Raw genomic sequence first — 72089 nt, 5'->3', positions numbered from 1 at the left:
GAAACTCAGCTCTCTTCTTCTTGTGTCTGCATAGCTTCGCTGCCTCGATTGCGCTATCTTCAGATTCTCTCGGACCATCTTGATGTTCTCTTCGGCTTCAAGCAAAATGTCTGGCCCAAACACTTGCTTTTCTCCAGGCTGATCCCATTGCAACGGAGTTCTACAACTCCTTCCATAAAGCGCCTGAAATGGTGACATCTTCAAACTGGCCTGGTAACTGTTGTTATAGGAAAACTCCGCATAAGGCAATCTCTTATCCCATCCGGACTGATCTTGCAACGCACAGGCTCTCAACATATCTTCAAGAATTTGATTGGTCCTTTCGGTCTGGCCATCTGTCTGCGGATGATAAGCTGAACTGAAATTCAGATGCGTGCCCAAAGCTTCATGCAACTGCTGCCAGAAATGAGAGGTGAACTGCGTTCCTCTGTCTGACACTATCTTCTTTGGCACACCATGAAGACAAACGATCCGAGACATATACAATTCTGCCAATACTGCACTGCTGTAGTTGGTCTTGACAGGTATGAAGTGGGCTGACTTGGTCAAGCGGTCCACTACTACCCAGATGGAATCGTAGCCGGCTCGAGTGCGAGGCAATCCGACTATGAAATCCATACCAATTTCATCCCATTTCCACTGAGGGATCTGCAACGGTTGCAACAATCCAACAGGTCTCTGGTGTTCTGCCTTAATTCTTCGGCAACTATCGCACATAGCCACATGCTCTGCGATTTCCCTCTTCATTCCGTACCACCAGAATTTCTTCTTCAGATCCTGATACATCTTCTCACTGCCAGGGTGAATCGAATAGGCTGTCTCATGAGCTTCCTTGAGAATCAACTCCCGAATGGACTGGACATTGGGAACACACAAGCGGTCTTTGAACCATATCACACCCTCTGCATCTTCTCGAAAATCTTTGCCTCTGCCATCTAGAATCAGTCGCCGGATCTCACTGATCTTCTCATCATTCTTCTGCGCTTCTTTGATTTCGCGCTCCAAGGTAGGTTCCAACTCGACTGTGACTCCTCGCGAATTATTCAGAAATCCGAGACTCAACCTGTCAAACTCTTTGGCCAACTCATAAGGCATCGGACGAGCGACCATCAGATTGACTTGACTCTTTCTGCTCAAAGCATCTGCCACTATGTTTGCTTTGCCTGGATGGTAATGAATCTCCAACTCATAATCTTTGATCAACTCTAACCATCTTCGTTGCCTCATGTTCAACTCTGACTGAGTGAATATGTACTTCAGACTCTTGTGATCTGTGTAAACATCACATTTCTGTCCAAACAAGTAGTGCCTCCATGTCTTCAGTGCGTGAACCACTGCTGCCAACTCTAGATCATGGATTGGGTAATTCCTCTCATGAACCTTCAGCTGTCGGGACGAGTAAGCCACAACTCTTTCCTCTTGCATCAACACACATCCCAAACCTGTGTAACAAGCATCACAATACACCGAGAAGGGCTTGTGCACATCAGGCAAGACTAGGACAGGCGCTGTAGTCAACTTCTCTTTCAGCGCTTCAAAGGCCTCTTGGCATTTCTGGGTCCACTTGAACTCAACTTTGTTGCCTAGCAACGCTGTCATTGGTTTCGCAATCTTCGAAAACCCTTCAATAAATCGCCGATAGTACCCGGCCATTCCAATGAAACTCTTGATTCTTCGAGCATCTGTTGGCGCTTTCCAGTTCAAAATGTCTGCCACTTTCTTTGGATCCACAGCCAATCCTTCTTTGTTGATTATGTGACCCAAGAACAGGACTTCACTGATCCAGAACTCACACTTGCTCAACTTTGCATACAACTGGTGCTCTCGCGATCTCTGCAATACCATCCTCAAATGACTTGCATGCTCTTCTTCGCTTTGAGAATAAATCAGAATGTCATCGATGAATACCACCACAAACTTATCAAGGTAATCCATGAATACACTGTTCATCAAGTTCATGAAGAACGCTGGCGCATTGGTCAAACCAAAAGACATCACAGTGAACTCATACAAACCATACTTGGAAATGAATGCCGTCTTCGGAATGTCCGAAGGTCGGATCCTGAGCTGATGATAACCTGACCTCAGATCAATCTTGGAGAACACACTGGCTCCTCTCAACTGGCCGAACAGATCTTCTATTCTGGGCAAGGGATACTTGTTCTTGATCGTGACCTCATTCAAAGCTCGATAATCGATGCACATCCTCTTGGTGCCATCTTTCTTTTCCACGAACAAGACAGGGGCGGCCCAAGGCGAGGTGCTTGGCCGAATGTAACCTTTCTCTGACAGCTTATCAATTTGCTTTTTAAGCTCAACCAACTCTGGTCCAGATATTCTGTAAGCTCTCTTGAAGATAGGGGCGGTTCCAGGAAGAAGCTCTATGGCAAACTCAACTTTCCGCTCTGGTGGCATACCCGGTAAGTCCTTTGGAAACACATCTGGGAACTCGGACACAACCTTGATACTCTCGATTGGGTCTGCTTCACCACTATCAACAGCCATCTGATAACAACCTCCTTTCTTTGGCTCAGGCGGGACTAACTCGGTCACCACTTCCTCTCCTAGTGGGGACACCAACTTGATTGTCCTTTTATCACAACTGATAACTGCCTGATACTTATCTAGCCAATTCATCCCTAGGATGACATCTATTCCCTGAGTACCCATTACTATGAGGTTGGCGGGAAACGCTATCCCCCTTATTTCCACACTTATATTCAAACAAATGCTATCGGCTCGAATTCTACCACCGGCTGAGTCAATTTGAATGGGGGTTGACATGGTAGTAATTGGAAGATTATGTGCTCCTACCCATGATGCAGTAATGAAAGAATGCGTTGCTCCAGTATCAAATAACACCTCTGCAATATGGGAGTCGACTGGGAACATACCTACTATCATGCCGGGGCTCTCCTGAACTGCTTCAGCCTCCAAGTGGTTCAACCTTCCATGATTGTAGCACAGATGAGAGCGATTGCCTGCTCCAGGCTGAGGCACATTCTGCTTTGCTGGGGCATTGGGGCCTGACTGCTGCTGGGCTGCCTTCTTCGGACATTGCATCACCCAGTGGCCTTGCTCTCCACAGTGGAAACATGCTCTGTTTCCAACCTGAACTGGTGCTGCTTGACTGTTCTGCTGGTTTGCTGGGGCAGGAAGACGAGGTGCCTGCTGATTCTGCCTCTGAAACTGACCTCCTGACTGATTGCTTTGACGGTTCTGGTACTGGTGCTGAGGATACTGCCTTTGGAACTGCTGATGCTGCTGAGGTGGACGTTGGTTCTGCCTGAACTGCTGAGGTTGATTGCCTGAGAAACGAGGACGATTGCTGCTTCCAGGCTGGGTTCCACTGATCTTGCGTTTACGATCCTCCATCTCCTTACGCTTCCTCTCTGTCATGATTGCTCTATCAATCAGGTGCTGGAATGTCGGGAAGGTGTGATTCATCAGTTGGTACTGCAGAGGGTCAACCAAGCCTCTCAGGAAACGGTACTGTCGCTTGGCGTCGGTGTTGACATCTTCAGGAGCATAGCGAGACAACTGCAGAAACCTGTCCCGGTACTCACTGACAGACAATGGCCCTTGCTTGAGAGCCAGGAACTCCTCCTTCTTCACAGTCATCAGACCTGCGGGAACATGGTACTGACGAAAGCTACCTCTGAACTCTTCCCAGGTGATGGCGTCAGGGTGGGCATGGGTGGCGAGGTAAGACTCCCACCATGATTGGGCTGCTCCTCTCAACAGACGGGGACCATACAGAACCTTCTCCCTGTCATCGCACTGAGCGGTATGCAACTCCCGCTCCACAGTGCGCAGCCAGTCTTCAGCATCCATGGGGTCAGAGGAGTGAGCGAACGTTGGTGGATGACCTCTCATGAATTCAGCACGTTTGTCTCTGGGCATCTGAGGCATCTGAGGCTGAGGTGGGGCCTGCTGCTGCTGCTGCTGCTGAATGGCGGCCAAAGTCTGACTGATGGCTTGAACTGCCTGAGTCTGCATCAGAAACATCTGCTCGATGGACATCGGGGGCGGGGGCGGCAGGTGCTGCTGCTGGGGCACCTCTTCTTGTTGAGCGGCTCGCTCCTGCTGAGCACGCCTTCCTCCTCTGCGCCTGTTCTCTGACATCTGCAGAATGCAACCACACATCAGAACTGATCCGACAAATCTTGCAGCATAAGAAAAGAGTATAGAATTCTTCAACAGCACTGAACAGATGAGCATCTTCACTGATCTCCAACACAGACCACACAGCTTCTCAGATAAAGAGGAAAGTGGAATAAAAGGTTTCCCAACTATATAACTAACTCCATTAACATAATAGGTAAACCAAAATGCAGGGGATACCCACATTCTGGTGACAGTCATTACAAAGATCCAAACCAAACATAGTTCATCATGACAAACATAGATGCACAGGATATAGCAAACTACCCTGTCTAACTAAGACTAACTAAGACCGAGACTAACGCTAAGACTGTAGCTTCTATGTATATATTTCGTATTAATTACAAGATCCAACTCTAACGATCTATGGTTCTAGAGTTATCTTGGTCTTGCAGTCGGGATTGCCATAAGACTGGTGTCCACGCTGAGGTGAGCGGTACGGGTGCTGAGTCCCGACGGGAGCGGGGGAACCATCATCCAGGTGACGACGTTCCGCGCGCTCAGCCCGCAGCAGGGCGATCTCAGCACGAGCCCTACTCAGCTCGTCTAATGCATGGTCCAGCTCCGTGTTTAGCACGGCGGCTAGGTTGACTGTGCTGCTCAACCTAGGATTGCCCTCACCGACAGGTGAGACAATCACGCCTCCTGTGCTGCCAGATGGACGGCGGGGGTAATACTTCAGGTCAAGGCCGTCAGCTACCCCACCGAAAACCGAGCAGTAGTGCGAAAGTGCACGCCGTGCAGCATCTTGCATGGCTGCCTCAGCTGAGTCCCGCTCAGAGATAGAATAGTGCTCTGAGCAGGCCTCCGCACCCTGGAGACTGTTCTCCGGACGGCGCACCAAGCAGGTTGCCTCCCAGCGGTCCGGGTAGACCCCGCGACTGTGCTGGTAGACCACACAGCGAAACTCGATAGACCAAGTATGCCGGTTAAGTGCCCGACGTAGCAGGGTGTCGAGCGCATCGTGGAAGTGACACCCACGAGCAGCGTCACGAGTGATGGGTCGAGCAACCCATCCTTCCGGCTCATGGTTAGCAGAGAAGTCGGTGTCGTGGCTCGAGCTGTCGTTGCCACCTCCGTCGTCTGGGTCTCCTCCAGCAGCTACTCCAGAAGCTGGGGCGCCCAGTGGTGGTGCAGGGGGCGCCTCCAGAGGAAGCACAGGGGAGCAGCTCCTCACGGACTCTATCTCCTGCTGGAGCGAGAAGGAAGAGCCCTGCCGCTCCTGTCGTCGACGTTCCTGCTCCTCATGCAGGCGGTGGTGCAGTCTCTCCAAGTGGCTAGACTGTCCGGCCACGGGACGGCGAAGCGGACGCTCAGCAAGGCGGGAGGGTAAGAAGGGGATGACGGACTTTTGTGCAGTGTGTCTAAGTTGAGCCATCTACAAAAGACATCGCAAGCAAAAGGGTGAGAACAGAGTTAATATGACCAGCAAATAATGAATCATAAGTAAATGAAGGATTAGAATAAAACACAATTTTCAGCAAGGTATATTATATAGTAGAACATAGGTTTGGTCGGTATGACCAACTTTTGAAGGGATATCAAAGTCAAGGCAGGGACAGAGGTCTATAGTCCTTAGAACGACCATTCTATTCTAGGTTAGCGGTCCTACAGTCAGCACGGCTTTGATACCACTTATGTCACACCCGGTTTTAGAAGGCAAACCGAATGCGAACCATGTATGTGCCAGGATCAGTTATTCACGTACACAGCAGTTACATAACATGGACATCATCACACAGTGCTCAAATAGTATTAAGAAGGGAAATAGTCGATTACATCATACGTCTGAGACGTCCATATAGTCCTTACAATAAATCAAAGTGCGGAAAAGAAACGTAGATAACCGCGGCCTTCACAGGCAGCCGACTGGGGGTTGCCGCTAACCCACGCCTAGAACTCGTCGTAGTCTTGGAACTCCTGGAAGTCTCCTTCCACAGCTTCATCTTCGCCTGAGCAGTGGTTGCAATGCTGACAACCTGGGGATGGGGGGGGGTTTGGTGTGTAGAGCAAGGGTGAGTACACATCAACATACTCAACAAGTATCCTGTTTGGCTGTAGTGGACTAGCTGTATGTGGGGATAAGTCAAGCAGTTGCTTTTAGTTGGTCAGATTATTACTTACTAGTAGAAAGCCAAGTTTTAGCATTAACCCAAGTTATTAACCCGATGTACCCTTTCCAAACGGAAAGAATACCACTTACCAGCACCATAGTCATAACCAAAACCATCAATCTCATAACCACCTGTACCAAAGTATCTCTGATCAAGTACCACTAATCACTGGAGCTCCCTTGGCCGCTCATAACCGCGAGCACGGCTGATATATCAGTTTTCAAACACTCTGCAGAGGTTGTGCACTTTACCCACAAGCCGTGATTCCCATTCTGCCCGGAGGTCATGACTCTCCATTGATCACTACCAAGGTGACCCAGCAGGGCATCACTACGTAGCCTTTACAAAGATTCCCCGGGGCTGTAGCCACCCGTTAGGTTTCCTAAATGCACCGCACTCCTCCCCAAGGGGCGAACCCAAACTTGGCAGAGCGAGCCGCATACACCGAGCCCCATTGACGGCACGACGGCTAAGTGAACTACACCCCGGATCCTCTAATTATTCAGCTAAGGGCATCCCATTCCACCCTCATGGTTGCACTGTTTTCCCGGGCGGTCATCCATAGAACAGGTCCTTACGGAGAGGCACTCGAGAAACCGCTCGAGCCCCCTTGAAGACCACAAGTACAACATCATAATAAGAGAAGGGAAAACAGCGTATCATAGATAATCTCATCATGTTCATTGATTAGAGTTTGAGCAATAGCATAAAGCTAAACAATAATAATCCAACCCAAATAGGTAAACAAGGATATGGATAACAAAAGCTAGTCAATCCTTAGGCATAAATGTGTAAAGCGGGAGGTGAATTAAATAATGAATAGGACAGAGATAGGTCAAGGGACACTTGCCTCCACCAACCGACTGCTGCTCAGGGGCTTCTCCTGCGAGTTCCTCGGGTTCTTCGACCGGATCGTTCTCTATGCGATTGCAAACATACATACATCCACATATTTAATACAAAAGAACAGTACACCATACAATAGAATGCAATAAGTAAACAGACGTTCCACGCGGGCTCGCGAGTACGATTAAGAGAGAAAGAGGAAAAGACAGTCGAGAAACGATCGCGTTACATGATTATAAATTAACCACTCGCTTAATGGAAGGAAATTTAATGTAGACACTATGTTTAGCGTAAAGTAAAGTCATGTTTCATGTCTAATTATTATAAGCAGGTGGAGATAAATAAAAGGATGGTCGCGCGGCGAGACGCGCGACAAAGCTCTCTAAAACAAATTAAGAAGTTAACGACTCGTCGCGCGACCGGGCACGCAACGAGACACTTCGCCTTAGTTATGAGGAGACGTTAAGCGTCGCGCGACGAAGCGCACGACGGCATACGTCGACTAAACTGAGTCCAAAGTGGAACGTCGCGCGAATACACACGCGGCGTTACACCTTAAACAACCTGAAACAAAAATGGATCGTCGCGCGACGAAGCGCACGACGCAACACAAGATAGAATCTGAAATTAGACAAATCTGTCGCGCGGCGAAGCGCGCGACGCAACACGCTAATTAACAAATAATCACCGCGAGCGCGGGCGAGCGGGGACATGGTCGGGCGAGGCCGGGACGGGGGCAGGGCGACCGGGCCGGGGCCAGGGCGGTTGAACCGGCCAGGGGCGGCCGAGCTCGCCGGGGGCGGGCGAGCAGGGCTCACCGCGCTGCGGGTGGGGCAGGGGGCGGGGCCGAGCGCCGCCGGGGGCCGGGGCGGGGCCGCGCGCCGCCGGGGAGGAAGGCCGGGCGGGGGGCCGCGCCGCCGCGCCGCCGCGCCGAGGGGGCCGAGCGGGGGTCGCGCGCGGGCAGGGGGAGAGGGAGGGCACGCGCGGGGGGAAGAAGAGGAGGGAGAGAGAGAGGGAGAAGGGAAGGGGAGGGGAGCTCACCTCGGGGTCCAAAATCCGGTGATCGCCGTCTCCAAATCCTAGGGCACCACGGGGGGAGAGAGGTGGAAGAGGGAGAGGAGAGGTTGTTGCGCGGGAGATCCAAATGAGAGAGAGAGAGGGGAGAGGGGGCGCATGGGGGGTTTGGGGCGCCAGGGGCGCGCAGGCCGGGGCGGGCCGGGCCGGCTGGGCTGCGCTGGACTAGGTTGGGCCGGGCCACTTCGCGGATCGAAAACTCACGACGTGCACGACCACTAAACGGAATTAAATCGCGAACCGAAATCCGGAACGGAACGAGACGAACACTCAACATCAGACAAAGAAAAGTGCTTCGGCATGATGCAACACCCATGACACTTAGGTTTTGGTTTATACATGACACGGACACCTGCCGCTATACTGGTTTGAAATTGGGAAGAAGGAGCAAACGGGGAAAGAGAAAAGAGAGTAACGCCCGAATTTGGTGAGAGAAAAGAAGAAAAAATTCTACCCCCAAATTCAGGGCGTTACAGTGTACCTGCAGAAAAATCTATCACAACCCAATTTCCCATGATGCAAGATCCACACATGACAGTTTATCACAGTTTATACTCCATATATTGCTATATGGAGGCCAGCTCATCATTAAGGGCCTATTTGGTTCGTGGCTAACTGTGCCACACTTTGCCTAAGGTTAGTCATCCAAATTGAAGAACTAACTTTAGGCAAAAAAGTTAGACAAAGTGTGGCAAGTTAGTCCTCAAACCAAACATGCCCTAAGTGTCGAGCCACACATAGGCGCCGCTGCCACACTTTAACCATAGGGCAGCTCATTATGGTAACTCACCTTCTTACCTGAGCGTAGGTGCGTCGTTACAAGTACATTACACTTCTCAGTATTCCCATGCTTGTATACCCATACACATTCAAGGGGTACTGAATCCCAGAAAAGTAAATACTCCACATCGCAGCCTTCATATATACATATGTGTAACATGTATATATATAATCAAGCGCTTTCTATACTCTTCCCTAGACCGACGTTTGTTCGGTCATGCTCTCACATCTCACCTTACCTTGAGTGTCGATCCATTCAAGACTGAATGGCCTTAAAAATAACAATACACATGTATGCAATATTCCCCGGTTGTGGTTTAGTGTTTTGAACTAGGCCACCAGATAGTCCTTAATTTAGGGCTTAACAGAGGATGTCACTAGCATTATAGTTTTTCAAAACTGTTTTTCAAAACCAAACAATGTGTTTAGTTGAAAATAAGTTTTTCGAAACCAAAACTTTGTTTTGAAAATATGTATGTGACCGTATTATACTTAATCTTGCTCCGATACCAAGCTGTGGCAGAACCTCCCAAGTTATTAGGCCCACATGCACCTGTCCTTGTCTCACAGACCTCAGATGGCTATGCATGTGCACCAGATAACTTAACAAGATCCGTCCGAGTGCCCCAAGGACCTCGGATAAACCACTTACAACCACGATCACAAAATTAAGTAAACACAAATCACACACCAACATTTTGCAGCAGAATTTCTCTATTACAAAAGGTTACAAGTTACAACAAATTTACATTATGTTTATCGGAGTGGTTACAAAAGTGGTTCAAAGTGACAAACTTTGAAATGTTATAAATTATTTATAACTTGAAATATATGCTAGCTTAAGTGACCATCCTCAATAAGAAGTATAGAAGAGTTACTTAGACTTATAAGAAGGTTGTGCCCACCGACGCTTAACACCATCCACAACAGCACAAATCTAGTACCTACAACAACATGGGTTCGAAAACCCTGAGTACGAAGTGTACTTTCGCAAGTCTTACCCGTCTAAAGAAAAAGACTCTCAAGGATATGCTAGCCTTTTGGGATCAAGGTATGGTTCAACAAGAATCATAGACTCTGTTTGCAGAAAAGCTTACTATGAGTGGATCCTTAAAATCCATTTTTACTTGTCAAGTTAAGTAAAGTTACCTGCATCTAGAGTTCTTTCTATCCTAGTTCAAGCACTTAGCCTACACTAGCCATTTATCAACCCTTCAGTTCACTGGATTGCTACGGGTAAGTCAGTGACCAAGTCTTCATATCCGAGAAGTAACAGCGATCTGAATCGATTAATACTCAGCTGAGGATCTCTAATCACACGACATATGTAGCACTTAACCCTTGCATATGTCAACTCGCCACCGGGGTTCTCAAGACCAGACCGGGTTCACGCCAACCAAGAGCACAGATACACCACCGTCCAGCCTCTTGCCACGGAGGGTACACACTACTCTCGCCATCTCTCCACTCCCATTGTCTGTTGGCATTTCTAGTATTGGTCTGCCCGAGGCAAAGCTTACCCATAACGAGGCATGCTACCAGTTAAAGGGTCCTCGGTCAGCAGGCCCACATCGGTACGGTCCTTAAGCGACTCAGACGGAGACACTACACCGAGACTTCCTTCTCGTGCAAGTCACTCGCCCGGTCTCGTTTTAATCATTTAAAACCCAAAGTTTGGTACCTGGCAGAGGTACATCTTTTCAGATGTTGAACCCATCGCGGCCGTGATGGATCCACCATCATCAGTCTTTTTTTGTAAAAATTCCCATCCACTGTGAAGCATCATCTTTTGTTTTAAAACAAAACATTTTGTTTTTCTAAAGCAAGGCTAAGCATCATAAAAATCCTTTTTATAAAAGGGTGTCAAGGAAGGGTAATTAATTTTTCAATGAAGGGAATGCATCAACTGTTTAGCACACAACTCCTATCATCTAATGCATCAAACAAGGTGATAAAGATTTTAAAATAGCAAGGAAGTGGCAAATGCACCGGGGCTTGCCTGGAAAAACACTAGGTTAGTGTTGGTTAAGTGGTGACCACTTGGCGATCATTCTTTGTCTTGCCACTCGCTCAGATTATCCATCTTCAGGTTCGTTCATCAGCATCATCTTTTGGAGAAGCTTACGCGTAGCGATATCTTGTGGTCGACTCAACTTTGGTCCTCCATATCATGTAGTCAATAAACGTACCTAAATGATTTGCATAATGCACATGAATGCATATAAACAGGAATATCACAAACCTGAATAATGCTACACAATAGCGAATTAAACACCTAGTGGTGAGGCGTTGTACCATTTCATACGGAAACACTAGTTATCGATATACGACTATGTCCAATTATCACACTTTTCTAGCGTAATCGCATCTACTTCAAACATCAAGTAATAATAAGCTAAGCACAAGTCTTTTGTCAAAACACCCAATATCAAATTACTCGTCACATTTTCATTCACTATTTTTGAATACCGACGATTTAGAGTAAGGAAGCATATTAATGAATTTTGTACACCACTTAAATCCTAAAGATTTAAAATACTAAAGAACCATGTCCACTGAGTCGTCTTTTTTTAGATTTCAACTGAAGCGGACCAAATAATGTTGTTCGCCTTCAAATAATTTGGACAATCGAAAACAAGATAACAACTATTTATTCATAGCTATCAATCTAACTAATCAATATCCGACTCCAACATTATCGATCACAAACAATAGATGATACTACCTACTAGCGCAGGACATCAACTTCATCTTACGCGCACTGAACACAATTAGCATCGACAGACATATCGATAATTGCTTAAAATACTAAACTTAACCTACGCGTCACCGAAATACTACACTCTGCAAAATAAAACTACTTCGAATATACTCGGCAACTAAACTCATCGAAGCACACCTTACATCACTGGTAATTCTAACTTAAAATTCATACGCAAACTAAGCGTCTTATTTCCCGATCATAAAATCAATAGTAAAAACAGTGAATCGGCTCACCATAATTAATTCGACTCAATATTTGCGAGAACGACGACAGCCTCCGATTGAAGTCTTCGATCGAACACTTGATGAGTGATGCATCGGAACATCGCCTTCTTCAGTTCAGCATCCAACTGGCGAGTACTAGAGCAGCATCAGACGACCGACGACCTGATAGCTTGCACGACGACAGGAGTAAGAGGTCGACGGCGAGGTCGAACGAGGAGCATGGCCTCACGGCCAGAGAAGGGCTGAAACTGACAGCTAAGACGGGATGTCGCAGGCCTGTGCAAACACCGACGCAGTGGCATGAAGCGAGTCGTCGGCCCAACATAATGGCTAGGGAGGCGATGACACGTGCGCATAAAGAACAAGCGTCCTGGAGAAGTCGAGCAAGGACGCGGAGAGGACACTTAGGCTTGCGACCTGGGCGAACTCAGCGTTTGCGAGACCGGGCAGGAAGGGCGCGACGTAGAAGGAGCTCGACTGCTAGTAAAGCCCGAGCATGGAGGCAAGCTCGCGGGGAAACAACGGTTGAGCCGTCGGCGAGCAGGGAAAGCGCTGGCAAGCGCCCGATGACACTTACGCAAGGAGGCACATTGATAGCACAACTGATGACGAGTATGAGCGCTGGCATACGGAGCGACGATGAGAAGATGCGTGACACCAAAAGCTGGGGGTTCGGCACCAGGAGCTGTTGGATCTTTTATGGGCTTGGCCCATTTATTGAATAAACTCTATGGTGTGTAATGATGGAGAATACCAATAGTACCACATTGGAAGTCCAAGGGTCTTTTGGCTTGACTTATATGGTGGGATTTATTCCACTTATCTTGAGAAGTCAAGAAATGGACAAGGGCGTGCCACACGCGCGCGCGCGCCGTTGCCGCCGGCCGGGCCGGGCGTGGCGTGGCGAGGTGAGACAGGCAGGCAGGCAGGCAGGCGAGCGAGCGGGCGTGGTGTGGTTGTGTTAATTTTTAGCACTCACTAACCGCGTTAACCTTTCAGTTGCCTGTCTCTTCGTCAGCCGAGTGACCCTGTCTCTTCGTCAGCCAGCCGAGTGACCCTTCTCCTTCAGCTGACCGACTCATGGCGTGACTCGGCGAGTGCTGGCCGACTCATGACATGACTCGGCGAGAGCTGACCGACTCTTGGCGTGACTCGGCGACCTTTCTCCTTCAGCTTCCCTCTGCGAGAGGTTAAATAGAGGAGCACCCCTGTCACTCGGTACACGCGAGAGCACACTTTCAGAATCACAGTCCAACCGCCGAGTGAGGGAATTTCCATCTCGTGACTCTGCGCGCACAGAGAAGCGAGAGGGCAGGTGCCTCCGAAGCCGGTGCCGTTCGAGACCTTGCACGGGGGATCGGCAATTAGGTTTTTGGGGAGCGTCTACGCGACTGCCCAAAACATCTCTAACATGACAAAGGAAGTTGGCCAAGGATCTGGATCATCAGAGCGCATGGGAGGGTATGATCAGTTTATTTACTTACTGTTTTGTGTTCTGGAGATTATATATGTTTCATATATTCATCTATGCTGTTTCATATGTTCAAATGATTTTATCTTATCTTTTCTGTCTTATTATAATATGATAGATCTGTCTGTTTTAATTTTACAGTCAAGCTGTTTATGTTTCTATCTGTTTATTCTCAATTGTTCAGTCAGTTTACATGTTTATCGTATTTATATGATTTATATAATTCACATGCTCTATGTTCTCTTGATTCATATTGGTATGGATCAATTTAAGATCACGATTTCTATGGTTAATTATTTATTATATGTCATCATCATAATGTTAATTTATGGAATTAAAATAATACGGAAAATGCCTATATGTCTAACAATCCAAAAACCTAATGTTAGGCATTTTTCTATCAGAGGTTTTGCTGCTGTGCTAAAGCCTGATCCTTTTGATGGTAAAAACTTCTTGATATGGAAAGCTAAGATGGAGTTGTGGCTAACTGCAATGTCATGTTATTATGCCGCTGAGGGCAAGCCTGCCAACTTACCTCCTGAGGATGAGGCTAAGTTTAAGGCTGATGACAACCTCTTTCGAGGAGCAGTAATTAGCGCACTGGATACAAAATTCCAGAAAAGCTATATCATCCTTCCCACAGGGAAAGAGCTGTGGGATGCACTTGTCGGAAAGTTTGGAGTAACTGACGCTGGTAGCGAGCTGTACCTCATGGAGCAGCTGTATGACTACAAGATGGTTGAGAACCGATCTGTAGTGGAACAGGCTCATGAGTTTCAGGCACTAGCTAAGGAACTCGAACTTTTTCCTTGTCCTTTACCTGACAAGTTTGTGGCTGGCGGTATAATCGCCAAGTTGCCACCTTCTTGGAAGGACTTTGCTACCTCTCTCAAACATAAGAGACAAGAGTTCAATGTGGAAGAGCTCATTGGTACTCTTGATGTTGAGAAAAGGGCTAGAACAAAGGACAGTGGAAAAGGTGTTGAGACCTCTACTGCTAATGTGGTGCAGAAGAGAAACTTCCGCAAGTTTAACAAGAAGAAAAACCAGAACAAACCAGAGAACGCGAATAAACCTGTTCAAACAGCACAGTTTAAAAAGAAGAACAACAATAACAAGGGAAAGGGAGGATGCTTTGTCTATGGCAGTGATCAACATTGGGCAAGAGAGTGCCCTGATCGCAAGTTCACTCAAGACAAGAAATCAGCTAATGTTGTAACCACTGAAACTGAAGGTGGAACATCTGGGTATGGTAATTCTTTACCATTTGTTCTTTCAGTCTGTAATTCACCTGAGTGGTGGATGGACAGTGGTGCAAACATTCATGTGTGTGCTGATGCCTCTATGTTCACTTCCTATCAGGTCGGGAGGTCTGGCGCCTTGTTAATGGGAAATGGGTCGCGTGCTCATGTTCTTGGTGTTGGTACGGTCATTCTGAAGTTTACTTCGGGAAAGACGGTGCCATTGAAGGGCGTGCAGCATGTGCCCTCTATCAAGAAGAATCTCGTTAGCGCTTCTATGCTATGTTGAGATGGATACAAAGTTGTTCTTGAGTCTAATAAATGTGTTGTGTCGAAACATGGTACTTTTGTTGGTAAAGGATATAACTGCGGAGGCTTGTTCCGCTTATCACTGCATGATGTGTGTAATAAAATGGTGAATTCTGTTAATTTTTCTGATGAGTCAGATTTATGACATTCACGTTTTTGTCATGCAAGCTTTGGCTGTCTTATGCGGTTAGAAAATCTAAATCTAATTCCTAAATTTAACTTGGTCAAAAAGTCTAAGTGCCATGTGTGTGTTGAATCAAAACAACCCCGCAAGCCTCACAAGGCTGCTGAGGCGAGGAGTTTGGCACCTCTAGAACTTGTTCATTCTGATCTGTGCGAGATGAATGGAATTTTGACCAAAGGTGGTAAAAGATACTTTCTCACTTTTATAGATGACTCCACTAGATTTTGTTATGTGTATCTCTTAAAAACAAAAGATGAAGCGTTCAATTATTTTAAGGCCTATAAAGCTGAAGTTGAGAACCAACTTGAGAGGAAAATAAAACGGTTAAGGTCTGATCGAAGTGGAGAATATTTCTCTAATGTGTTCGATGAGTTCTGCGTGGAACATGGTATTATTCATGAGAGGACACCGCCATTCTCACCACAATCCAATGGGATTGCTGAAAGGAAAAACCGCACTCTAACAGATTTGGTGAATGCCATGTTGAGTACAGCGGGATTATCCAAGGCATGGTGGGGTGAGGCGATTTTGACAGCATGTCATGTCCTGAATAGAGTTCCAACAAAGAACAAAGAGATCACACCATTCGAGGAATGGGAAAAGAGAAGATTAAATCTCTCATATTTGCGCACTTGGGGTTGCTTGGCTAAAGTGAATGTGCCAATCAACAAAAAGCGTAAACTTGGGCCTAAAACTGTTGACTGTATATTCCTTGGGTACTCTTTTCACAGCACTGGGTATAGGTTCTTAATTATAAAATCTGATGTGTCTGATATGTATGTTGATACTATCATGGAATCAAGAGACGCAACATTTTTTGAGAATGAGTTTCCCATGAAGAATACACCTAGTGATACAAGTCATGAGACTATAATTCCCCATGAGCACGAACTGTCGATTCCTATAGATCATGCTGAGGATTCTCACGTGCACATCCCTGAGGAGGATGACACTATAGTCACTCGAAAGAGCAAGAGACAGAGGGTTGCAAAATCCTTTAGTAGTGACTTTATAGTGTACCTTGTGGAAGACACACCAACTACCATTAGTGAGGCATATTCCTCTCCTGATGCTGACTTATGGAAGGAAGCAGTAAGGAGTGAGATGGAATCTATTATGTCTAATGGAACTTGGGAGGTCGTTGACCGTCCTTATGGTTGTCAACCTATAGGTTGCAAATGGATCTTCAAGAAAAATCTTAGGCCTGATGGTACAATCGAGAGGTACAAGGCAAGGCTTGTGGCCAAAGGATATACCCAAAAGGAGGGTGAAGATTTCTTTGATACCTACTCACCAGTGGCTCGATTGACTACAATTCGCACATTAATAGCCGTGGCAGCCTCTTATGGTCTTATCATTCATCATATGGATGTTAAGACAACTTTCCTAAATGGAGAGTTGGATGAGGAGATCTATATGGATCAGCCAGAAGGGTTCATTGCGGATGGTCAAGAGAACAAGGTGTGCAGGTTGATAAAATCATTGTATGGCCTAAAACAAGCACATAAGCAATGGCATGAAAAGTTTGATAATACTCTTACAGCAGCTGGATTTGTTGTAAATGAATCTGACACGTGTGTATACTATCAGTATGGTGGGGGTGAGTCTGTTATGTTGTGTCTTTATGTTGATGACATCTTGATCTTTGGATCAAATCTCAATGTGATTGAGGAAGTTAAAAATCTTCTATCGAGCAATTTCGAAATGAAAGATTTGGGAGAAGCTGATATCATTCTAAACATCGAGCTTATTAGAGAAGCTGATGGTGGGGTAACTTTGTTACAATCCCATTATGTGGAAAAGGTATTGAGTCGCTTTGGTTTTAGTGACTGTGATCCTGCTCCAACACCTTATGACCCCAGTGTGCTATTAAGAAAGAATCGGAGAATAGCAAGGGATCAATTGACATACTCCCAGATCATTGGCTCGCTCATGTACCTTGCAAGTGCAACAAGGCCAGACATCTCTTATGCTGTGAGTAAGCTAAGTCGGTTTGTGTCGAAACCAGGAGATGATTACTGGCGTGCTCTTGAGAGAGTGTTGCGATATTTGAAAGGTACTATGACATACGGTATTCATTATACCGGAAACCCAAAAGTGCTGGAAGGCTATTGTGATGCCAACTGGATTTCTGATGCTGATGAGCTTTATGCCACAAGATGATATGTGTTTCTGTTTGGAGGTGGCGCTGTTTCCTGGAAGTCTTGCAAGCAGACTATCTTAACGAAGTCTACAATGGAAGCAGAACTCGCAGCATTAGACACTGCTGGGGCTGAGGCCGAGTGGCTTCGTGATTTCCTATTGGACTTACCGGTAGTTGAAAAACCGATACCGGCTATTTCCATGAACTGTGACAATCAAACAGTGATTACAAAGGTTAACAGTTCTAGGAATAACATGAAGTCTACAAGGCATGTTAAGAGGAGATTGAAATCTGTCAGAAAGTTGAAAAACTCCGGAGTTATAACTGTGGATTATGTCCACACATCGAATAATCTGGCAGATCAATTCACTAAGGGTTTATCACGCAATGTGATAGAAAGTGCATCGAGGGAAATGGGTATGAGACCCATGTGAAATCTACTCTAGTGGTAACCTGCTCTATGTGATCGGAGATCCCGTGAAGTAGAGTGGAGAAACAAGCTAGCAGTAGATTGTGAGGAAAGATCCCTTCTTTAACTCATTTCTGATGCACATCTTTCCTATCTGTAAGGCAGGATGGTTTTTACCTTAATGTATTCCAAGAGTCTTATAAAGGTGAGATGTTGTCCTACAGAACATCTTTTGAGGAATACACCTATATGAGTTTGACTGCTGGTCACAGTCTATGGGACTTGGGTAATCCCTAAATACTCATGAAAGGCAATGAAGTGTGACTTATATGCTTCTAAACAGCGGGAATACCCTTTTGCAGCCTAGTATCAGCAAAGGATTTGAGTGAATCTTACTTCGCACAAAACTGTCAATTCAAGGCATAGTCCATTGTTCAGTTGTGAATGAGTGAAACTCTTATTCTAGATGGATGTTCAACTTAACAGTCTCCATCGAAACACTGGTATATCAAAGGATTGTGATTCTGATACTTCATCATTACAAACCCTAGAGTTTGGTGGGGATTGTTGGATCTTTTATGGGCTTGGCCCATTTATTGAATAAACTCTATGGTGTGTAATGGTGGAGAATACCAATAGTACCACATTGGTAGTCGAAGGGTCTTTTGGCTTGACTTATATGGTGGGATTTATTCCACTTATCTTGATAAGTCAAGAAATGGACAAGGGCGTGCCACACGCGCGCGCGCCGCCGCCGCCGGCCGGGCCGGGCGTGGCGTGGCGAGGCGAGGCGAGGCAGGCAGGCAGGCAGGCAGGCGAGCGAGCGGGCGTGGTGTGGTTGTGTTAATTTTTAGCACTCACTAACCGCGTTAACCTTTCAGTTGCCTGTCTCTTCGTCAGCCGAGTGACCCTGTCTCTTCGTCAGCCAGCCGAGTGACCCTTCTCCTTCAGCTGACCGACTCATGGCGTGACTCGACGAGTGCTGGCCGACTCATGACATGACTCGGCGAGAGCTGACCGACTCTTGGCGTGACTCGGCGACCTTTCTCCTTCAGCTTCCCTCTGCGAGAGGTTAAATAGAGGAGCACCCCTGTCACTCGGTACACGCGAGAGCACACTTTCAGAATCACAGTCCAGCCGCAGAGTGAGGGAATTTCCATCTCGTGACTCTGCGCGCACAGAGAAGCGAGAGGGCAGGTGCCTCCGAAGCCGGTGTCGTTCAAGACCTTACACGGGGGATCGGCAATTAGGTTTTTGGGGAGCGTCTACGCGACTGCCCAAAACATCTCTAACATGACAAAGGAAGCTGGCCAAGGATCTGGATCATCAGAGCGCATGGGAGGGTATGATCAGTTTATTTACTTACTGTTTTGTGTTCTAGAGATTATATATGTTTCATATATTCATCTATGTTGTTTCATATGTTCAAATGATTTTATCTTATTTGTTCTGTCTTATTATAATATGATAGATCTGTCTGTTTTAATTTTACAGTCAAGCTGTTTATGTTTCTATCTGTTTATTCTCAATTGTTCAGTCAGTTTACATGTTTATCGTATTTATATGATTTATATAATTCACATGCTCTATGTTCTCTTGATTTAGATTGGTATGGATCAATTTAAGATCACGATTTTTATGGTTAATTATTTATTATATGTTATCATCATAATGTTAATTTATAGAATTAAAATAATACGAAAAATGCCTCTAACAGGAGCGACCGACGTCAAGGATGAGACCCGACGAATACCGCGGAGCCGAGGCATCCATGAGTCGAGCACGGAAATTTGAGCGGTGGTGGAGTACATCACCGACATGGGGAGGAGCAGAAGATGACCGGCAACCAGACGGCGCTGGGGAAAAACTCGCTAGCAGGATCCAGAGCCGGCCACGGTGAGCAGCAGGAGCAAGGGAGGCGCACGGCCAAGTAGGGAGTTTGGCTGCCAGCAGGGGAGGGCGCGGTGCCATGGAGGGACCTCGGCGTAGAGAGTTGGGCGCGCGCAGGGGCGAGCCAGGGAGCTCCGGCCGGGCACAGGAACACGCCATGGGAGCAGAGGAGCACGCGCGCAGGAAGCTCGACGGCGGCCGGGGATTCAGGGAGAGGAAGCCGAGCACTAGAGAGTCGAGCAGGGGCTAGGGACGCGCGCGCACGGGAGCTCCACAGTAGGGGAAGGCGCTGGAGAGGGCGAGCAGATAGATGGGCGCCGAGCTGAGCGATGGCGGCGACCTGGGCGAGCGCAGTAGGGAGCGATGTCCGCCTGGCCGAGCTGACGCAGGGAGGACCGGGCGCCATGGGAGATGGGAGAAAGCCGGCTGCGCACGGCTAGCAGGGAGATGGACGACCGAGCTGGAGGGAGTGCTGACCAGAGGGAGTGCCGTGCCATGGATTGAGGAGCAGAGGCGCCGAGTGGACAGGGAACTCCGGCCGGGAGATAAACACTAGAGAAGGACTCACGCCGGCGCCATGGATGGAGTAGAGGAGCGCTGGCGAGCAGGGCCGAGCTCAGCAGGGAAAGAGATGGGAGGAGCTCGGCGCGCGCGTGGGAAATGAGCAGGGACAGGGGCGGCGGGATTTTTCCCGGAGGCCTCCTTTGGCAGCTGTGGTAGAGGAGCCAGGGGAGTCAGCACCCAGGGAGCATAATCCGTGCTACCCAAGATCCCTGGGTGAGCACCGTCCGATGGGGCTGTCCTCCCCTATTGCTCTTTGGCAGCCAACAGCCAAGGATACCCTCCCCTGCTACAAGAAACTGGTAGCCAAGGAGTAGCCAGCAGCTAGTATGATATCTCCTGAATATTTACCCTGTCATGCATCACTAGCAAATTGACCAGAAAATTGATTACAATTATACAAATTGGCAGCAGCGTATTGTAATTCAGAACATGTCAACGAGATCAAATATAAACATCACATGCACTCAAGTAGAGTTCATAAACATCACATGCACTCAAGTAGAGTTCATAAACATCACATGTACAAGTAGTAGCACATGTGTGCAGCTACTGTACAAGACCAATGTCAAACATAGTCTCATAAAAAACATAGTCATAATAAAACATAGCCCAAAACAAATTTAACATATGTTTCACATACTCATAAAAAAATAGTATTTGGCTTGCCCAAAACATTAACACAACAATGACTATGATCATCTTGACTTTCCTTTGAATAGCTTCTATTTAGTACCAGAGAGCTCCATCCCTTGTCTCCTTGCAACAGCTACAAAAACATATAAATAGCTAACCAAATCAGATATTAGTTGAACATGATTATATAGAAACAAAACAAGGTAACTAAATTAGAGCATGCAAAAAGATACATGTTTGTGGGGGTGTCTTATCATGGTCATCATCCAGACACCAACAGCTCATAAGCAGACATGAAACAATGCTTAATTGAACACCAAGAAACTGTAGACAGTAGTAACTTTGAGCGAGAAATTAGGCAAGAACTTGTTAAATGTCCTACGTTCTTGCTGTGATAATCTGGTTGTAAACAAGATACAAGAAGAATACTCACTTTGTTACTTCCAAGCTCTTCGTGCACGTAAACCTATGACGCACACAAAAGAGAACAAAAATCAGCAAAGCAAGAATGAAAGAATAAAAGGCAAGCTGAGGAAATAAACACTAGCTGTGATAATCTGGTCAAAGAAGAAACAAGAAGAATACTCACTTTGTTACTTCCAAGTTGTGTTGGGGAAGTGATATAAGTTCTTCTTCTACAAAATTTGTCATGCAAGTGGTTAGTATAAGAAATGATATAGCTGTGATTGTAGAAACTGAGTGCTTTATATAATTACCTGCTTGTCGATCTCGTCCCTAAGCCACAACAATCGAACACATGGCCTCTGGCTGTTCAGAAATATTTCTCTGTTCTCCTCACACTTAAACACGCCCATTGCTGCTGCCATCTCCTCTTCAGTTAACTCTTCCATCGACTCTAACACATGAACACACTTTCCAATACAATATTCTTCCTTCTTGTTACATCCCTCAGCTTGCTGATCAATCTGATTTACCACATCAAGCAACTTATCATTATGTTGCCTTTTGTAATCCAAATATTCCTCAAGAACCCCAGCAATCTGATTTTGCTTACGCTTCCTTCCATGACTCTCCGCTCGCTGTTCTGAAGATGCCAGGGTGCGGTCATGTCCACCAATCTCAACACGGGTACTTGAAGATCCCAACCCATGCAAATTTGAAGAGATTTGGTTCAACTCAGGGTTAACCCCGAGGTCATCATCAATCCTGAAAGAGCTCATAGCTTCAGCTTCAGCTTCAGCTTGAATATGTAATTGTTGTCGGGATGATGTATGTTGCTGAGTTGATGTAAAATTGAGATCACCGGTGGCACAACTGCCATCATAGAGTGCTGACAACTGATTATACAAAGGGAATGGCCTTGACTGAAATTTCTTGACCTTTGGATTACTCTATTCATTATATAAAAATATATTACAATTAGAATGTAACCAAAATCAAAATTAAATAAGAACGATTAGTCAAATGAAATAATAATGGTTAGTAAAAAACTTACGACAATTATATTTGCCCATATTGGTGGCTCCGCAATGATCATACCCATGGCCTCATTCCATCCAACACCACTTTGCTTGCGGGCTTCCTTCAACACCTTATAGTTTGCCTTAAGTTCCTTTTCTTTTTCCTGGATCTGTGCCTTTGTAAACTTAGCCAACAGGCACTTCTTATTGAACATTTGTGTCATAGAACGCCAACCTTCTGGTGCCCAACCATTCTGGCCCCGGTACTTCACATGATTGTGCTCGTGCAAGATGTCAACAAGAATCTTCTCATAGTTCATATTCCACGAAGCTCTAGCCATGACTACATAGTATACATTAGCCAATGACTATTACATCAAAATGATACTAATGATTATTATAATCATTCCACATCTGCATAGCAATTTGATCTCTAAGAGCATTTCCAGCATTGGACTGACTACTATACTGATAATTGCTATCTCCCTCTGGTAATTCAACAAATTGACTAGAATTGATGTTAGTTGGGTGCTGATCCAACCATCCATCTTCACCATTTAAACCTCTAATCATGTTATGAAATAAAACTGCTGCTGATGGAATCAAAACCTGAGTCTCTATGGGATAAAAGGTGCCCACTTTGAGGATGGGAAATCGCTTCTTCAAGACACCGATGGACCTTTCTATGTGGTTGCGAAGGAGGGCATGAGAATGATTAAATAACTCCTTATAATCAGCATATACAGTACTCAACCCTCGCCTCCGATATTCACTTAGATGGTAAGAAACTCCTCGATATGGGGTAATAAAAGAAGGAGTGTTTGCATATCCCCCATCTACAAGATAGTATTTACCATCTAGCACTCTGAAACCCTTTCTTAAAGCTGATTGAAGAACCCCCGCATCAGATGCGGACCCTTCCCACCCACATGAGATGAATGTGAAATTCAAATCGAAGTCACACGCCAACATCACGTTTTGAGAAAGGTTTCCTTTTCGATTTCTAAATGGAGGGGCTCTCTCTTCACTAATAGTTATGGGGACGTGTGTCCCATCAATTGCACCAATGCAATTTTGAAAGTAAGGCCAAAACCGAGGATTGGATGTAATCTTCACATGTGGTTGGTTTACACTTGGGAGCTTCACAAATCTTTGAGTTAGAGCAGGGATTATACCAAAGAACTTGCTTATCTTTCTATGTATGCTTTCCCCGCTATGCTGAAATTCTTTTTGTAAGATAGCATTGCTAGCATTTTGAGATATCATGTACATGAATATCCCAAGATGCTCCTCAATGCTCATATTTGAAGTGTCTTGCAACAATCCTTCCCTTCTAAGATAGCTTGCTACAGCTCTAAAGATCTCTGGCTCCATTCGAAACTCAGATTTGCACCAGCTCTCATGACCATCAAGCATTTCTCTAATTTTTCGTGCACCACTACGACAAGAAGTGTGTACTGGCCTCTTTTCAGAATAAAGGGAAGCATATATAGCTGGAACTAACACAAAAAATAACTCATCATCATCCTCCTCCTCCTGTTTTAAATGTTTCCTTATCAACTCAATTCTAGAACCCATTTATTAGTATCCCTAAAACAAATATACCACAAGCAGGTTCAGGCTTAAATCAAAACTGAAAGTAATGCATACTCCATAGTAAACCAAATATACCTATCAGTAGCCGTGAATTTAGCCTACAGTTCAGAGCCCACACTGATCTGTATGAACCAAGCAAAAAAACAGATAAGCAGTACTGTATTAGTGTATTTAGTATTTTTCTCATACTGTTGTAGTTCAGTAGACCACCAGTTTATGTTCAGTAGACCACCAGATAAATAGGAAATAGATAAGCAGTAGACCACCAGCAAAAAAAATTATTACCCTCAACCTTCCGAAGAAGCTTCTTGACCTTGTGCTGAGAAGGTCGTAAGCAGTACCTGATGAATCTTGCCAAAAATGAAAAAACGCAATCAGGAGAAGCAGTACGTGAGCTGAGGAGGTCGTAAGCAGTACGTGAGCTGAGAAGCAACCAGGAAGAGGAGGCTGGCGCGAGAAAATGAAACTGCTGCGCGCGAGGAAGAGAACGGGGCTCTGCTGCTTTGTGCGAGGAATAGGAGGTCGCCGTGCGCGAGCTGAGGAGGCCACCTTGCGTGAGGAAGAGGGGGGTATGCTGCTCTGTGCGAGGAAGAGTAGGCCGCCGCGCGCGGCGAAGAGGAGGGGGCTTTGGTGCTATGCGTGAAGTAGAGGAGGCTGTCGTGCGTGAGACACCATGCGCGAGGAAGAGGAGCGTGAAGAAGAGGAGGCAGCTGTGCGTGAGACGCCGTGCGCAAGGAAGAGGAAGCAGTGGACGACGACGAGTTCGAGAGGGAGGCGGCGGCTTCACAAGAGTGGAGACGGGGAAACCCTTCCCGACCCTCTGAGGCCGGGGGCGGCAACACCGTGCTCCTCCGTGGATCGGGCCGGGGTGCGTGGTCACCAAACGAGAAAAAAATGCCCGAGGGTGATTTGGCCCGCGGTATTCGGGGCCAGGGAATGGGCCGGGATCCTCTCGGGATCCTGGGCTGCCAAAGGAGGCCTGAGTGCGGAGCTGCGCGTAGAAATATCAGGGCATAGAGAGGGCAGCTGAAAAAAATCTACGGGGAAGCGGATGAAGATTTTTCCAATTATTTTATTTCTTCTCTTTTTTGACAGAGAATCACATATATTTTGAGTCAAGATTTTTAGTGATAACTAAAGGGTCGACGATACTTGTGACACGATTGATTTGATTCGAAACCCGGTAAATTTTTAATGGGTCAGATTTAAACGTTATCGTGATAGTTCAGATCGTATTTAATTAATCTAAAACCAAACAAAAATCCTCTCGCTACCCGAGCAGTTGGATCAGAGTGTAAAACAAACGGACCAGACCAAGGAACATTGGCTTTGATATTTAGATGGGGTTTGATTTAGTTGAAATCTGACGAAAATGTATTTGCCCTCCGAACACCATTTATTTCTTTGCTGAGGACAGCGCACTCGGTCGGGTTTGTTTCAGACCAATAACCGTTGTCGTTGAGTTCTAATTAATTTGTTATGTACAAAAATCGCAAGAGTGGATCGAGGCTCCAAATTTGTATTCACTTAACTGATGAATTTTAAATAGGCACAGGACTCATACTTTCAGAACAATTACGTTCCGAAATTCGCGAAAACTTCAGGAGGAGTCTAAATAGATAGAAACAGATGAGATATTAAAATCACGATAGACGAAGATGATTAAAATTTAGCATCCGTTTTATCCACCGATATTACGTGCTTAAATCCATAATCGCTGTTTACGGAAGATAAACACCTGGGGTGTTACAAGATGCACCCGGCTTTGTTCCTTAAAACCGGGTGTGACACATATGTCTTGTGGTTGGAGATCCCCAGCTGGGTATTAATCGATTCAGATTGTCGTTACTTATCGGACATGAAGACTTGGTCATTGCCCTACACGTAGCATCTAGTGAAATGAAGGGTTGGTAAAAGATGGCTAGTACAGGTCAAGTGCTTGATCTAGAATAGAAAAAATCTAGATGCAGGTAACTACTTAACCTGATAATAAAAATGAATTTTTAAGGATTGACTCATAGTAAGCTTTTCCGCAAAAGGAATCTTTGAATCTTGTTAAGCTTTGCCTTGATTCCCAAAAGGCCAGCATATCCTTGCAAGTCTTTTCCTTTGACGGGTAAGACTTGCGAAAGTACACTCCGTACTCAGGGTTTTCAAATTAATGTTGCTTTAGGTGATGAAACAGCTGAGTTCTGCTGTTTCTTTTCAAAGGTGGTTCCCATGCAGGAGGATGAACAATAAACTTATTTTGGAGGGTGTTTTGCCTCCCGGTGATGTAATAATGTGTTACGCACTCAAGTACCCGGATATGTAATAACTACTCTTTCTATATTTTCATATGAATGTAAATTATGATATTGTAATCTTTTCCGCTTACTCTCTACTCCGATGATGTGTAATATTTGCGTGATGGGTTAAGCGCTCTTGGGAAATATGATAGAGATACAGATAACCGAACTTGCCGAGTCATTATGCACACCTGCATGACTGCCTGAGGTCCCTAGGACAAGGACATCTGTAGGTGGGCCTAATACCTTGAGAGGTTCCGTGACAGCAGTCATCCACTAGCTTTCCTAATTAGTCAGCCAAGGGCATCCCATACCACCCTTGTGGTAGCACTAATTTTACCGGGTGGTCGCTCTATGTTCCAATTAACAATATGATCTTATCATGAACAATAATTAAACAACATCATAATTGGAACATGATCATAATAAAACATTATCTTCCCAAAACCAGGTAGAGCAATAGCAAATCTACCCAATAATTCATATGTCTGCAAGGTGAGGGATAAACAATGCTAGGGGAACCTATTAGGTCCCATCAAAATAACTTGAGCATGTCACAGTGATTAAAATATGAACATTATTAGGTAAAAAGGAGTGATCAAGGGCACAATTTGCCTAAGACTCAAGATTCCTAGGTACCAGGATGTTCTTCAGATGACTCGTAACCTCGCACTAGTCGTAGCAATACAAACAAACAGGGTATAGACAAAATTAACATCACACCAAACATAAGATCAAACTGCATAAGATTAGTCTACGCGTCGTAACGAGATCGTGGGCTCGAGAATCACTAAATTCGGAGCTACGGTTATAAAGTTATGAATTCCTAAAGATTTAGGAGTGGGTGCAAAAGAAATCAAGTACAAAATTTTAAATTAGGTTTCATAACAAAATAAAGATACCAGGGGCTAAACAATATTATTATGGATCTAATGCAACTGGAATGGATCAATTTGGAGTTAGAATGAATTAAATATAAATTAAACAAGTTTTTGGATTTATTTTTATACTAAAAACCATTTTCTTATTTAATCTCGAATTTCCTATAGGTTCTGGACAGGGGACACAATTTTCTAGAAGCCTAGGGGTCACGTGTAAATTTCAGGACCTCTATGCAATGATTCTAACAACCTATTGGACTGCGGGTTAGTTTAACAAGAGTGCAGGGGCTCTTTAGTGAAACCAACATGGCAAAGGGGTACACGCCGATCTACACCGTCCGATCTGGATCGATGGTCCAGAATAGATCGGTCCAATCATTGCAGGGCTGACACTGAGGCCATCGATTCCTATATCGATGGTGGAAAACAGGGCTCCCCGGAGACTGATCGATGGACAACCCACGACCGAGATCAAATCGTCGAAGCGGTATGGCTAGACTTAATCACACCCGCACATCCACAAACCGACAGTGCATATCCATTCGTGTCTAACCTCACCGGAGGGCGGCGGTGCGTTCGAACCGAGCGCCGGAGGCATGCCGTTGTTCGCCAACCCAGCACCTAGGTATTCTGACCAGACGTCGGGAACGTGCTACGCAACGAGGAGAGGAGGGCAAATTCCATGGTGGTGACATTACCTGCGATTAGGTCAGGATGACCGCTGCCCACGACGCACAGGGGTGTTGCGACGACGCAAGACCTCCGATGAGCAATCACCACACCACTGCGGTCACCCAAGCACCAAATCCCCCACGTACGTGATCTTCCCCTTCAAGCGAACCTCCCCACCCAGTTGATCGACCCCAAACAGTAGTGGCAGTGAGAGGTTGCCGCGATGCTCTCTGCTCGATTTCTCTCTTCTCTTCCCTCCCTCTCTTTGCTGGCTATCGTGATGGGCACAAGGCGACGACAGAGGAAGCACCGACCCGAGATGGTTAAATACCTCGAGGAGGCGCACCGAACAACCCCCAGCCTGACGCCCTCGGTGAGATCCATGGAGTCTTGTCAGCGTTTCGACCCGGGGGGTCCCTGGACCGACGAGTAAAATTGTCGCTGCGTGCCCCGGCCTAGATGGGTTGGCGCGAGACGGAACACGAAGGGGGAAAACTGCGGCTCGTGTTATCCTGCGCCAGAGTGGGTGCGCTTGCAGTAGGGGTTACAAGCGCTCACGAGGGAGAGAGGGAGTCCCGCGCGACCACCCTCTGTATGAGGGCACTGGCCCTTCCTTTTATAGATGCAAGGAGAGGGTCCAGGTGTACAATGGGGGTGTAGCAATATGCTAACATGTCCGACAGAGAGGAGCCGGAGCCCTATGTACATGCCAACGTGGCTATCGGAGAGGTGCTAGAGCCCTATGTATGTGGTGTTGTGGCCGTCGGAGGAGCGTTTGAGCCCTGTAGAAGCACAGCTGTCGGGGCTGTTGGGACCTTGCTGACGTCTCCTTGCTTCCGTAAGGGGCTGAGAGCCACCGTCGTCATGGACGCACGTGGGGTCCCATCATTACTTGTTACCGGGGCGAGCCTGGATGGGATGCCGGTCTTGTTCCCCCGTAGCCTGAGCTAGCTAGGGGTACGGTAATGATGTACCCCCTGCGGCGTGGTCGGTCCGAGCCCAAGGTCGGGCGAGGCGGAGACTCCTCCTGAGGCCGAGGCCGGGGTCTGGCGAGGACGCGATTCCGCCCGAGGTCGAGGTTGAGGCCGGGCCCTGGGGTCGGGCGAGGCAGAGACCACCTTCCGAGGTCGAGGTTGAGGCCTGTTGGGGACTTGTTCTCAAATGCTATGAGTTAAGAACAAGGCAACATAGAAAATGTTAATCGTTAAAGTCCTTCGTCCTTCGAAACATTATTTCCCTGAGGGCATAATGGTTTTCGGACGAAGGTTATGAAGGGTATACCTTCATAAATTTATTATATAATGACGAAGGATGAAATGTAAGGAATATAAATGAGAACATGAACGACTATACATTATTATTAAGCATAAACAGAAATATCGTTGAATTACAAGTGTACCTTCAACTGGAAATAGATGATAGTACGAGCGTGACGCAAAAAGCGAATGCCAAGTCAGCGTGTTCAGTACGGGGGTACTGTTCACCTATTTATAGGCGCGGGACACAACCCATACAAAATTACATTCATGCCCTTTACACTTGATAATAATTCTATAGTAATCTGTCGAGGTCTAAATAGCCTTTTCATCTTTAAGTCGGTTTCACCTTCTGCTGTCACGCCGAAGCTTTCCTGCTTACACCTTCGGCGCTGCACCAACCTTCGTATTATTCTGGTCTACTGTGATGCCGACTTGAGTCCGAAGATACCTGTTCACACATTATACTCCAGGAATACTATTAAATCCTGTTTTTGAGGACCTTCGGATGCCGAAGGTCCCCAACAGTAGCCCCTCGCAATAATAATTTGTTTAAAATAATAAATTTAGATTGCGACATGGACGAAGGCTTTACGCCGAAGGTCCGAAAAAAACACCTTCCCTTTGCTAGAATAGCAACATTCACTGACAAGCGGGGTCTTTCAATTTTCAACGCACTTGGCGTATAAATACGGCCATACCGCAAACTCATTTGACACGCTCTCTGGCCAACTGCTCCCGCTCACTCAATTTTTAGCTCTTGTGCACTACGATTTGCTAAGCTTTTAGTTTTGAAGCTTCGGCTTTGAAAATAGTTTTTTAGTGTCTCCGAAGATGTCTGAAGATAAGAAGACTGCTGCTGAGATGAAGCTGAGCCTCGACGAAGAGAAAAACTTGGGGTTTCTCATAGCGATGTCAAAGACCAACACAGAAAAAATTACCAAGGAGATTCTGGAAGGTTTGTCTGAAGATACTGGTGACAGTGACAGCTATGATGTGGACAGTGGTGGTGAAGACTCCGAAGATCATCCCTGGCGACCAAGCCATTCAGTTTATGGTAAATCAACTATCAAAGAGAATCATCTTATCAACATGAGAGGAAGGTATTTCTGGGATTTGTCCATTGTGAGGGCCGACGAAGGGGAAAAAACTTGCCCACACCCTGAAGAGAATGAAGTCGTAGTATACCGAAGCTTTTTGAAAGCTGGACTGTGATTTCCTTTGAGCAGCTTCGTTGTAGAGGTGCTGAAAATATTCGAAGTCTATCTCCATCAACTTACCCCCGAGGCAATTATAAGGCTGAATATCTTCGTGTGGGCCGTGAGAAGCCAAGGTCTGAAGCCTGACGCAAAAAGCTTCTGCAATATACATGAATTATCATATGAAACAAAACCTTGGGGTAAGGAACAGTATCACAATAATTTTGGCTGCTACAGTTTCGTTTCTCGGTCCGGGTCAAGCTGCCCCGTGCCAACCTTTCGGAAGAGATGGCCCGGAGACTGGATGACAGAATGGTTTTATGTGAAGAATGATCTGACAGTACGAGAAGATATCAAAGGTATAATTATGCGCGCTATTTGGCAAAGCTTCGGCCTTCGGAGGCCGAAGGTTGAAATGAATGAAGCTGCCGAAGAATGCCAGAGGGCCTTCGGCGTTATCTGTTCTTTTATTGGAACGAGAGACTTAGTACAAGAGCATATTGCCTTCAGGGTATGGCCGCTCGTGGAGAAATGGGAAATGCCACAGGAAACCATAAAAGAGGCCGACGAAGGTGGACTTATCAGATTGAAGTACACTTTTAAATTGGGAGATAAATTCTTTGAGCCAGATGATGACTGGTTAAAAAGCATTGAAAATTTAAGTGATGAACTGCTTGGGGCTTATTCGAAGGCCGAAGACACTGCAATGTCAGCAGCCTTCGGAGGCCGAAAAAAGAAGAGGCTAAATCGGGTATTTGATGCAATCGGGTTTGTCTACCCTGACTATTGCTATCCCATTCGAAGGCAAAAGAGAAAAAACCCAACCTCTGCAAAAGAAGAAGTTGCAACTGCTCCTAGCGAGCCAGAACCGAAAAGAAAAAAGATAAAGGTCCTCACACATCGGCCGCGCTATATTGAACCAGCTTCGGTGCCTGAATTTACCGGAGAAACCTCTTCGGCCACCAAAGCTGAAAAACCAACCGAGCCAACCCTGCTGCCAGAAGTCCCAGAAACGGCCGAAGTGCCGACAAAAATAGAATTGGAACAATCAAAGATTTTGTTATCAGAAACGAAAGAGAAGGCCGAAGCGCCGTCCACAGTGAAAGAAGCAACTGAGGGATCAAAAACATCAGAAGTTTTGAGTCCTGCAGCAAATATTGAAGCAGTAAAAAACCAAAAGGTGCCAGCAGTGACTCCGAAAAGGAAGAGAATGGTCAACGTGCTAGATGTTCTGGAGACAATTAAATCTTCAAACACACCTCCGAAGGAGACTGCTATCATCCCCGAAGAAAAAACTGAAATCTCTGATACTAAAGCTCCAGAACAAGAAACTGAAGCCGAAGCTGGGTCCTCAGAACCCACGAAAATAAAATCCCTGGAATTCGAGGAAGAAAAAATTGCAGAGCCAACTTTTGTTGAAGAAATCAGTGCTGCTGCCCCCGAAGCATCTCCCAAAGTCCTTGATTATATTATTCGCCATGCTTCGGGGAAACAACTATCAGAAAAAGAAAAACAAGAGGCCCAACTTTACGCCCAAAAACTGAAGTATCCAAAGGGGGCATTAATATTCAATGGCAGTGGAGAAGAAGACTTTTTGTATTGTCTCCCTGACAGCAAAGAGATTTCTGTCTGTCGGGAGATGAGCAAGAGCTTCGGATTCCCAACACTAGAAGACGGGATCTCAGTGCTATCGAAAAATGATTTGGCCGACAGCCTGGCGTATAATAGCTTGAAGGTGCAACAAATGGAATCTTTGCATTTTTTGTTGAGACCAAAATTTTTTGTTTGTTTAAACCTATTGACACACACATATTTCTCTTTGCAGGGCCTGATACTTAGCAATGCCCTCAGGGCACAGAAAGATGCTGAAGACGAAGGGTGTACTATAGCCCTGAGCAACCTTCGTTCCGAAGTAATTGAACTGAGGAACGAAGGTCTCGAGAAAGATAAAATATTACACTCATTGCTAAATAAAATAAAGGAAGACGAAGCTGTTTTTAAAGGTCAAGCTGAAGCTCATAAACGTGAACTTGAAGATCTTCGGAAACAACTGGCCAGAGCCAAGGAAGAACGTATACTTGAAGAAACAAAGCGAGAACTCAGCGACCAATGGGCAGATCACCTAGAAGGAACTGTTGAAGAGCTTCGGTCGTCCAAAAAGAGATGCTATAACAAATCTATAGAATGTGTTAAGAAGCTAAAGGCTAGCTTCGCCAAGGTCGGCGCATTCTCAAGTGAGGAAAACTTTACGAGAGGCAATCCCGAAGGCCCCATCGAATGGATCGACCACGAAGCTGAAGCCTTCGAAGAAATTTTAAATAGCCGTGGAGATATATGTGCCTTCTCGGGTGCCAGAGGAATTGCCACTATTCTAGAGAAAAAAGGCTGCGAACATGTAAAGATTCTAGCGCAATCCGAAGGTGCTTTTTCCTTCGAAGATGCAAGGGATCCATCGGCCGAAGCTAGCATGGTTGGTGGAAAATTTTTCACCGATATCTGGGATAATGGTGGCCGAGAAATGGCTCGAGAGATTATTCAAAGAAGCGAAAAGGGCATTCACGATGCTAGAGAAGTAGCTGAGGCTGCTGAGAAGAGCGCAGAGCCCGAAGGTCAATTAGGTATTATCTAATAGTTTTTATTGTGCTGTAATTTTAGGTTTTAAGGTTCATTTGCAATTTGTCATAGCAATGTTACCGTACCCTGTTCTACTTCAGATTCTGCTAAAGCCCCTTCGGACACTCAGCCGAAAGGAGACGACGAAATAAAAGAGATGGCTGAAGCTATTATGGACGAAGTCGTCAATCGACTTCTAAACGAGGCTGCAGAAGTCGTCTTGAGAGAGGATTAAGTATTATTGTAAAAACTTCTGAAATGTAATATATATTGTAACATTTTGTAACCCTGAATGTAATATACCTGTTTTTCTTGCTTAATTCTTTACGATGCATGAAACTTTACACGTACCGCTTTTGAGTCTTTGACGAAAAAACACCTTCCCTTCTTTTCATGCTTCGTGAAGAAGAATTTTTCAACAATATCCAGTGTTCTGATGAATAATATCCAGGCTTCGTGAAAATATTTTCCGAAGCTACACCTCCGAAGATCGATAATGTATCTCCTTGTGACATTATGATTTTTCCCTTTCTTCAAAACGTTCTTCTGTAGATTGATATTGTGTCCACCTTTTGTGCCATATGCAATATGATGTATGATGCTTATGCCATGCAACATGATGCGATGATGTTATGTTATGTGATGCGATGAGTATTCCGAAGATGCACACGCATCCCTGCAATAAAACATAATTTTTACAAGCCTCCCTTAGGAGCTTCTTCGCCTTTTACTTTAGCGGAATCAGCGTTTATTTTTCGCTGTAAGCCTCCCTTAGGAGCTTCTTCGCCTTTTACTTTCAGCGGTATTCGCGTTGACTTTTCGCGCTTCGCCTTTTACTTAGGCGGTATCAGCGTTGACTTTTCGCTGTATGCTCTGCATTCCCTTTGGAACGACTTTGGAGCAGAAAACTTACACTGCGCTCCCTTTGGAGCGGCTTTTTGCGACTTCGGCAAACTTACTCTGCGTTCCTTAGAACGACTTTTTGTTACTTCGAAGAATTTTCAATAGTGCGAAGGTCCTCTTTGCTGTCACAAGTCTTTCAACAATTTAAGCCTGTGAAGAAAATATATTTTCCTTGTGGGAATCGACGAAACTATTTACATGAAACCTGGACAATGTCCTTTATTACAGAAAATAAAACTGAAAGAAAAAGATTGCTATTAAGGTAGGATATTTGTCAATAGATGTGCTTTGACTCTGGCACGGTGCTGTTGACTGTGCGAGCTTCGGACTGCTCTCTGAAGTCCCTTTGGTGTGGAGCATATTGGCTCCCTTCTGGCTGCTGGCCTTGTTGCAGCGGTGGTGGAGGCGGAGGTTGTTGCCAGGAAGCCTGAGGTTGACTCGCCGAAGCAACAGAAACTGCAGGGTGATTGCCTACATACTCTGGGATATAAGGCGAATGATACGAAGCAGTGTGCATGACCTGCTTCGGCTGAGCCTGCTGTGCTGCCGCTTCGGCTATTTCTTTTTGCTTCTGGATGGTAACATGGCACATTCTGGTGGTATGACCTTTGTTCTCACCACAGAATAAGCAAAAAATTCTTCTTGGTTGATCACCAAATCTTCCTCCGAAGCCCCTGGCGCCTCTGCCCCTTGGAGCTGGTGGTCGGAAGGAGCCTTGCTGTTGCCCCGAAGCCTGTGAGGAACATTGTGGCCTTTGCTGTTGGCTCCCTCTATCATCATTTTGTGTAGAGTTATGAATTGATCTAACATGCCTCGGGTAGAACCTCCCTCGAAGCCCCTGGTCATTTCAGAAAACCTGAAGGCCTCCTCCCTTCTTTGGCGAAAATCATTATCGGCCCGAATGTACTCGTCCATCTTCTGGAGCAGCTTCTCCAAAGTTTGAGGGGGCTTCCTAGCGAAGTACTGAGCTGACGGTCCTGGCCGAAGCCCCTTGATCATGGCCTCAATGACAATTTCATTGGGCACCGTTGGTGCCTGTGCCCTCAGACGCAAGAACCTTCGGACATACGCCTGAAGGTATTCTTCGTGATCCTGGGTGCACTGGAACAGAGCCTGAGCAGTGACCGGCTTCGTCTGAAACCCTTGGAAGCTAGTTAACAACAAGTCCTTCAGCTTCTGCCATGAAGTGATCGTTCCTGGTCGAAGGGAGGAATACCAGGTTTGAGCAACACTCCTGACAGCCATAACGAAAGATTTGGCCATGACTGAAGCATTGCCATCATACGAAGATACTGTTGCTTCGTAGCTCATCAAAAACTGCTTCGGGTCCGAGTGGCCATCGAATACGGGAAGCTGAGGCGGCTTGTAGGACGGAGGCCAAGGTGTAGCCTGCAGCTCAGCGGATAGAGGAGAAGCATCATCAAAAACAAAATTCCCATGATGGAAATTGTCATACCAGTCATCTTCGTTGGGAAAACCCTCCTGATGAAGGTCTTGGTGCTGAGGCCTTCGGTGTTGCTCATCCTGAGCAAGATGACGAACTTCTTCAGAGGCTTCGTCTATCTGCCTCTGCAGTTCAGCTAGCCTGGCCATCTTTTCTTTCTTCCTCTGTACTTGTTGATGAAGCATCTCCATATCTCTGATTTCTTGATCTATCTCGTCCTCTGGTGGTGTCGGACTGACAGCCTTCCTTTTCTGGCTTCGGGCCTCCCGCAGGGAGACTGTCTCCTGATTGTGGTCCAGTGGTTGCAGAGCTGCAGCCCCAGTCGCTGAAGCTTTCTTCGGCACCATAACGAAGATTTATGATCGCCGAAGGTGTTCAAAAAACTTCAAAGAGTGGAAGTGAGTTCACCGGAGGTGGGCGCCAATGTTGGGGACTTGTTCTCAAATGCTATGAATTAAGAACAAGGCAACATAGAAAATGTTAATCGTTAAAGTCCTTCGTCCTTCGAAACATTATTTCCCTGAGGGCATAATGGTTTTCGGACGAAGGTTATGAAGGGTATACCTTCATAAATTTATTATATAATGACGAAGGATGAAATGTAAGGAATATAAATGAGAACATGAACGACTATACATTATTATTAAGCATAAACAGAAATATCGTTGAATTACAAGTGTACCTTCAACTGGAAATAGATGATAGTACGAGCGTGACGCAAAAAGCGAATGCCAAGTCAGCGTGTTCAGTACGGGGGTACTGTTCACCTATTTATAGGCGCGGGACACAACCCATACAAAATTACATTCATGCCCTTTACACTTGATAATAATTCTATAGTAATCTGTCGAGGTCTAAATAGCCTTTTCATCTTTAAGTCGGTTTCACCTTCTGCTGTCACGCCGAAGCTTTCCTGCTTACACCTTCGGCGCTGCACCAACCTTCGTATTATTCTGGTCTACTGTGATGCCGACTTGAGTCCGAAGATACCTGTTCACACATTATACTCCAGGAATACTATTAAATCCTGTTTTTGAGGACCTTCGGATGCCGAAGGTCCCCAACAAGGCCGAGCCTTGGGGTCGGGCGAGGCAGAGACCACCTTCCGAGGTCGAGGTTGAGGCCGAGCCTTGGGGTCGGGCAAGGCAGAGACCGCCTTCCGAGGACGAGGCGGGGGCCGAGCCCTGGGGTCGGGCGAGGCGGAGACTTCCCCTGAGGCCGAGGCCCAAGGTCGGGCGAGGTGGAGCTTCCTGTGGCGCCCGAGGCTGGACTCAGCTGCTGTCAGCCTCACCCTGGCGGGTGGCACATCAGTCGGAGAGGGGCGAGTGGCGTTGTTTTCCTGTCAGGTCAGTCAGTGGGAGGGCGAAGTGACTGCGGTCACTTCGACCTTGCTGACTGAGGTATGCGTGTCAGGATAAGATGCCAGGCGATCCTTGCATTGAATGCGCCTGCGATACGGTCGGTTGGTGAGGCGATTTGGCCAAGGTTGCTTCACTACGAAGCCTGCCTGAGCTGGGCTTCGGGCGAGTCGACGGTGCGCCCGTTGCTGAGGAGGCCCTCGGGCGAGGCGTGAATTCGCCTGGGACTACTGTTCTCGCCTGAGGCTGGGCTCGGTCGAGGCGAGATTGTGTCCCTTGAGTAGACGAAGCCTTGACCTGAATTGCGCCCATCAGTCTCTGCAGTTTGCGCTGATGGTGATTACCAGCCGAGTTTAGGAGTGTTGGGGGTACCCCTAATTATGGTTCCCGACAGTAGCCCCCGAGCCTCAAAGGGAGTGTTGGTACTCGCTTGGAGGCTTTGTCGCACTTTTTGGCAAGGGGACCGGCCTTTCTCAGTAATATTTTGTTCCGGTGGGTGCGCGCGAGCGCACACGTCGGGTGTAGCCCCCGAGGCCTCGGAGGAGTGGTTTGACTCCTCCGAGGTCTTAATGCCTTTCGTTATGCCTTGGCCGGTCTGGTTGTTCCCTCATGCGATTTGATCGTAACCCGGGTGCATGGTCAGGTTCTGAGTTTTTAGGCTGGTTTGTTGACGTTGTCAACGGTTTGGCCGGAGCCGGGTTTGCGAGAGCAGCCCCTGAGCCTCTGCACAGAGCGAGAGGACGATCAAGAACTGACTAGGCTTTTATCATACGCCCCTTCGTCGCCTTTCCGCAAGGAGGAGGGGGGAAAGCGCCATGTTGCCCTCGGAGGACGCCGAACATGGTGTCTCCAGTGAGTTGCTAACGGGTGATCCGAGTGGACGCCCGTGCCCCATTCGATAAGGGTCAGCTAGTGGCCCAGAGGCGCGCTCCAAAAGTACCTGCAGGTGATTTGCCGGACCCGGTCCCGTTTGATAGGGTCCGAGGGCTCGATGCCTCCCTTTGATGGGATTCCATTACAAAATCGCTCCTGCTGGTCTCGGAAATGTCCTAGGGTACCTCGGGAGCGTAGCACGAGCCTCGGCCATGTATCGGACGTACCCAGAGTCATCCCTCGCTCTGCGTGCTCTGGGGCGACTGTCGAACCGTTCCGAGGGGCCAGCCTTCGAACCCCTGATCAGTAGTGGGCGCGGAGCCCTAGTGCTCTGAGGCGGCTGTCGAACCCTTCCGAGGGGCCAGCCTTCGAACCTCTGATCAGTAATGAGCCTGAAGCCCGAGTGCTTTGGGACGACTGTCGAACCCTTCCGAGGGGCCAGCCTCCGAACCCCTGATCAGTAGGAGGGCTCAGGGCCCGCTTCCTTCGCGGAGAAGGATCCCTTTCGAAATATCCCCTTTCCCGGTCCCTGTAGCAAGAGAGAGAAAGGGGAAGAGGAAAGGATACAAAATTAAACGGTGTGGCGCACCTTTTTTGACGCTGTCATCATGGCGGAGATGAAACGACGCCCGCTTCGCCTGCCAAAGGTGTCGCTTGCCCTGCCGCGAAGTTAATGCGACGGGACGGGTGGTTCGCGGGGCGACCGTTGCACGTGCGCGAGTCGTTCGAGGAACGGGCGTTTCGTCTTTGAGTTTGAATTTCGCGGCGGATTCGGGCGAAGTGTTGAACGGGTCTTGCCCGGGCCTTTATATACCCAGAAGAGGGACCAGCGGTGGTTCTTTACTCTGCTGCTCGCCTCCTGCTTTGGTTTTCGCAACCTAAGAGAATAGCCAGAGAAAGAAAAACGCGCACCTTGTCCGCTCCGCCACCACCCCCTTCGTTTGGCGATGGCCGACCGGGTGACCGTCGTTCCCGCGTGCGACCCGTGGCCTTTCTCCACGGTCACGGTGGACGATCTGGAGGCCCTCGTCGCTGATGGTTTGCTCCGTCCCCTCTCCGGTGACCCGCAGCCGGAGTGGATGGTCCCTCCGAGCGGGGCCGACCTGACCCTGCCGCGGGGGTATGTGCTAGTTTTGTCTCCTTCCATGAGCGGGGGTTCGGAGTGCCAGCAAGCCATTTCATGCGGGCGCTCCTGCATTACTACGGGGTGGAGCTGCAAAACTTCAACCCCAACTCCATTGCGCAAGCGGCCATCATTGCGACGGTTTGCGAGGGCTTTTTGGGGATTGACCCCCACTGGGATCTGTGGACCCATCTCTTCTCCGCGGAGCTTTTTGCCTTGACGACGGGGGAAAAGAAGGTCCGCATGGCGGTGCGGGCCGGTGGCTGCACCCTCCAGTTGAGGCAGGCGCGCGCGCAGCAGTACATTCCCGCCATCCTTGTGCCTTCGAACAAGGGGTGGTAGCGCCGGTGGTTTTACCTCCGGAATGACGATGGAAGGCTCCCGTCGTTTTCTCAACGAGTGGTGACTGCCGCCGGCAGCAACTGGCGCTATGGGGCCACGCGCGAGAAACAGGAGAAACTCCAGCCCCTTCTGGAGGCCTTGCAGGAGTTACGAGATGGGGGGCTCACCGCCGCGGGGGTGGTTGCCGCCATCCATCGCTGGAGGGTGCTTCCCTTGGCAGAGCGGCGGTTGCCGCTTTCGGAGATGACGCCGGGGGTCGACTTGGAGGGTTCGCAGATGTCCTCGGTCTCCCTCTCTGCCGATGACCTCCGCAGGCGGGTAGCGGGCACGGTAGGGAGGCTGGATGCCGGCGCCCTTACCCAGCCCTTGATGCGTCCCGAGCATGGGTACGTGTCCCTGGTGAGTGTCCGCTCCTTCTCCTATCTTGTGCCAGGTTGCCTTTGATTCTCACAGTCGGGATTTCCATTCGTCTCCAGGAGTTGGGGTCTTACAAGCCCTCCCTGCCACCGGTCCCGGAGGACGCGGTGGACCGAGCCGCGTGGAGGGTCGCTGCGGAGAAGAAGAAGGAGAAGAAGGACGCGGAAAAGGCTCGGGCTCGCGAGCGGATGCGGGCTCGGGACACCTTGGAGAGGCGTCGTCGGAGGCAGGAGAGGGACGGGCTCCCGAGGGAGTCGTCGCCGGAGACGCCTGACGACGACGATGACGACGATGATGACGAGGACGACGACATGGCGGCCCGCCTTGGCCTCAGCCCGGATCTGAGGCTGGGCCAGGGGTCGTCGAGCCAGCCCCCGAGTGGGCTGGCACCGTTGGTATCTAGGGCCGGGACATCAGGGTCCCGGTCCGAAGAGCAGGGGCAGGCTGCGGGGGTACTTGACCCCTTGGTCGAGGTAGTTGAGGTGACTCCGGGGAGTCGGGCCGACCTGCCTATCTCCCAAGAGCGGTCGCTCGTGCCGGCTATACAGGAGGTTGATCTTCGGGCCGTCGTGACGGCGCATGGGCAGGCCGTCCCTTTGGCGCCCCGGGCGCCTGAGGTGGGAACGACACTGAAGCCGGCAGCGAGGCGAACCTCGGCGGCACCTGTGGGGACCGAGGCCCGAGGGGCCTCCCCGCAGGCATGATTGGCCTTGGTCCGGAGCGGGTAAGTATCTGAGGATACCTCTGTTTTGGCTCCTTCTTCGTGTGTCCTGATCCTGCTTTACCTTTTCCTCTCAGCAAATGGAGGCAAGGTTCGGCCGGTCTAGCTCCCCGGAAGGCCCTTAAGATGGCGCCGGCTTCTGCAGCCAGTGCCGCACCATGCCACGCCGGTTGGCTGGCCTCCGCACAAGACGACCTCAAGCGGGGGGCCCAGGCGGCACGAATTGCCATGGGGCAAGCCCCCCTGGCCAATCCTTCCGTTGGGGCGGCCATCGTGCCGTGGGAGGCTGCTGGCGTGGCAGTGGCCCTGAGCCCACCTGACGCGTTGTCGGCGCCGGCACCAGCTTATGCCGAGGCCGTTGCTGTTTTGACCATGGAGTCACCCGTCGCCGCTGATGCTGGGATGGCTGAGGTGCCGCTGCCCGAGGTCGTCTCCGATCTTCCCAGTCTCGGCCATAAGGAGGGGGCGGCCGCTGTTGCCGAGGTCGGTGATCGGAAGCCCGCCTCCTTAGCCGAGGTGGTACCCGATGTGTCGACTGCAGGGGGTCCCGACACCTTGGAGGAGGGGTGCGCAGAACCGCGACCCCTCACGGGGAGCGGCAACCTCATCCCCGCGCGGCGCGATCCCAATGAGTGGCGTGGGCAGGCGCTCCGGTTCTGGACCCACGGCGCCTCGAAACCCCTCTTCGTCCTTGACGATGAGCAGGAGGAGCAGTCTCGGGATGAGCTCTGTGAGTATGCCGAGGCAGCAATGGGGTCGCTTCGGACGACCATGGAGTTCCTTTCCAGGGACGTTCCCAGGGTCCTCCAGGTAAGGATTTCAGGCATACCTTTCGCGTGACCAGGGCATTCTTTGTGACACCCCGCTTCCCTTCCTCACGATCTGACGGATCTGAGCACCGCCAAGTCGTTGTTCATCCACCACGAGACCGATGTCTGGGGCTCGCTGTGGTTCCTGAGGGCCGCGCTCGCCGAGGATACTGAACGCCTCGCCCAACGGAGCACCGAGGCGGTGGACCTTCGGTTGCTCTGTGACGAGCTGGAGGTGGAGGCAGCAGCGGCGCGGGCAGAGGCGGCGTCGGCACAGGCGGAGGCGCAGCAGCGGCAGCTGGAGCTTGGCAAGGTTATTGGCGAGCGGGACGAATCTCGGAACCAGGCTGCCGAGGCTATAGGCCGGGCTGATGTCCTCGGGGGCCAGCTAGCCGAGGTGTCTGCTCAGGCCGGAGCCCTTGCGGAGGACCTGGCCATGGCTGTCGGGTCTGCCCAGTCCGCCCATGTCGTAGCCTCGAAGCAGCATGCCCGGGCTGAAGGTATGTTTTAGCCGCTTTGTGACTTCAATTCAGCTTCATTCTTCAACTCGTGTCTGAAGAATTCTGTTTGGCCGTTTGCAGAGTTCGAGACAACTTTCAACGAGTCCGTCAAGGCACTTGCCCGGGCAGCTGAGCAGAAAGAGGTCGATCGCGTGGCCATGTCCGAAGCTATCTCGGCCTTCTGCCAGGTCTTTGTCCTCGATGACGTCCCCTCGGGTAGCTCCCCCCAGAGTCGCCTGCAGGCCTTGGGCGGCCATGTGCGCAGCAGACTCCGCGAGGCGCTGCATCACGGCGTTAGGCGGGCCTTTGCCGTGCTCGCCTCCCACTACGACGTGGATCTGGAGCGGGTCAGCGAGGGGTACTACCTACCCGACGAAGACGAGGCTGCCTTAGCCGAGGTCCAGAGGCTTGACACGGCCGTCGCGGGCCCAAGCGCGGTGCTGGCGTCCTCCTTCGAGGTGGAGATCCTTCCGCCCGTGTCGCCGTCCGAGGTTGGGCAAGATCTCGCTGAGGGTGGAGACGAAGCCGAGGGTGTCACTCCTCCCCCCGGGTGATGCCTGATTCTGCCGGAGCAGTCTGTTTGGAGCATGCATGTGTCTTTCGTGGCTGCCGAGGCCTAAACACTTTGTTGTCGTGTTATAAAGCTGCGTTTCTTTTCCTCTCGTTTCGAGTATCCGGACTTGTTCGTCAGTAGCAAAATCATTTATCCGAGTAAGTGTTACTTTTCGCGGAAGGTGACGAGTGAGGTATCTGTATCCCAGAGGCGTAGGAGTCCCTCGGCTCGGTCGGCCTTGCCGCTTACGTGCGCTCTTATTCGTTCTGCTATTGATATAGTCGGAAAGCACGAAATTCGTTTTGGTACAAAACTTTTTCCGAGGAAAATTTTGATGCAGAGGGGGTCCCCCTTCTAGCCCCCGAGGGAGGGTCAGGCTTTGCCGAGGCAAGGCTGACCCTTCCTTGACGGTTAGACTTTATTTGTGTATGTATAGAAAACAAGGTATATGAACGACTTGAAAACATCTTAAGGGTAAAAGCGACGTAGCTGTCGGATGTTCCAAGCGTTGCTGTAGACCTCGCCTTGATTGTTGGCCAGCTTGTATGTTCCGGGCTTCAAAATCTTGGCGACGATGAATGGCCCCTCCCAGGGAGGAGTAAGCTTGTGGCACCCTCGGGCGTCTTGCCGCAGCCGAAGCACCAAGTCTCCTACTTGGAGGTCTCGAGGCTGAACCCCTCGGGCGTGGTAGCGTCGGAGAGACTGCTGATGTCGCGCCGAGTGTGGCAAGGCCATGTCCCGAGCTTCTTCCAGCTGGTCCAGCGAGTCTTCTCGGCTGGTCTGGTTGCTTTGGTCGTCGTACGCCCTTGTCCTCGGGAACCGTATCCTAAGTCTATGGGCAAGATAGCCTCGGCCCCATAGACTAGAAAGAACGGTGAGAAACCCGTGGCCCAACTTGGTGTCGTCCTCAGACTCCAGACCACCGAGGGTAGTTCCTTCATGCACCGCTTGCCGAACTTGTTGAGGTTGTTGTAGATCCTCGGTTTAAGTCCCTGCAGAATCATGCCGTTGGCACGCTCGACCTGCCCATTTGTCATGGGGTGAGCCACAGCGGCCTAGTCCACCCAGATGTGGTGGTCCTCGCAGAAGTCCAGGAACTTCTTGCCAGTGAACTGGGTGCCATTGTCGGTGATGATGAAGTTTGGGATCCCGAAGCGATGGATGATGTTGGTGAAGAAAGCCACTGCCTACTCGGACCTGATGCTCGTTAGGGGTCGGGCCTCAATCCACTTGGAGAATTTGTCGTTGGCGACCAGCAGGTGCGAGAAGCCTCCGGGTGCCTTCTGCAAGGGACCGGCGAGGTCCAGACCCCATACAGCAAACAGCCAGGTGATGGGTATTGTCTGTAAGGCCTGAGCGGGCAGGTGCATCTGTCTTGCGTAGAATTGACACCCCTGGCAGGAGCATACAATCCTAGTGGCGTCGGCCACCGCGGTGGGCCAGTAGAAGCCTTGTCGGAAGGCGTTCCCAACGAGGGCTTGAGGTGCTGCATGGTGACCGCAAGCCCCCGAGTGTATCTCTTGCAATAGCTCCTGCCCTTCGGTGATGGATATGCATCGTTGGAGAATGCCTGAGGGGCTACGGTGGTAGAGCTCCTTTTCATCACCCAGTAAGACGAACGACTTGGCGCGCCACGCCAATCGCTGAGCTTCGGCTTTGTCGAGGGGGAGCTCTCCTCGGTGGAGATATTGCAGGTACATGGTCTGCCAGTTTCGATTAGGCGTGACCCCATTCCGCTCTCCCTCGACACGTAGTGCCTCACCCTCGGCGGCCGGGGGTGCCTCGGGCTGGGCCGAGGCCTCCTCGGGCTAGGCCGAGGCTTCCCCGGGCTCGGGCGTGTCGTCGGTCTTGATGGAGGGTTGATGTATGTCTCTGGAGAAGACATCCAGGGGAACCGTTGTCTGCCCCGAGGCTATCTTAGCCAGCTCATCCGCAGTCTCGTTGTACCGTCGGGCGACGTGGTTGAGCTCGAGTCCGTAGAACTTGTCTTCCAGGCGCCGAACCTCGTCGCAGTAGGCCTCCATCTTCCGATCGCGACAGTGGGAGTTCTTCATGACTTGGTCGATGACAAGCTGCGAGTCGCCACGAGTGTCGAGGCGCCGAACCTCTAGCTCGATGGCTATGCGCAACCCATTAACCAGAGCCTCGTACTCGGCCACGTTGTTTGATGCCGGGAAATGGAGGCGCAGCACGTAGCGGAGGTGCTTCCCGAGGGGCGAGATGAAGAGCAGGCCCGCACCTGCTCCTGTTTTCATCAGCGACCCATCGAAGTACATGGTCCAGAGTTCCGGTTGGATTGGAGTTGTTGGTAGCTGGGTGTCGACCCATTCAGCCACAAAATCTGCCAAGACTTGGGACTTGATGGCCTTCCGAGGAGCAAACGAGATTGTCTCGCCCATGATCTCCACCGCCCACTTTGCTATCCTACCCGAGGCCTCTCGGCACTGGATGATCTCCCCCAGGGGGAAGGATGACACCACAGTCACCGGATGAGACTCGAAGTAGTGTCGCAACTTTCGCCGCGTCAGAATTACTGTGTACAGTAGCTTCTGAATTTGCGGGTAGCAGATCTTGGTCTCGGATAGCACTTCGCTAATGAAGTAGACCGGCCTCTGGACGAGCAGTGCATGCCCTTCTTCTCATCTCTCGACTACGATCGCGGCGCTAACCACCTGAGTGGTTGCGGCTATGTAGATCAAGAGGGCTTCTCCTGCAGCGGGGGGCACCAAGATGGGCGCGTTTGAAAGGAGCGCCTTTAAGTTTCCGAGGGCTTCCTCGGCCTCGGAGGTCCAAGTGAAGCGCCCGGTCTTCCTTAAGAGGCGGTACAAGGGTAGGCCACTTTCGCCGAGGCACGAGATGAAGCGGCTCAGAGACGCAAAACATCCCATGACCCTTTGTACTCCTTTCAAGTCTTTGATAGGCCCCATGTTGGTGATGGCCGCGATTTTCTCCGGGTTGGCCTCGATGCCCCGCTCGGAGACAATGAACCCCAGGAGCATGCCTCGGGGGACTCCGAAGACACATTTCTCGGGGTTGAGTTTTACGCCCTTCGCCCTCAGACACTTGAATGTCGTTTCAAGGTCAGAGAGGAGGTCAGATGCTTTCCTCGTCTTGACTACGATGTCATCGACGTAAGCCTCGACCGTTCGGCCGATGTGCTCTCCGAACACATGGTTCATGCACCTTTGGTATGTCACACCTGCATTCCTCAAACCAAATGGCATAGTAGTATAGCAGTACATGCCAAAAGGTGTGATGAAAGAAGTCGCGAGCTGGTCGGACTCTTTCATCTTGATTTGGTGATACCCTGAGTAGGCGTCGAGGAATGACAGGGTTTCGCACCCAGCAGTGGAATCCACGATTTGATCGATGCGAGGCAGAGGGTAGGGAACCTTCGGACATGCTTTGTTTAGACCAGTGTAGTCTACACACATCCTCCACTTCACACCTTTCTTTTTCAGAAGCACAGGGTTGGCTAACCATTCAGGATGGAATACCTCTTTGATGAACCCCGTAGCCATCAGCTTGTGGATCTCCTCGCCTATGGCTCTGCGCTTTTCTTCGTCAAAACGGCGCAGAGGCTGCTTCACGGGTCGGGCTCTAGCTTGGATATCCAGCGAGTGCTCGGCGACATCCCTTGGTATGCCAGGCATGTACGAGGGACTCCACGCAAAAACCTCGGCGTTCGCGCGGAGAAAGTCGACAAGCACTGCTTCCTATTTGGGGTCGAGCTCGGAGCCGATCCGGACTTGCTTGGAGGCGTCGTTGCTGGGGTCGAGAGGGACGGACTTAACCGCCTCTGCTGGCTCGAAGTTGCCGGCGTGGCGCTTCGCATCTGGCACCTCCTTGGAGAGGCACTCTAGGTCGGCAATGAGGGCCTCGGACTCAGCGAGGGCCTCAGCGTACTCCACACACTCCATGTCGCATTCGTACGCGTGTGGATCCGACGGTGATGACCCCGTTGGGGCCCGACATCTTGAGCTTGAGGTAGGTGTAGTTGGGGACGGCCATGAACTTGGCGTAGCACGGTCTCCCCAGCACCGCGTGGTAGGTTCCTCGGAACCCGACCACCTCGAACGTGAGGGTTTCCTTTCGGAAGTTGGAGGGAGTCCCAAAGCAGACGAGCAGATCGAGTTGTCCAAGGGGCTGGACGCGCTTCCCGGGGCTGATCCCGTGAAAGGGCGCCGCACCGGCCCGGATCGTGGACAGATCGATCTGCAAGAGCCCGAGGGTCTCGGCGTAGATGATGTTGAGGCTGCTGCCTCCGTCCATGAGAACCTTGGTGAGCCTGACATTGCCGATGACGGGGTCGACAACGAGCGGGTACTTTCCTGGGCTCGGCACGCGGTCGGGGTGGTTGCCTTGGTCGAAGGTGATGGGCTTGTCGGACCAGTCTAGGTAGACTGGCGTCGCCACCTTCACCGAGCAGACCTCCCAGCACTCCTGCTTGCGGTGCCGAGCCGAGGCGTTTGCCACTTGCCCACCGTAGATCATGAAACAGTCGTGGACCTCAGGGAACTCCTCTGCCTTGTTGCCCTCCTTCTTGTTGTTGTCATGGCCTTTGCCACCTTCCACCGGGGGCCCGGCCTTATGGAAGTAGCACCGAAGCATGACGCATTCCTCAAGGGTGTGCTTGACGGGACCCTGATGATAGGGGCACGACTCCTTGAGCATCTTGTCGAACAGGTTGGCCCCTCCAGGAGGCTTCCGAGGGTTCATGTGCTTGACAACGGCGACAAGATCTGCGTCGGTTGCGTTGTGTTTCGCTTGTGACTTCTTCTTGCCTTTCTTCTTCGTGCCGCGCTGGGCGGACACCTCGGGGACGTCTTCCTGCTGGCATCCCTGAGGCTGCTTGTCCTTTCGGAAGATGGCCTCGACCGCCTCCTGACTAGAGGCGAACTTGGTGGCGATGTCCATCAACTCGCTCGCCCTGGTGGGAGTCTTGCGACCCAGTTTGCTCACCAGGTCACGGCAAGTGGTGCCGGCGAGGAACACGCCGATGACATCCGAGTCAGTGATGTTGGGCAGCTCGGTGCGCTGCTTCGAAAACCGCCGGATGTAGTCCCACAGGGATTCCCCTGGCTGCTGGCGGCAGCTTCGGAGATCCTAGGAGTTCCCAGGGCGCACGTATGTGCCCTGGAAGTTTCCAGCGAAGGCTTTGACCAGATCGTCCCAGTTGGAGATCTGCGCATGAGGCAGATGCTCCAGCCAGGCTCGAGCGGCGTCGGAGAGGAATAGGGGGAGGTTGCGGATGATGAGGTTGTCATCGTCCGTTCCACCTAGCTGGCAGGCCAACCGGTAGTCCACAAGCCACAGTTCTGGCCTTGTTTCCCCCGAGTACTTGGTGATGGTAGTCGGGGCTCGGAACCGGGTCGGGAACGGCACCCGTCGTATGGCCCGGCTGAAGGCTTGTGGACCAGGTGGTTCGGGCGAGGGGCTCCGATCCTCCCCACTGTCGTAGCGTCCCCCACGCCTGGGGTGGTAGCCTCGGCGCACCTTTTCGTCGAGGCGGGCTCGACGGTCGTGGCGGCGGTGCTCGTTGCCGAGGCGACCCGGGGCTGCAGGCGTCGCGTCCCGTGTGCGCCCGGTGTGGACCGAGGCTTCCCGCATGAATCGGGAAGTCGTGGCACGATGCTCCGGGGGGTACCCTTGCCTTCGGGAGGCAGAGCTCTCGGCCCATCGGACCGCGGCATCCTCCAGGAGATTCTTGAGTTCTCCCTGGATACGCGGCCCCTCGGTAGTGGATGGCTCCGGCATCGCTCGGAGTAGTATTGTCGCTGCAGCCAGGTTCTGGCCGACTCCACTGGAAGCCGGGGCAGCCTTGCCCTGGCATCGTCAGTGATACGGCGCTGGACGTCCTGGGCCTGATGACGTGCTTCTCTGGCTAGTGCTCGGCCTGCCCACTCCTGCTCGATGTTTTGCTGGAGCTGCACAAGTTGTCCTGCTTCCTCGTCGAGCTTGGCCTGCATCTCGCGGATTTGCTCGAGCTATGTGTCCTGACCCCCCGTAGGGACTGGGACCACAGCTAGCTCCCGCAGGATGTCAACGCGAGGCGCAGGCTCAGGGGGATCACCATCCTCCGGCATACCAAGGTGGTTGCCTTCGTCGTGACCCCCTAGATCGACGTGGAAACCTTCGCGACTTGGGCCACAACCTCCATCGTCAAGGCTGTGGCCATCATTGGAGCAATGGGAGAGGCAGTAGTCACATGCGGTCATGAAGTCTCGCATGGCGCTAGGATTACCGAGCCCGGAGAAATCCCAACCAGAGTCGGGCTCGTCGTCTTCCTCGGAACCCAGGGGCCTGTAGGTCGAGACGGCCGTCAGTCGGTCCTAGGTTGACCACATATGGTACCCCGGAAGGTTAGGATATGCCTTTATGAAAGCGCTCACCGAAGCGGGATCGCTTGGTGGATCGAAGCTGAATCTAAAAGGCACAGGGTGAAAAACGGACGGTACCTCTCGACCGATGAACGGTGACAAAGTCACGTCGGGGGATAGACTGCACCGTTATCTTAGGTACAAGGCTAACGCCCAGCAGGCCCTTCACGAGCGTGCTGGCGTCATCTGTCTGCTTGGGGTTGGCGTGTTGAGGGGAAACGACACTCGTCGTTGTCTCAGGCGCGAGGTCAGCGCCCGACATGTCCCCCGCTGGGGTGCCAGCGTCATCGACTCGCTCGACAGCCGACGAGGTGCCGCCTCCTGCTTGGCCACGGTTGCCCCGCCTCCTTCTCCTGCGGCGAGGAAGGCGACGGGACAAACCCGGATGCTACTCTTCCGCCATGGGGGGAAGGCGTCGCCGAGTCCACCGCCGCCGGGCGGGCTGGCGGCCATCGTTGTCGCTGTCGCGCTGCGGGGGAAGGAGTACCATGTCGTAGCTGCCGTCGAGGGACATGAACTCGAGACTCACGAAACGGAGCAGCGTCCCGGGCTGAAGAGGTTGCTGGAGACTACCCATCTGGAACTCGACGGGAAGTTGTTCGTCAACACGCAACAGGCCCCTACCTGGCGCGCCAACTGTCGGCGTTTTGACCCTAGGGGGTCCCTGGATCGACGAGTAAAATTGTCGCTGCGTGCCCCAACTCAGATGGGTTGGCGCGAGACAGAACACAAAGGGGGGAAAACCGCGGCTCGTGTTATCCTGCGCCAGAGTGGGTGCGCTTGCAGTAGGGGTTACAAGCGCTCGCGAGGGAGAGAGGGAGTCCTGCGCGACCACCCTCTGTATGAGGGCCCTAGCCCTTCCTTTTATAGATGCAAGGAGAGGGTTCAGGTGTACAATGGGGGTGTAGCAATATGCTAACGTGTCCGGCAGAGAGGAGCCGGAGCCCTATGTACATGCCAACGTGGCTGTCGGAGAGGTGCTAGAGCCCTGTGTACGTGGTGTCGTGGCCGTCGGAGGAGCGTTTGAGCCCTGTAGAAGCACAGCTGTCGGGGCTGTTGGGACCTTGCTGACGTCTCCTTGCTTCCGTAAGGGGCTGAGAGCCACCGTCGTCATGGACGCACGCGGGGTGCCATCATTACTTGTTACCGGGGCGAGCCTGGATGGGACGCCGGTCTTGTTCCCCCGTAGCCTCAGCTAGCTAGGGGTAGGGTAATGATGTACCCCCTGCGGCGTGGTCGGTCCGAGCCCAAGGTCGGGCGAGGCGGAGACTCCTCCTGAGGCCGAGGCCGGGGTCGGGCGAGGACGCGATTCCGCCCGAGGTCGAGGTTGAGGCCAGGCCCTAGGGTCGGGTGAGGCGGAGACCACCTTCCGAGGTCGAGGTTGAGGCCGAGCCCTAGGGTTGGGCGAGGCAGAGACCGCCTACCGAGGTCGTTGAGGCTGAGCCTTAGGGTCAGGCGAGGTAGAGACCGCCTTCCGAGGCCGAGGCGGGGGCCGAGCCCTGGGGTCGGGCGAGGCGAAGACTTCCCCTGAGGCCGAGGCCCAAGGTCGGGCGAGGCGGAGCTTCCTATGGCGCCTGAGGCTGGACTCAGCTGCTGTCAGCCTCACCCTGGCGGGTGGCACAGTAGTCGGAGAGGGGCGAGTGGCGTTGTTTTCCTGTCAGGTCAGTCAGTGGGAGGGCGAAGTGACTGCGGTCACTTCGACCTTGCCGACTGAGGTACGCGTGTCAGGATAAGATGCCAGGCGATCCTTGCATTGAATGCGCCTGTGATACGGTCGGTTGGTGAGGCGATTTGGCCAAGGTTGCTTCACTACGAAGCCTGCCCGAGCTAGGCTTCGGGCGAGTCGAGGGTGCGCCCGTTGCTGAGGAGGCCCTCGGGCGAGGCGTGAATTCGCCTGGGACTACTGTTCTCGCCCGAGGCTGGGCTCGGGCGAGGCGAGATTGTGTCCCTTGAGTAGACGAAGCCTTGACCTGAATTGCGCCCATCAGTCTCTGCAGTTTGCGCTGATGGTGATTACCAGCCGAGTTTAGGAGTGTTGGGGGTACCCCTAATTATGGTACCCGACAAGTCTGTTACAGTCGGCCGGTGAAGGTGATGATGTCACACCCGGGTTCTAGGGGTCCAAAACTCGAGCGCGAGATAATCACCAAGTGTGCTAGGACCAAGTCTTACACATTTGATGAAACATGGTACAGAAACGAATGTCACATCTTTACTATATAATAGGAGTTCTGCACAAAATAGTTAAATAATTATATCATACGAAGACAACGATCCAGTAACCCCAAAGTTGACTGGGAGACGACGGCCTAGACCTCTCTCGAACTCATCACAACATCCTCCATGTGCCTCATCCTGCGGTACCTGTTCTTGACCTGTGGGGGTGTGAGACAGCAAAAGTGAGCTCACATACGTTCATCGCTCAACAAGTTGTGGGGAATAATGTGCATGAACTCACCAAAAGTGGGAGCTCATGTGATGTGTAAGGCTTACCAAAGAGGATGTTTAAAGCTAAGAAATGCTTATAAAGTTGGTCAAAATTTTATTAGCTGTTACTAAGTATAAGTAGATACCAAACTAGAGTAATAATAGATCAAAATTGATAATAAACCACAATGCGATGCAAATGACAAATTGAATTTAATTACATAAATTAATCATGCGAGAGTCATGAGCTGCTCATGACCGCGAGCACGACTACATAAATTAATCATGCGAGAGTCATGAGCTGCTCATGACCGCGAGCACGACTGATATACCAGTTGTACACTTTGCAGAGGTTGTACACTTTACCCACAAGTTGTGTATCCCGTCTAGCTAGGGTTAGCTAGACCCTTGGACACTTCCGAGGTGAATGGCTAGCGATTCACTACGAGGCCTTTATAAAGTTCCACTAGCTTCAGAAAACCCGCTACAGTTTCTAGGAAGAGCAATGTAGGAATCCACCGTCTAACCACCATCGCAGCAAAATCAACCCGAGAACATCCCTACACACCTACAACCCTACTGGCCTTGCCCCTTTCGGGTAAGGTAGTTCTCCACTAGCTTTCCTAATTAGTCAGCCAAGGGCGTCCCATTCCACCCTTGTGGCGGCATGTTTTTCTCAAGTTAAGCTCGATGTCCCAATTAACATAATAGTCTTATCATGAATAGAATAGAACAATAATAACCAAGAATGACCATGTGTAGTAGTTATCTCAACACCCAAAACCATATATAGCAATATCAAAGACTACCCAAAAGTTCAAGGGTAAACAAGGTGTAAAGATGACCAAACTAGGGTGACCTATTGGGTCCCATCAAAATTAAGCCTATGCATAATAAAATGATTATAGAGAACATTATTAGGTAAATAAAAGTGGTCAAGGGCACAACGTGCCTTAGACTTGAGATGTCAGGTACCAGGATAATCTTCAAATTCTCGTGACCTCACTGCTAGTCGTAGCAATACAAACAGACATGATATAGGCAAAATTAATATCACACCAAACATAAGAACATACTGCATAATAATGATCTACGCGTCGCAACTAGATCGTTGGGTCAAGAATCACTAAATTCAGAGTTACGGTTAAAGAGTTATGACTTTTCAAAGGTTTATGTGATTAAACAAGAAAACTATGTTCTATGTTGATTATTATAAATCATGTGAGAAAGATATTCCTAAGAAACCATTAATTTAATTTTAATCCAAGTTATAACTTGATTAGAAAACATATTTTAGTCAATTCATAACTAGGGACTCAAAACATTACTTTAATTTTAATTAGAGAATTTAATCTCATGAACATAGGGTAAACAAAATAATTATTTAAAAACATGTTACATGATAAAGTAGGGTTACTAATGTGTAGATAGTTTTATTACCAATCCAACGCAACTGGAACAGACTAAAAGGGAGTTAGATCGCAAAAGTTGTCGATTTTCTAAGTTTATTGAATCACTTTATACACTAAAAAAATTCCTAATTTAATTTATGAATAATCCCTTATTAATGGACTGCGACGCCTATTGTTTATAAGCCTAAGGTCAAATCCGCAAAGTTTTGGACTGATCTGCAATTACTTTTCACTGTGCTTGGACGGTGGGTCAAATTCCTAGAACCCCGAGGACTCATAAGAAATTAAACCTGGTCGAAGTGGTATCCTCCCACCACACCCGTCTGATCATAATTCAATGGACCATATTAAATCCTAGCTTAACCGAACTGGTATGCCGTGAGGTCCATAGGATCTAGGATCCACGGATAAAAATTCATGACGTGAGATCTAATATTAATCGCCCAGCACTAGATCAACGACTACGATCCCCTGGTCCGAACGGGTACCCTTCTCCCCCAATCACGCCCATCCGATTAGCAGATCAACGGTCAAGATCTCGGCCGAAGGGGGGGCACAAGGGATCTGATCAGGATCGTTCGCGCGGAGATCAAGGTTCCTCGAGTCATCTTCTTCCCCAAGTCGCCCAGCCATCCCATTGGTGCCCACGGTGGCGCCCCGCGCCGGTGTATACCAACTTGGCTTCCTAATTCCCCAACCGAAAATGGAATTCGATCGGCCTTATGTGAGGCGGAGGCTGAAACGAGCTAGTAGAGGAGGTTCTTACTGATGGATGGTTGCACTGGGAAACCCGTCCATGGCGGGGTGTGGTCCTGCGGCCGTATACCTACACCGGTGAGACTCCATCGTACGTCGACCACTCCAAATCTCGAAGATGCCTTGCGCACGGTCTTCTTGCCCCTGTGACCGCATGCACCCGAATTGGGATGACAGCAACACAACCAGCGGCGTTTGCGGTCTATAGTGCCCACGGCGGAGTGCCGCCGACAGCGGTGGGTTTCGGTGTCTGGTGGCACGAGGATTCTGGCGAACGACGTGTCCGCCAGCGAGGACGAGGAGGGAGGAGGTCGTGAGGGCTCGGCTGGTTAAATAGGTGTGAGGGCGAGTGATTGCAGTGGCCTGCGAGCAGACTTGGCGAACGTGGCGGCGTCCCATGCGGCGTTTTTGTTAGAGATGATAGGGACGACGCTGACCAAGGGGGCCCACAAGCAGCGGCTCAGTGGCGGGTCCATGCCCGCAAGTGCGAGTGAGGCGAACATCAAGCCAAAGGGCCCACGCGGCACAGACCTAGCAAGCACATGCATGGTTCCCCCAAGTGAATGATGGAGTGGGTCCACCAGTCGGCCACTAGTGCGGGCAGGGCCACATGCCAGCGTGCTGTGGCAGAACCGCCCGAATTATTCCAGCTTAAGTGCCCAAGTCACTCCTTAGAGGCCGCAACACACTTAAATGAGAACAACCCGTCAGTCCCTCAGATCTAGTCTGATAAAGCCACTTATCCAGAATCAAATACCACCAGCTCACTCGAAGGTGAGTCACAGAGAGAATACAATAAAGCAGGAAACCTCAAATTAAGTACTGCGGTTATTACATAAATTAGAGTTTTTCAAGTAAACTGAAATAAGTTCATAATTTAAATTGCAGCGGATAGTCGATAACGTCGAATGATGAGGAATCGGGCAAGGCCTAGCCCACTACTCCTCCTGCTCCTCTCTTGCTGGAGCACTATCCCACTCGACCGTCCAACCCGGTGGCAGGGTGGTAGGCCAAGTCACACCATCAACCATGTCCTGAGGTGAACCTGCAAAAATTGTGCCACAAGCAAGGCCGAGTATACTAATACTCAGCTAGACTTACCCGGTGTGAGGAATCTACTCCTCTACCTCTAGACCATGCAACTGTTTGGCTGAGCGGTTTGGTTTGCCAAAAGCACTATTTGAGTCTAAAATCAAATTTTGCTTTACTAGTATCATTAATTTTAGCTAAGTTTGCTCCTTCTAAGCATACATGGTAACAATCACTTAGTACAATCAACATGTTATCTCAAGTGAAACCTCATTTCACTTCTTACTCAATGTAGTACAAGCGGTCAAGCAGTTTCATTAGCTGCGAGAAGCAGACGATTCGAATCGAGTTTTTAAACCTTGCAAGGTAAACCTAAACACACGACATGTAGGGGCACTCTGTCCCCACACACGTCAACCGTCCCCATCAATTCCCCGTTCGTGGCCAGGGCTCACCGCCTTGGCATACAATGCTCCACTGAACCTGGCTGCCGCCGTGCAGTGACCGCACTTGTACCCACCATAGCTAGCACGGGAGACGACCCAGTCTCAGGACAAGTGAGGAGGAAAGTCCGCGCCCGGCTTCACTCAGGTACTAGGTTTACCAGTTACCATATTTCCCAACATGTGTTTAGTACGTTCAAACGCTTGACTCACATATCCACACATTAATCCTTAGTTACTTTTTCCCGTCTCATGGACAAGGCATCCACCCTGGATCCAAGTCCATAGACCATCATAGATCCCATTATCAAGATGAATACAATCAATTCCTGACCTCGCGCGACTGCTAGAAAAATCACTCGACTTCTACCGAGATCTTAATTAGCAAAGCAGTTACTCGACCTAGCATACTAGTATCCATCTCAAAAAGGAATCCTGAGTTTATGCAGCTAAGGGTTTCAAGCAACTCCTACACTTATGTGCACATTACAAGCCTACAAACATTAAGTAAAGTAGCATATATAAACTGGTTATGCATAAAACCGGGGCTTGCCTTCAAATATTGGGGCTGTGGGGAGATCTTCTGTGGCAGGCTCGGGAGCTGGCTCTTGGTCTTCCTCGTGGACAGCTCCTTGCTCGAGAATGAGCATGTACTCTCCGTCGGCGAGGTTGCAATCTAATGAATGCAACGAGTAAGATACAAGTATGGCATGATATGCAATGTGGTAGTAATAGGAGTGATTACATTGATGAAGTAAAGTTTCAATCTTACTACGGGGATTCTAGTGGTACACTTAGCAAATTTAGGGTCAAGTTTGGTTAGGTTAAATGATCAGATTATTTCAGTGTTCCACTGATTTCCTTTTAATGTTTTAGTGAAAGTTTTTTAAGATTCCTAGCTGAATTCATTGGGGTGAGATTCATTATTGTTTCCAATTTATCTCTTCTTTTCCTTTTCTTTTATGCCTTTAAGGTGGGTTTGAACTACAACCTACCTTTATAAATTTCCAAAAATTCTGCAAATATTACAGTAGCTTCTCAGTGGCGTGTAACTCTCTGTCTCAAAAATTGGGGCTTAAAAAAATAAGGGTTCTCTCTATACAAAATTATCAAATTTTAGGGCAGAGGGAGGGGGTGCTTTGAACTACAACTCTCTTCTAACAGTGAATTATTCGTTAAGGCTCATTTTTGCTGGTATTTAGGTGCTATAATATGACTTTGTACCAAATGTTAGCCACTAATACTTATTGGTTATTTTACTGTGATTTTCTAAAGTTTTTTGGCCAAATGGTGCTTTCTACTACCACTATACTTGAAAAATGTCAAACAACAGATTTACAATTTTTTCTATCTTCTTCTTTGTGCAAGAGCAATCATTGTGAAATTTGGCAACTTTTTGCTTAGGGGAGAGGGTGGTACAAATTCTTGGAATATATGGTCTTTTTCATGGGGTAGGGGGTAATGTGTGTTACTTTACATTTTTAGATAGGTTTCATATTATTCTCTAGTGGTATACTTCATCAATAGTTGGGTGAAAATTTATTTGCCTACTGTTGCACAATTTTAGGCTTTCTTATGATTTAATTAGAACATGGGCCAAAATCAAGTTTTAATTGTTCAACCCACTTATTATGATGGGTTGGGGTGTCTATTATTTTTGTAGTGGTGTCCTAGTAGTTAGGAGTCTACTGGATTTTTCTTGTCATTTTTGCATTGATCCTTATATTTTAAATTATGGCTTTTTTGGATTTCTTAGTGTCTAATAAATTTTTAACCTTGGATTAGCGCTGGACTAGGGTTCTCTGTATTTTTCCTAGGTTCCTCATCACTTAAGTATACTAGGAAAAATATGCTCATTCTCTGTTTATTATTTTCCCCTACCTTTCTTAATTTTCTAAGTTTTGGACAGATATAGTTTTTAATAGCAAAACTTGAGTTAATCTTGTATACCAGGGTGCTCCGTATTTTTAAACAGTACCTAAGTTGGGTATGTATCTCTACAATTTTTCTTAAGCCTAGAACAGAAGCATATCTATTTTTTTTATATTAATAAGGTTTGAGCAGTTTCCCTATTTATTTCAAAAATCTAAAAATTATTACAGAAAGCATGGAGTTCAGTATTTTTTTAATGGTTCATATTATTTGGGATCCAACAAAATTGGTTTGGCTAAATTTGGTTGAATAATACTCAAGTTATGAATTTCCTAAGTTCTCTACTTATTAAAAGAAGAATAAATAGAAATGGTTAATGGAAATAGGTTTTGCATCGGGGTCCATGGCGAATGTTTTTAAGTTCCCTTACAGACTAGTCCTCGGGTCACTATTCAAATGTGCCACTGACAGTTCAGAAACCCCCTAGGGTTTTGCTAAACCTAACCCGAGGTCCTTCTCCCAATTAAACAGTACCCGCAGCGGAGGAAAGGGTGGAAGGGCTTACCGACGGTGAGATCGCTCCGGTGAGGTGGCCGAGGGTGTAGGGGAGGTCGTGACAGTCACGCCAATGTGCGCATCGTCTCTAGGGATGGTCAGAGTAGGCCGGTCCACGTGCGCAAGCGGGGGAGCTCGTCGGCGGCAAGGGCTCCGGCCTATCCAGGGCGGTAGAGTTCAATTAAACTGGTCAGTGAGCTTCACTAGAGGTCGGGGAAGACATAGGCGCGAGGAATTGAAGAATGGCTCACCGGATAGCTCGGTCTATGCGCGGCGGCAGGCGATTGAAGTCCGGCGATGATGATCTTGCTGTTCCGGTGAGGCAGGGCTTCGATTTTTGCTTGGAGAAGCTTCACGGCTCCTCGAGGAAGCTGTCCAAGGGCTCGGTTGAGGCTGAGGGTCTCTGGAAATGGCTGGCCATGGTGGCCGGCGCTTGGGTGGCTCGGACGAGTGGTGAAGAGCTCGCCGGAGCTAAGGATGGTGTCTAGCCAGCGAAAGTGAGAGCGGAGTGAGGTAAAGCGCATCTGGGGTGGTCTTAAAGGCACGGGCGAGCACGGCCAAGGGGTGGCTGAAAGGGAAATGTGCCCTTGGGCCATTTCTAAGTATTTTGGTGATTGAGTGCCAACGCAAGTGCTTTTGTGTTGATCTATGCAATGTGGTGAACAAAGTGCAAATCATGTCAAAAGGTATGTTTCTAGACTTAGTACATTGTTTTATGGACTAATATATTGTGTCTAAGTGTCGGAAACAGGAAAGAATGAATTGAAAATGAGATGGCTCTGTTCAGCCAAAGTCAGCTCGGTCTGGGTGCACCGGACAGTGTCCGGTGTGCCAGGCTGGCTCAGGCGAACTTGCCGCTCTCGGGAAGGAATTAACGGCGTACGGCTATTATTCACCGGACTGTCCGGTGTGCACCGGACTGTCCGGTGAGCCAACGGTCAGCCGGGCCAACGGTCGGCTGCGTGATCCGCGCGGGACACGTGGCCAAGCCAACGGTCGGGAGGGGGCACCGGACTATCCGGTGTGCACCGGACAATGTCCGGTGTGCCAACGGCTCCAAGGCTGACAACGGTCGGCTTCGCCAAATAAGGAAGGAAATCTGCACCGGACAGTGTCTGGTGGTGCACCGGACTGTCCGGTGCGCCAGGCGACAGAAGGCAAGAATTGCCTTCCCGGATTGCTCTCAACGGCTCCTAGCTGCCTTGGGGCTATAAAAGGGACCCCTAGGCGCATGGAGGAGAATACCAAGCATTCCTTGAGCACTCTTGATCACTCACACTCCATTCTTGCGCACTTGTTCGACATTCTAGTGATTTAAGCTCCGTTCTAGTGTGCAAGTCTCTTGAGCTTAAGTCTGGGTCTTGTGTGTGCGTATTTGCTGTGATCTTTGTGTCTTGTGTGAGTTGCTAATCCCTCCCTTACTCCGTGCTTCTTTGTGAACATCTTTGTAAGGGCGAGAGACTCCAAGTTGTGGAGATTCCTCGCGAACGGGATATAGAAAAGAAAAGCAAACACCGTGGTATTCAAGTAGGTCTTTGGACCGCTTGAGAGGGGTTGAGTGCAACCCTCGTCCGTTGGGACGCCACAACGTGGAAGTAGGCAAGTGTTGTACTTGGCCGAACCACGGGATAAACCACTGTGTCTACTTGTGTTGATTCTCTTGTGGTTATTGTGTTTAGCTAAGACTCTTCTCTAGCCACTTGGCAATACTGTGCTAACTCTTAACCAAATTTTTGTGGCATTAAGTTTAAGTTTTACAGGATCACCTATTCACCCCCCCTCTAGGTGCTCTCAATTGGTATCGGAGCCGTTCTCTTCTAGAAAGGGACTAACCGCCCGAAGAGATGGATCCTAAGGGGAAGGGAATCGTGATCAATGATAAGGAGAAGGAGTCCTTCGTCAACGAGCCGAAGGATGACAAGCCCACCGACTCGGGCACGGACCACAAACGGAAAGATGGGAAGAAGAAGAAGACAAGGCGCATCAAGGAGATCGTCTACTACGACGACAGCGACGAGTCCACATCTTCCCAAAAGGACAACGACGACAACGACTACGAGAGAAGGAAACCGGTTAATTCGAACTTTTCTTTTGACTACTCTCGTGTTCCGCAAAGTACAAATGCTCATTTGCTCTCCATTCCACTTGGCAAACCTCCTCACTTTGATGGAGAGGACTACGGATTTTGGAGCCACAAAATGCGTAGTCACCTGTTCTCTCTCCATCCGAGCATATGGGAGATTGTGGAGAGTGGAATGAAATTTGATAGCTCGGATAGTCCTATGTTTATCAATGAACAGATTCATAGAAATGCACAAGCTACTACTGTGTTGTTAGCCTCTTTATGCAGGGACGAGTATCATAAGGTGAGCGGCTTGGACAATGCCAAGCAGATCTGGGACACCCTCAGGATCTCACATGAGGGGAACGACGTCACCTTACTCACCAAAATGGAGTTGGTGGAGGGCGAGCTTGGAAGATTCGCAATGATCAGGGGAGAGGAGCCAACCCAAACATAAGCAGTTACCTAGCAAGGTAAGGAGCTACGGAAGCACATGATGGACGGACCACGACGTCGTTCGTCTAATGCTAAGGTCCTTTACTGTACTTGGTCCACATTTGGTGAACAATATCCGTGAAAATCCTAGGTACACCAAGATGTCGCCCGAAGAAGTTCTTGGGAAATTTGTAAGCGGGCGAATGATGATCAAGGAGGCGAGATATGTCGACGACGCGTTGAACGGTCCAATCCATGAGCCTCAACCCATTGCTCTCAAGGCAACGAGGAGCAAGGAGGCGCTACCTAGCAAGGTGGCGCAAGTTGAGGCGGCCGGGCTCAATGATGAAGAAATGTCCCTCATCATCAAGCGCTTCAAGATGACGCTAAAGGGTCGCAAGGGGCAGCCAAGCAAGACCAAGACAAAGGGGAAGCGCTCATGCTTCAAATGTGGTAAGGTTGGTCATTTTATTGCTAATTGCCCCGACAATGATAGTGACCAGGAACAAGGGAACAAGAGGGAGAAGAAGAAGAACTATAAGAAGGCAAAAGGCGAGGCACATCTTGGCAAGGAGTGGGACTCGGATTGTTCGTCGTCCGACTCCGACAACGAAGGACTCGCCGCCACTGCGTTCAACAAGTCATCCCTCTTCCCCAACGAGCATCAGACTTGCCTCATGGCAAGGGAAAAGAAGGTAAGCGCTCATAACAGTAGTACTTACGCTTCTTCAAGTGAGGATGAGTCTAGTGACGATGATGAAATAGATTATTCATGTTTATTCAAAGGTCTAGATAGAACCAAGGTGGATAAAATAAATGAATTGATTGATGCTTTGAATGATAAGAATAGATTGCTAGAAAAGCAAGAGGATCTCTTATATGATGAACATGATAAGTTTGTAGAAGCTCAAAAATCCCTTGCTTTAGAAATAAAGAGGAATGAAATGCTGTCTTGTGAATTGTCTACATGCCATGACTCTATTTCTAGTTTAAAAAGCATAAACGATGACTTGAATGCTAAGTTAGAAATAGCTAATAAATCAACATCTTGTGTAGAACATGTTGTTGTTTGCACTAGGTGTAAAGATTTTAATGTTGATGCTTGTAGTGAACACCTAGCTTCAATTTCCAAATTGAATGATGAATTGGCTAGTCTTAATGCCCAACTTAAGACTAGCAAGAATGAATTTGACAAGCTAAAATTTGCAAGGGATGCCTACACGATTGGTAGACACCCCTCAATTAAGGATGGACTTGGCTTCAAGAGGGAAGCCAAGAACTTAACAAGCCATAAGGCTCCCATCTCCGCCAAGGAGAAAGGGAAGGCTCCTATGGCTAGTAGTGCTAAAAAGAACCATGCTTTTATGTATCATGATAGGAGACATGCTAGAAATGCAAAAATAAGTTATGATGCTTTTGATTCACATGTTTATGATTCATATGCTATGTTTGCTTCTAGTTCTTCCTATATGCATGGTAGAAATGTAGTTAGGAGAAATGGTGTTAATGTTCCTAGGAAAGTTAATGAACCTTCTACAATATATCATGCTTTAGATGCTTCCTTTGCTATTTGTAGAAAGGATAGGAAGATAGTTGCTAGAAAATTAGGGGCAAAATGCAAGGGAGACAAAACTTGCATTTGGGTCCCTAAGACAATTGTGACTAACCTTGTAGGACCCAACAAGAGTTGGGTACCTAAGACCCAAGCCTAAATTTGCCTTGCAGGTTTATGCATCCGGGGGTTCAAGTTGGATTATCGACAGTGGATGCACAAACCATATGATGGGGGAGAAGAAGATGTTCACCTCCTACGTCAAAAACAAGGATTCCCAAGATTCAATAATATTTGGTGATGGGAATCAAGGCAAGGTAAAAGGGTTAGGTAAAATTGCTATTTCATCCGAGCACTCTATATCTAATGTGTTTTTAGTTGAGTCTCTTGGATATAATTTGTTATCTGTTAGTCAATTATGCAATATGGGATATAATTGTCTATTCACAAATGTAGATGTGTCTGTCATTAGAAGAAGTGATGGTTCACTAGCTTTTAAGGGTGTATTAGACGGCAAACTTTACTTAGTTGATTTTGCAAAAGAGGAGGCCGGTCTAGATGCATGCTTAATTGCTAAGACTAGCATGGGCTGGCTGTGGCATCGCCGCTTAGCACATGTGGGGATGAAGAACCTTCACAAGCTTCTAAAGGGAGAACACGTGATAGGTTTAACTAATGTGCAATTCGAAAAAGATAGACCTTGTGCAGCTTCTCAAGCAGGCAAACAGGTGGGAAGCTCTCATCACACCAAAAATGTGATGACCACATCAAGACCTTTGGAGATGCTTCACATGGACCTCTTCGGACCCGTCGCCTATCTAAGTATAGGAGGAAGTAAGTATGGTCTTGTTATAGTTGACGACTTTTCCCGCTTCACTTGGGTATTCTTTTTGCAGGATAAATCTAAAACCCAAGGGACCCTCAAGTGCTTCCTAAGGAGAGCTCAAAACGAGTTTGAGCTCAAGGCGAAAAAGATAAGGAGCGACAATGGGTCCGAGTTCAAGAACCTTCAAGTGGAGGAGTACCTTGAGGAGGAAGGGATCAAGCACGAGTTCTCCGCTCCCTACACACCACAACAAAATGGTGTGGTAGATAGGAAGAACAGGACGCTTATAGACATGGCGAGGACGATGCTTGGAGAGTTCAAGACCCCCGAGCGCTTTTGGTCGGAAGCCGTGAACACGGCTTGCCACGCCATCAACAGGGTCTACCTTCATCGCCTCCTCAAGAAGACGTCGTATGAGCTACTAACCGGTAACAAACCCAATGTTTCGTATTTTCGAGTTTTTGGAAGTAAATGCTACATTCTAGTGAAGAAGGGTAGGAATTCCAAATTTGCTCCCAAAGCCGTAGAAGGGTTTTTGTTAGGTTATGACTCAAATACAAAGGCGTATAGAGTCTTCAACAAATCATCGGGTTTGGTTGAAGTCTCTAGCGACGTTGTATTTGATGAGACTAATGGCTCTCCAAGAGAGCAAGTTGTTGACTGTGATGATGTAGATGAAGAAGAAGCTCCAACGGCCTCAATACGCACCATGGCGATTGGAGATGTGCGGCCACAGGAACAAGATGTGCGAGATCAACCTTCTTCCTCAACAATGGTGCATCCCCCAACTCAAGATGATGAGCAGGAGGCGTGTGATCAAGGGGGACCACAAGATGATCTTGCAATGGAGGAAGAAGCGCAACCGGCACCTCCAACCCAAGTTCGAGCGATGATTCAAAGGGATCATCCCGTCAACCAAATTCTGGGTGATATTAGCAAGGGAGTAACTACTCGATCTCGATTAGTTAATTTTTGTGAGCATTACTCCTTTGTCTCTTCTATTGAGCCTTTCAGGGTAGAAGAGGCCTTGCTAGATCCGGACTGGGTGTTGGCCATGCAGGAGGAGCTCAACAACTTCAAAAGAAATGAAGTTTGGACACTGGTGCCTCGTCCCAAACAAAATGTTGTGGGAACCAAGTGGGTGTTCCGCAACAAACAAGACGAGCACGGGGTGGTGACAAGGAACAAGGCACGACTTGTGGCAAAAGGTTATGCCCAAGTCGCAGGTTTGGACTTTGAGGAGACTTTTGCTCCTGTGGCTAGGCTAGAGTCCATTCGCATTTTGCTAGCATATGCCGCTCACCATTCTTTCAGGTTGTTCCAAATGGATGTGAAGAGCGCTTTCCTCAACGGACCAATCAAGGAGGAGGTGTACGTGGAGCAACCCCCTGGCTTCGAGGATGAACGGTATCCCGACCACGTGTGTAAGCTCTCTAAGGCGCTCTATGGACTTAAGCAAGCCCCAAGAGCATGGTATGAATGCCTTAGAGACTTTTTAATTGCTAATGCTTTCAAGGTTGGGAAAGCCGATCCAACTCTATTTACTAAGACTTGTGATGGTGATCTTTTTGTGTGCCAAATTTATGTCGATGACATAATATTTGGTTCAACTAACCAAAAGTCTTGTGAAGAGTTTAGCAGGGTGATGACTCAGAAATTCGAGATGTCGATGATGGGCGAGTTAAGCTACTTCCTTGGGTTCCAAGTGAAGCAACTCAAGGATGGAACCTTCATCTCTCAAACCAAGTACACGCAAGACTTGATCAAGCGGTTTGGGATGAAGGACGCCAAGCCCGCAAAGACTCCGATGGGAACCAATGGACACACCGACCTCAACAAAGGAGGTAAGTCCGTTGATCAAAAAGCATACCGGTCTATGATAGGGTCTTTACTTTATCTATGTGCTAGTAGACCGGATATCATGCTTAGTGTATGCATGTGTGCTAGATTTCAATCTGATCCAAGGGAGTGTCACTTAGTGGCTGTGAAGCGAATTCTTAGATATTTAGTCGCTACGCCTTGTTTCGGGATTTGGTATCCAAAGGGGTCTACCTTTGACTTGATTGGATATTCAGACTCCGACTATGCTGGATGTAAGGTCGATAGGAAGAGTACATCGGGGACGTGCCAATTCTTAGGAAGGTCCCTGGTGTCATGGAGTTCTAAGAAACAAACTTCCGTTGCACTATCCACCACTGAGGCCGAGTACGTTGCCGCAGGACAGTGTTGCGCGCAACTACTTTGGATGAGGCAAAACCTCAGGGACTTTGGCTACAATCTGAGCAAAGTCCCACTCCTATGTGATAATGAGAGTGCTATCCGCATGGCGGATAATCCTGTTGAACACAGCCACACAAAGCACATAGACATCCGGCATCACTTTTTGAGAGACCACCAGCAAAAGGGAGATATCGAAGTGTTTCATGTTAGCTCCGAGAACCAGCTAGCTGATATCTTTACCAAGCCTTTAGATGAGCAGACCTTTTGCAAGTTGCGTAGTGAGCTAAATGTCTTAGATTCGCGGAACTTGGATTGATTTATAGCATACATGTGTTTATGCCCTTGATCATGTTCCTTTTGCATTGTGTTGTTTATTTATGGTGCTCAAGTTGTACATGCACTCCCCGGACCTCACAAGTCCTTTGCAAGTGATGCACAAATTTAGGGGGAGATGTGCTACAACTTGACCCTTCGAGACTAACTGTGTGCTTGAGTTTGCCTGATTTAGTCACGAAGGTGGATCGAAAGGGAAAAGGTGGACTTGGACCATGCAAGACTTCCACTGCACTCCGATGAAAGAGTAACTTTTTCCAAGTTCATCTTAGTACTCTTATTGCCTTTTTACTCTCAGTTGAAGATTTTGGTGAGGCAATGGGGTTAAAGGGGCCAAGATTGATCCTGTTTTGGTGTTTGATGCCAAAGGGGGAGAAAATAAGGCCAAAGCAATAAATGGATCAGCTACCACTTGAGAATTTTGAAAATGTAGAAAATGTAGAATAGAGCTTTTGGTTTGTCAAAACTCTTTTATTGTCTCTTTTGTCAAAAGTTGGCTTCTTGTGGGGAGAAGTGTTGATTATGGGAAAAAGGGGGAGTTTTTGAAATCCTTGGTTAATTTCCTTTGGAATACCTCTCTTTATATCTCTACAAGTGAATTTGACTTAGAGATAGGAAATTGAGTTTGATTTGCAAAAACAAACCAAGTGGTGGCAAAGAGTGATCCATATATGCCAAATATGAATCAAAACTATATTGAGTTTTCATTTGCATCGATATTGCACTTGTTCTAGTTGCTTTATATTGTGTTGGCATAAATCGCCAAAAAGGGGGAGATTGAAAGGGAAATGTGCCCTTGGGCCATTTCTAAGTATTTTGGTGATTGAGTGCCAACGCAAGTGCTTTTGTGTTGATCTATGCAATGTGGTGAACAAAGTGCAAATCATGTCAAAAGGTATGTTTCTAGACTTAGTACATTGTTTTATGGACTAATATATTGTGTCTAAGTGTCGGAAACAGGAAAGAATGAATTGAAAATGAGATGGCTCTGTTCAGCCAAAGTCAGCTCGGTCTGGGTGCACCGGACTGTCCGGTGGCGCACCGGACAGTGTCCGGTGTGCCAGGCTGGCTTAGGCGAATTTGCCGCTCTCGGGAAGGAATTAACGGCGTACGGCTATATTTCACCGGACTGTCCGGTGTGCACCGGACTGTCCGGTGAGCCAACGGTCAGCCGGACCAACGGTCGGCTGCGTGATCCGCGCGGGACACGTGGCCAAGCCAACGGTCGGGAGGGGGCACCGGACTGTCCGGTGTGCACCGGACAGTGTCCTGTGTGCCAACGGCTCCAAGGCTGACAACGGTCGGCTTCGCCAAATAAGGAAGGAAATCCGCACCGGACAGTGTCCGGTGGTGCACCGGACTGTCCGGTGCGCCAGGCGACAGAAGGCAAGAATTGCCTTCCCGGATTGCTCTCAACGGCTCCTAGCTGCCTTGGGGCTATAAAAGGGACCCCTAGGCACATGGAGGAGAATACCAAGCATTCCTTGAGCACTCTTGATCACTCACACTCCATTCTTGCGCACTTGTTCGACATTCTAGTGATTTAAGCTCCGTTCTAGTGTGCTAGTCTCTTGAGCTTAAGTTTGGGTCTTGTGTGTGCGTATTTGCTGTGATCTTTGTGTCTTGTGTGAGTTGCTAATCCCTCCCTTACTCCGTGCTTCTTTGTGAACATCTTTGTAAGGGCGAGAGACTCCAAGTTGTGGAGATTCCTCGCGAACGGGATATAGAAAAGAAAAGCAAACACCGTGGTATTCAAGTAGGTCTTTGGACCGCTTGAGAGGGGTTGAGTGCAACCCTCGTCCGTTGGGACGCCACAACGTGGAAGTAGGCAAGTGTTGTACTTGGCCGAACCATGGGATAAACCACTGTGTCTACCTGTGTTGATTCTCTTGTGGTTATTGTGTTTAGCTAAGACTCTTCTCTAGCCACTTGGCAATACTGTGCTAACTCTTAACCAAATTTTTGTGGCATTAAGTTTAAGTTTTACAGGATCACCTATTCACCCCCCCCTCTAGGTGCTCTCAGTGGCTCTAACACGCGCTCGGGGTGTGAGCGGGCGAGCGCCAGTGCGCGCTCTGGCGCTTGGGCACGGCGTCAAGCACGAGGCAGCGCAGAGAGAGGTCAAGTTTAAGCACGGATTGGATCCAAATCTTCGCGATTATGGCTGTGATCCCGTTGAGAGATCTCTTCCCCTGACATTCCTTTGTCTTTTGTGTGTGGAGGCTTATGAGTTTTGCTAAATGGATCAAAAGATATGGAGGGATGAAGTTTGGTTTGTCTCACTACTGAACTCTGAGAGGAAATCCTAGATTTGACATATCTAGGGCACGAATCTCGATGCCATCTTCACACACGTTGCAGAGGGGTTAGTTTAGAACAATTTTGCCAATGGGGACTTAATGATTTGAGCTAGTGATCGAGGTGAACGTGCTCAAGTTCTAGGTGAAGGCTGAAATTCAGCAATCTGGATTTCAGATTTTCCCTAGAGAGCTTCCACTTGGATGGCCTTTTTGGAGATTTTAATCAATTATTTTGGCCAAACTTTTATAACAATTGTTGTAGCTTAATTATTGTATTTCAACTTTTATAATTGGCCTAAGCCATGATTCCATGTTTTTCATGGTCTTTTTACCAATTGCTCCCTTTCTACTTAAATGGCCTAATTAGGGTTGTTCTAGGGTTTAAACATTTTTTCCATTTTGAATACATGATATGATTTGGGCATGAGTCTTAGGACAAAAGAATTAGCTCAACTTTTTCTCTCAAGTTTTGGGTGTCTTTTGCTCAATTTGATTCAAATGAAATAATGGTTCTTGAGTTAACAGTGAGAAGAACTTCTGGGAATTACTGGGGTGTTACAGCCTTCCACCCTTAAAGGAATCTCGTCCCGAGATTCGGGTCGGAGTCCTTCGGGGTGAAGAGAAGGTTAAGGCTTGCTTGAATTTGGTGGTTTGTTTATTAAGGTTCTTCTTAGTAAATTGCTCTTCGAATGTCATCTTCTTTGCAACTTCAGAAGGAAGTCCTTTTTGATTTAGTTTTACAACTAACTCATTTTATGTTAAGGTCATTTTTCTTATATTTAGATTCAAAGGGCAGGGGGAGGGGTTGGGCATGGTTACGTACCAATTCCCTTAGGTAGACAATCGGGGAAGTTTGAATGTAGAAATTCCTCGGTCTCCCAAGTAGCCTCTTCCTCTGAGTGATTACTCCATTGGATCTTATACATTTTGATCGATTTAGCCTGAGTTGATCTTTCCTTGCAATCCAAAACCTTGGAAGGGTACTCTTGGTATGATAGATCTAACTCTATCTCCACTTCTGGTTTTGCTACGATCTCGATCGGCAATCGAACACATTTCTTCAGTTGGGATATATGGAATACATTGTGGATGGCAGACATTTTTGGAGGTAACTTCAATTTGTATGCCACGGGTCCACATGCTTCTATGATCTCATAAGGTCCAATGTAGAGAGGGGCTAACTTGCCTTTGATCCCAAACCTTTGCACTTCTTTGGTGGGTGATACTTTCAGATATAGGAAATCTCCCACTTCAAACTGGAGAGGTTTTCTTCTCTTATCATGGTAACTCTTCTGCTTGGCTTGAGCAGCTTCTAGATTTCTCCTGATTAGTTTGACTTTCCTTTCGGCTTCAGTCACTAAGTCAGGTCCAAAAATTTCTATTTCTCCAGGCTGAGACCAATTGAGGGGTGTTCGACACCTTCTTCCATATAGGGCTTCGAAAGGCGCCATCTTTAGGCTGGATTGATAACTGTTGTTATAAGCAAACTCTGCCAAAGAGAGGTACTTATCCCAGTTCTTGCCACAATCGATCGCACAAGCCATTAGCATATCTTCAAAATTTTGATTTACCCTTTCGGTCTGACCATCAGTCTGTGGGTGCTAAGCTGAACTCCTTATCAGCTTGGTTCCCAAAGACTCTTGCAATTGTTCCCAAAATCGAGCAACGAATTGGGCTCCTCGGTCAGAAACAATGGTCCGGGGTAACCCGTGCAAACACATGATTCGGTCAATGTATAGCTCTGCATACTTCTGAGCCTTATCGGTGGTGTGCACTGGAAGAAAATGTGCCACTTTTGTCAATCGGTCCACGATGACCCAAATTGAATCATGATGTCGAGAGGTGTTGGGCAGACCCACAATAAAATCCATGCTGATGTCATCCCATTTTCATGAAGGTATTGATAGGGGTTGCAAGGCACCAGCTGGTTTCATGTGGCTTGCCTTTATCCTCTGACATGTGTCACATTCTGATACATATTGAGCTATCTCCCTCTTCATTCTGGTCCACCAATACGAGGGCTTCAGATCATGGTACATTTTGGTGCTTCCTGGATGCATGGAAAATTTGGAGAGATGAGCCTCATTCAAGATTTTCTCCTTGAGATCCTTATTTTTAGGAACCACCAATTTGCTTCCAAACCACAATATACCCTTCCCATCTTGGCGGAAACACTTGTAATTCTCTGTCTTTTGACGGAGGTTCTCCTTAATGATTTGCACTCCCTTGTCACTGAGTTGGGCCATGATTATCTGGTCTTGCAATGTTAGCTCAACGGAAATGTGAGACAAAGCACCAGAAGGAATCACTTCAATCTTCATTTTGCTCAACTCATCACAGAGGGTGTTGATGCGAGAATCTATCATAGCACAGTTGCATTGCGACTTCCGACTCAAGCATCAGCTACCACATTGGCTTTCACCGGGTGGTAGTGTACCTCCAGGTCGTAGTCCTTGATCAGCTCTAGCAATCTTCTATGCCTCATGTTAAGATCAGCCTGAGTAAAGATATACTTGAGGCTCTTATGATCTGTGAAGATGTTGCAGTGGGTTCCCATCAAATAGTGTCTCCACATCTTCAACACATGAACCACGGCTGCTAATTCCAAGTCATGAGTGGGGTAATTTTGCTCGTGAGGCCTGAGTGCCCTGGATGCGTAGGCAATGACTCGGTTGTCTTGCATCAAAACACAACCCAGCCCAGTGCCAGAGGCATTACAATATACATCAAATGGCTTGTCGTTGTCGGGTTGCGCTAACATTGGTGTTGTGGTCAGATGCTGCCTCAAGGTGTGGAAAGCATCCTCGCACTTCTGACCCCAATAAAACTTGGCTCCTTTCTTCAACAATTCAGTCATGGGCTTCGCAATTCGAGAGAAGTCTAGAATGAATCTTCGATAATAACCGGCCAATCCCAGAAAACTTCGAATCTGACGGACAGTTGTTGGCGGCTTCCAGTTCATCACTTCTTGCACCTTATCTGGATCAACAGCTATGCCTGCCTGAGAGATAGTGTGACCCAAGAATTTGATTTCCTTTAGCCAAAAATCACATTTTGATAGCTTGGCATAAAGACGGTGCTCTCGTAGACGTTGAAGCACTATATGCAAATGACCGGCGTGCTCTTCTTCATTCTTTGAGTACACCAAGATATCATCGATGAAAACCACCACGAACTTGTCCAGTTTAGGCATGAAGACAGAATTCATCAGATACATGAAGTATGCTGGCGCATTAGTCAGCCCAAATGACATCACCAAATACTCATACAACCCATATCTGGTTGAGAAGGCAGTCTTAGGAATATCACTTGCTCGTATCTTGATCTGATGAGAGCCGGAGCGAAGGTCTATTTTGCAAAACACTTTGGCTCCAACCAATTGATCGAAAAGAACATCAATACGAGGCAAAGGATACTAGTTTTTGATAGTCACCGCATTAAGTGGGTGGTAATCTATACATAGCCTCAAGCTTTCATCTTTCTTCCTCACAAACAAGGCTGGACATCCCCAAGGCAAAGTACTTGGGCGGATGAAACCCTTGTCCAACAACTCTTGCAATTGCTTCTTCAATTCTGCCAATTCAGCGGGTGGCATCCGGTAAGGCTTCTTGGAAATAGGTGTCGTTCCCGGTTGCAACTCGATGGCGAATTCAATATCCCGGTCTGGGGGCATTCCTGGCAATTCATCAGGAAAAACATCTGCATACTCACAGACCACTGGAATCTTCTTCAAAGGTAACTCTATCATAGAAAAAGCACATGATCGAGTAGAGTCTTGGCTGGGTAGATATAATGCAAGGTCTCCGAAGGTAGGAGAACGGATTTCCAGAGCTCTGGCAGCTACATCCAACACCACTCGGTGTTGAGTCATCCAGTCTACTCCGAGAATGATGTCCATACCTTCTAATCCCAAAATCAGGAGTGTGGTTTTGAAGATTTTACTTCCCAGTGAGATAGCACATTTTGGTTTAATTGGTTCGTTGCAATTTTGCCCCCAGGCGTTGCTATCGTGAAATACCCTTTTGTATGATAGAAAGGCAGTTGACACTTAACACTGAACTTCTGACTAATGAAGCTATGAGATGCACCAGAATCAAACAGAATTAATGCAGGTCGATTAAAAACTAAAAAATACCAGTCATGTTGGGGGCTCCTTCAGGTAACTCCTCCAGAGTAGTGAAATTGAGCTTCCCTTGCCTGACTTGCACCTTCTGCTTTCTTCCTCTGTCTTGATTTGGTGCTGGCATCTGCCTCTGTCGATTCCTTGGGCAATTCTTGGCATAATGGCCCACATTGCCACAAGTGAAGCACTTGTTCCCATTTCCCTGGTGGAACTGCTGCTGCTGGGGTTGATTGTTCCTTGGAGCGAGAGCTGGAAAGTGGTTGGGTGCTGGCTGCTGCTGAGGTGGCCTGATCACCCATCTGCCTGCCTGATGCTGGAACCCTCTGCTCTGATTGTTGGAAACAATCTGGAACCTCTGGGGTGGAGCGGAGGGTCCTAACATTGGTTCCTTTCTCTTCTTCTCTGCCAGGTGAGCTACAATACAGTCCTCCTTTGAGATGGCTAGGTTGACCAACTCATTGAAGCTATCAGCTCGGACAGTGTTGAGACGCTCATGCAGCTTGGTGTTGAGACCCCTGCGGAAGCGATCTCTCTTCTTTTCATCAGAGTCAGCATGATACCCCGCATACTGGCACAGGTCGTTGAAGGCCTAGTCATACTGCAACACAGTACAGGTCCCTTGATTAAGTGCCAAGAATTCATTCAACCTGCGATCAAGAATCCCAGCTAGAATGTGGTCTCCCCTGAAGGCAGTCTTGAATTCCTCCCAAGAAACTTCATGATTAGAAGGTAGCATGGCGCAGAAATGGTCCCACCATGTCCGAGCGGGTTCGCAAAGCTGCTGTGCGGCGAAGCGAGCCTTGGTGTCATCAGGGCAGTCTCCCGTGAGGAGGGGAAACTTGGACTCCAGGATGCATAGCCACACGTCGGTGTCCAATGGATCCTCTGCCTTGGTGAACAAAGGCGGCTACATGCTCAGGAACTCCTGGTAAGTTGCCGTGGCCGGAGGTCGCTGCGGCTGGCCTCCACCATGCTGTTGAGGGTGGGGCTAGCGCTGCAATAGCTGTCGCAGAATTTCGTTCTGCTGAGCCATCAGCTCCTGTACCATGGGAGCTGGAGGAGGTGGCGGGGGAACTTGCTCGTTCTGCCCGCGATGCTGCCTAGCTGCCATCCGAAAACAGAGATTGCCACCATTGTTATCCCAATTCATAATTCTGAACAATATGCTTTATATCATACAGAAAGAAAATGTCATAACACAACATCAATTCAAATGAGGATAACATGGTTACAATCACTTCATTGTTCGCAAAAGTTCTCATGGGTTACATCAATTTAGGGGAAAGTACCCGTAAGCCTAGTCCAAAATCTTACGTCAACTAAGATCGCGTGGGTTTCTATCCTCCTAAAGCGCCAGAATGACCCATCAACCCTGAGTAGTGGAAGCGACACTGGATACGGGCGAAGGGGGCATCTCGGAGGCAGTCGCATTGGTACCAGGGGCTGGTCCTAACTCCTCGGGAGCCTCCTCTCCCTCGCTTCCGGCCTCGTTAGCCTCCATCTCGAGGTGGTGCATGTCCAGGTGGTCGTTAGCTTCCTCAAGCTCCTGCTGCACATCGTGGAGCTGGATTTCCAGGACATCAAT

General features: G+C 48.6%; 1 protein-coding gene across 1 annotated transcript; it reads right to left on the bottom strand.

Annotated features, from left to right (window-relative positions):
- Window positions 1-20177: 20177 nt before the first annotated feature.
- On the bottom strand, window positions 20178-22999 carry LOC103638545 (uncharacterized). The gene is made up of 5 exons (XM_008661426.2): window positions 22267-22999; window positions 21527-22162; window positions 21244-21276; window positions 20911-20943; window positions 20178-20324 (listed from the first exon to the last, which is right to left on the bottom strand). The coding sequence occupies exons 1-5, from the start codon at window positions 22570-22572 to the stop codon at window positions 20178-20180; spliced, it is 1155 nt and encodes a 384-aa protein (XP_008659648.2). The 5' UTR covers window positions 22573-22999.
- Between the last annotated feature and the right edge of the window lie 49090 nt (window positions 23000-72089).

Source organism: Zea mays, chromosome 9 (assembly GCF_902167145.1).
Source record: "Zea mays cultivar B73 chromosome 9, Zm-B73-REFERENCE-NAM-5.0, whole genome shotgun sequence".
Classification (NCBI taxonomy): domain Eukaryota; kingdom Viridiplantae; phylum Streptophyta; class Magnoliopsida; order Poales; family Poaceae; genus Zea; species Zea mays.
Note: the sequence above shows the minus strand (reverse complement) of the source record. Positions and strands in the feature narration are given on the sequence as shown.

Bases quoted from the DNA above. Each gene is read 5' to 3' on its own strand.
- LOC103638545 (XM_008661426.2), bottom strand. From the start codon at position 22,572: ATGGCTAGAGCTTCGTGGAATATGAACTATGAGAAGATTCTTGTTGAC. The intron at 21,277-21,526 runs GTAATTATATAA...TGTGCGTCATAG, and splicing joins GGGACGAGATCGACAAGCAG to GTTTACGTGCACGAAGAGCT. The intron at 20,325-20,910 runs GTACTAAATAGA...CCTCTACCACAG, and splicing joins ACAAGGGATGGAGCTCTCTG to CTGCCAAAGGAGGCCTCCGG.